General features: G+C 39.3%; 1 pseudogene; it reads left to right on the forward strand.

Annotated features, from left to right (window-relative positions):
- The first annotated feature begins 36,929 nt into the window (after nt 1-36,929).
- Nucleotides 36,930-43,281, forward strand: LOC114896291 (annotated as a pseudogene).
- Nucleotides 43,282-72,089: the final 28,808 nt, after the last annotated feature.

Below are 72,089 nucleotides of genomic sequence, written 5' to 3' on the forward strand. Positions count from 1 at the left end.
ATTTTCTTGTTACATTTGAAAGGGCCTAGGTGATGTAAGTTCAAATAGTTAAATATTGTGTTCCCCTCCAAAGAGTTTGGGAATCTGTGGATTACATTTACATAATATATGATATTGGTGACAATCGCTGAAATCAGAACAAGCCCAGAGAAAATAAGACTAAAGCAATACAGTTCTGCACAGATATGAATACAGTTGACCTTTGAACAATTCGGGGGTGGGGGGGGATAGGGGTGCCAATGCTCCACAAAGTCAAAAATCTGCCTATAACTTATAGTCAGCCCTTCTATCCCTGGTTCCTCTGTATCCTCAGTTTGGCATCTGCAGATCCGACCAGCCACAGATGGTGTAGTACCATAGTATTGACTACTGAAAAAAATCTGCCTATAAGTGGACCCACGCAGCCTAAACCCATGTTGTTCAAGGGTCAGCTGTACATGCCATGCAAGCAGTGACTAACTTTCCAGAAAAATCAGTTTAGGGTGAGGTGTTTGACTAATGTAGGAACTGTGACATTGACACATCCATGATAGGAGTGACAACCAGCCATCTGTGCTCAAAAGAGCTGTTTCCTTGCAAGAGGAGCATCTGGTCAACCTGAGAACTGGGGCAGCAGCAGGGCGAAGCGTGAATATCAGAATGGAATATATACACGCTTAGTTCTCTGAGTTGAATCACCCTCTGCGATCAAGGTCTCCTCCTCTCTCTATCAAATGTCATGGTGGTTTCAAACCCAGAATCCTCCCAAGCATTAGGCTTCTGTTTTTTAACTAGGTACAGCCCAGTGTGAAATTGGGGGATGGTGTGTTTTCCCCCAAACCAGCCAAAGTAAATCCAAGAATGGGTTTATTTTCAGCTGTTGCTCTCTCCTGCAAGATGAGATGGGCATTGCCCCTCTTTTACCTCCCTACCCCACCCCCTTCATTAAAACCAAATGGATCCACAAGACAAGGTATTTCTCAAGGTGCAGCCCATCGACCACCTGCCTCAAAATCGACCAAGGAAACACTAAAATGCAGATTCAGGGGCCCCACCCAGGAAATATTAAGGGCCCATGAATCTGCATTTTAACAATTTACCAGACAATTCATAAAGGAATTGAAGTGTAAGGATCCTTTCCAGTCTCGGGTAATGGATTCATGGGAAAGGACTTTTCCCGTCTAGTTCTTAAAGGCATCTAAAATATATCAGCAAAACTAGTCACATCTGTGCAGTGGCACCAGGGTGACGCAAAGTTCAGATCACTGGAAATTTTCCGAAGGTTGACATGAGGCCTCACCATCAGCTTGGCGGGCCCAGAATAATCCTGTTCCCTGAGTACACCAGGCGCACGGAGGCCGGATGGTTGGATGTCTGTCGTGTGGTGATCTGAGGCCTATTTACAGATGGGGCACAGGTCTTCGACCCTCAGAGGGCCTCTGGCAGCCAGGTCTCGGCCTTCATGGGACAGGCAGAAGCCGATGTAGCTCCTTCCCAGTGCCGGGCTGCCTGCCTTGCTATTTACTGACGGATATTCCTGGCTCCGGGAGAGTAGCTGCCAAAGTGAGTCACGGAGGGATTTTTGCCTGCATCTCTGGCCAGAGCTGCTCAAAGCCAAGCACCTCTCCTTCCTCCTGCCCCCGTCAATCAATAGCAGACACAACATAACATGAACCAGGAAAGCTTCAAGTTCAAACACGGCCACTGAGGGAAAGCCCACTGTCCACTGATTCCCTGCTTCCTTTTTAAGAAAGAAGACCTCAGAGATAAATAGAGAAAATCATTCCCTTGCTATTTTCAAATATCTAACCTTTAACTTTGTTTAACTTCAATAATTGCCTGAGTTGAGACTACTTTTAAAACCAGGTTCAAGTTAAATACTAAGTTCCCTGTTTGATTTTATTCACTCTAGATTTCCTTTTCCAACACCACAAAAAAGCAATCATTTTGATTCACGCACCCTTATTTCACACCACACATTTTAACACCCAAACAAAAAAGTCCCCATGCTAATGCTTCTATAGAATGAAAAGAGTTGAATTTTGTGCATTTCCAAAGTATTTGTAAGTCTCTTGGTACTCCTACCATGCTTCTAGCAAATACACTTTACCAGGCATATTCAGAACAGGATTTTGTACAGAATTCTTACCTTGTCCAGAACTGCACCTAGAGGAAAGATCTACAGTCAATGAAAGAATTAAAAAGTTAGAGAAGAAAATGTCTAGAATTTAGTGGACAACTCTCATTTTTGCAATGAAAGAAAATGGATCCTGTAGGGTGAACTCAAAGTTTCCTTCCAGCACTGAAGTTGTGATTTGCCTTGTATGGTGGAAGCTGTTGACACCCTTCACCACCAGGGTACCCACACAGGCCCACAGCATCCTACAGCGAGTACCTGTCTCTACCTGCCTGACTGTTTTCTCTGGCCACAGGAGCCAACTGAGTTTATGCATAGGTAAGAGGCAGGTGCTGGGGAGTTAACGCCTCCAGACAAACTCTCAGCCAATGACACAGGTAGTTAGGTTAACCAGCTCCTTGCCCTCAGAAGACACAACCCTGAGGTGTGCTTTACACCATCTCCCAGAAACAGGTAACCTGCTGACATCCCTTGTGTTGGCTTCCCTGACCCACTTCCCCACTCCCTGCCACACTTACCCTCCCTTATACTCAAATTCTTGTCTCAGGATGTAATTTCTGGCAGAGTCCACCCTAACACCCAAGGTCCCACAGTTATGGCAGAAAGGGAAAATCAAGCCAGTTTGGTTTTATATTTTTTAAGGAGAAATGTATTGCGGAACACAGATGAAGATGTCAATAGCTCTGTCTCAAACAGTGTGAGAGGTGTTCATTCGGTTCTTAACAAGTGCCAAGTTTTCAGAATCTTTATCTCAATTAATACTAGGGTGTTATTCAAATGCTGGAGAGGGTATGGAGAAAAGGGAACCCTCCTACACTGTTGGTGGGAATGTAAATTGGTGCAGCCACTATGGAGAACAGTATGGAGGTTCCTCAGAAAACTAAAAACAGAGCTACTATGTGACCCAGCAATCCCACTCCTGGCATATATCTGGACAAACCTATAATTCAAAAAGATACATGCACCTCTATGTTCATGGCAGCACTAATTCACGGTAGCCAAGACATGGAAACAACTGAACTGTCCATCAACAGATGAATGGATAAAGAAGATGTGGTTCATACATACAATGGAATACTACTCAGCCTTAAAAAAGAACAAAATAATGCCCTTTGCAACAACATGGATGGACCTAGACATTATCATACTAAGTGAATTAAGTCAGAAAGAGAAAGAAAGACCATATGATATCACTTATATGTGGAATCTAAAATATGACACAAAAGAACTTATCTACAAAACAGAAACAGACTCATAGACATAGAGAACAGACTTGTGGTTGCCAAGGGGGAGGATGGTGGGGGGGGTGAGGGATGGACTGGGAGTGGGGTTGGTAGATGCAAACTATTACGTATAGAATGGATAAACAACAAGGTCCTACTGTACAGCACAGAGAACTATGTTCAAAATCCTGAGATAAGCCATAATGGAAAAGAATATAAAAAAGAATGTGTATATATGTATAACTAAATCATTTTGCTGTATAGCAGAAATTAACACAACATTATAAATCAACTATACTTCAATAAAATAAATACTAGGGTGTTATCAAGAATTGAAGAACACATATCAATCAGGCTCACAACTAATTCAGTGACCAATTTTGAGGTAAAACTAAACAAGCAACCAAATTTCCTCAAAGCCAAAAGTAGCATTTGGGATACTTGCTGTAAGAGGGCAAAGTGCTAACAATTCTGTAGGTGTCCTCAGAACTAATGTTTAGTCTGAGTAAGCCCAGTGTCTCTATCTGGTTCACTATGTTTCAGTTTTGCTTTAACCAAGACACTTCTGCAATATTTCATTTAATTTGTGTTGGAGTAACCCTACAAATACCTGCCGGAAAACTCGAGTTTTTATCTTTTGTTTTTATTAACGGTAACACTTTTGTCTCTGTAACAGTATACAATTTTTATCAAATAAGTTTTGTGGGCAACTTGCAGGTTTTCAGAACAAAGGCTTATCCCTCTTCCATTGTTATATTGATGGATACGTAAAGACACGAAAAGAGGATTTCCAATTTGAGCCTCCACTTCACTGAGTCTGAGATCACCCAAGAGATTAATTTAGGATGAAAAATGTAGTAATCTGGTGTGTACTGGTACAACTTTCTTCCCAAGGAAAGATATTAAATGCCTTAAAAATAGTCATTGCTGCAGCAACACTGACAGAAGAAAAACATATATATTCATGTTTTCCAGAACAAACCAAGACACTGAGGTTGCAAGTGAGCAAGTGAATTGCTGAGACCACTCTGAGTCAAAAGTGTAAATGAAAACAGGTTGCAGTACCCTAATTCCAGATCATGTTGTCTAGATAAAAAATTTGATTATTTAACTTCACTGCCAGACAGAGGTGGATTTACCCCCAATTCAGTGAAGCTTAAACTTCAGGACCCTAGATGTGCATGCATCACTTCCAGAGCCCTGGGTGACACCCTCATATGATCTCACGTGGTGATATAATTTTGTAAAATCTGCAAAAGTACCATTATTCTAACTGTAATTCATTAAGATCAATCTCCTAAAGAGGACCTCCCCCAATTTTTTAAGCTTCAGATTCTACAAATTTGGAATCCTCTCTTCTGCTGGGTCTACATGAACATTAGATGTATTTTTCAGCTGAACACTCACCCTACAACTCACAAACCCACCAAGAAGTTTTCTTTTCCCAAAGAGACTTTTTATTACAGCATTAGCTCAGGCCTCACAGCACCTCCCCCAGATAATGACTTCACTAATCCACGGACCTAGAGAAAATATTTTACAATTACTCTGAAGCTTTGTGAGAAACTTAGGAAGCTTTAGTGCATCAGTGAGCAGTTAACATCTGTGGGTTCCTACTGAGATCTGAGGTTTAAATCAATTAGTGTTAACCTGAACTCTCTGCAATGGGCTTTCATAGAGAACAAGCATATGCTAATGTTTTAAATTAAAAATGTACTCTCCTGTAGAGAATGTCCACCAGCATTCTCCTTCTTTGGCCCATGTAATTCTTATTGCATTTTGCACTCCAAGAGTGGTTATGGGATTCCTGGAAACAATGAATCCCAAAAGAAAATATTTCTTTGTAAGAAACCATAACTCTTTGAATCCCATTATTTTGTGGACTTTTAATCATGTAGCTCTTTTTATCTTTGTTTTTTCATAAGCCCCTGCAGCTCTTTCTTCATTCTCCACTCCCAAATCCCAGCCAACATACTAGATAAAAAGAGATGAGTCCTAATTTAATAGCAGGACCCCCTGGTGTTACCATGCTTCCAGGCTAAGGGGTAGACCTGGAGAGGAGCTGGCAACTCAGCCTTCTTTCCAACTCTTAGTATTGTAACTAGTATTGTCAAGTTGCCTGCACAGGTTTCATTATCAATAATAATAGCTAACGTTTATTGAGCTCAGATTATAAACCAGGCACTACCCTAAGCACTTGGCATGTATTATCTCATTTGAGCAGCCCAGTAACTCTAGAGGGTAGGTACTCTTTAATGTCCCCATTGTACAGATAAGGAAACTGGAGGTCAGCACAGTTAAGTAACTTGTCCATAATTAGTTTTTACAGATATCTGCTAGCTTGAGTTGGCATCTGTTATTTGCAACCAAAGAGTTCTAACCAAAACAATTAAATCTTTCTCACACCAAACCCAAGTTCTTAACTATGAAAATTTTCATTTTTCTTCCTGTTAATGGAGGCACAATACAAAAACAAGTAAATTGTGACACGAATAACATAAAGGTTGTTTGTGTGCGTGTGTGTGTGTGTGTGTGTGTGTCTGTAGGGGGGAATAAAAGTGTAGAGTTTTTGTATGTGATTGAGGTTACGTTTTTATCCGCTTAAAACAGACTGTTAAAATTATAAGATGTTTTATGGACTCCTCATGGCAACCACACAAGAAAATCCCTACAGAATATACATAAAAGATAAATAAAAAGTAATAAAAGAATATCAGTACAAAACATCAATGAAACACAAAAGAAGATAGCAAGAGAAGAAAAGAGGAACAAAGGAACTACCAGACAGACAGAAAATGACAATAGAAGTCCTTCCCTATCAATATTTACAATACTTTAAACTAAATGGATTAAACTCATAATCAAAAGACATAGAGTGGCTGAATGATAAAATACAACACTCAACTATTGCCTTCTACAATAGACTCACTTTAGAATTAAGGACACACACTAAAAATAAAGGAATGGAAAAAGACATTCCATGCAAATACTAAACAAAAGAGAGCAGGAGTGGTTATACTTATATCAGACAAAATAGATTTTAAGTTAAAAAGTCACAAGAGACAAAGAAGGACATAATATAATGATAAAAATATTAATTTATCAGGAAGATATAGCAATCACATACACCCAACATCAGAGCACCTAAATATATAATAAAGCAAACAGTGACAGAACTGAAGGGGAAATAGTGATACAATGATTGTAGGAAACTCCAATACCCCACTATCAACAATGGATAGAACATTCAGACAGAAAATCAATAGGAAATGGCAGTCTTGAACAATACTATAGATCAAATGAAGTTAAAAGACACAGAACATTCCACCCAACAGCAGCAGAATACACAGTTTTCTCAAGCACACACAGAACATTATTCAGGATAGATCACATGTCAGGACACCAACAAATTTAAGAACACTGAAATCATACCAACTATCTTTTCTGACCACAGTGGTATTAAATTAGAAATCAATAACAGGAGGATCACTGGAAAATTCACAAATGTGTGGAAATTAAACAACACACTCCTGACAAAACAATGGATCAAAGGAGAAGTCAAAATAGAAGTCAGAAAGTGTCTTGAGACAAATGAAAACAAACACACAACATTCCAAGATATATGGGATGCAGCAAAAGCAGTCCTAAGAGGGAGGTTTATAGCAATAAACATCTACATTAAAAAAGAAGAAATATTTCAAATAAACAACTTAATTTTACACCTTAAGAAGCTAGAAAAAGAAGAATAAACTAAGCCCAAAGTTAGCAGAAGGAAGGAAATAAGAAAGATTAGAGGAGAAATAAACACAATACAGACTAGAAAAACAATAGAAAAAAAATCAATAAAACTAAGAGCTAGATTAAAAAAACAAAGTTGACAATCTCTTAACTAGACTAAGAAGAAAAGAAGACACAAATAAATAAAATCAGAAGTGAATAAGGAGACAATAACTGATGCCAGAGATATACAAAGGATCCTAAAAAAACTAGTATGAACAAACTGGATAACCTATAAAAAATGGATAAATTCCAAGAAACCTACAACCTACCAAGACTGAATTATGAAGAAATAGAAAATCTGAATAGATTAATTACCAGTAAGGAGATTTAATCAATAACCAAACCCTCCCAAAAAAGAAAAGCCCAAGACCAAATGATTTCATGGGTGAATTCTACCAAAAATTTAAAGAAGAATTCACACCAATCCTTCTCAAACTCTTCCAGAAAACTGAAGAGGAGAGAACACTTCCAAACTCATTTTATGAGGCCAGCATTATCCAGACACCAAAGCCAGACAAGGACACCAGAAGAAAAGAAAATTACAGGCCAATATCCCTAATGAACATACATGCAAAATTCTCAACAAAATACTAGTAAACCAAGTTCAGCAGCATATTAAAAGGATTTTATACCATGGCCAAGTGGGACTTTTGCCTGGGATGCAAGGATGGTTCAACAACTGCAAATCAATCAATCTGATACACCGCATTAACAGATTGAAGGATAAAAATCCTATGATCATCTCAATATATGCAGAAAGAGCATCTGACAAAATTCAGTATCCATTCATGATCAAAACTCTCAACAAATTAGGTATAGAAAGAATATACCTCAACATAATAAAGGCCATATATGACCTAGCCCACAGCTAACATCATAATCAACAGTAAAAACCTGAAGGCTGTTTATCTAAGATCAGGAACAAGACAAGGAGGCCCACACTTGCCACTTCCATTCAACATAGTCTTAGCCAGAGCATTTAGACAAGAAAAAGAAATAAAAGGTATTTAAAATGGAAAGGAAGAAGTAAAGTTATCTCTGTTCACAGGTGATATGATTTTATACATAGAAAACAGTAAAGTTCCACATCCAAAATGTTGTTAGAACTAATAAATGAATTCAGTAAAGTTGCAAGATACAAAATCAACATACAAAAATCAGCTGTTTTTCTACACACTAACAACAGACTATCTGAAAAGGAAATTAAGAAAAAAAAATCCCATTTACAATCACATAAAAAACAATAAAATACTTATAAATGAACTTAACAAAGGATGTGAAAGACTTGTACACTGAAAACTGCAAAACACTGATGAAAGAAGTTGAAGAAGACATAAATCAATGGAAAGACATCTGCCTTCATAGGTTGGAAGAAATGATAATGTTAAAATGCCCATTCTACCCAAAGCAATCTACAGATTCAATGCTATCCCCATTAAAATGTCAAAGTCACTTTTACAGAAAGTTTTAAAAATTCTAAAACTCATTTGGAACCACAAAAGTCTCAGAGTAGCTAAAGCGATCTTGAGAAAGAAGAACAAAGCTGGAAGCATCACATAGGCATCACACTTCCCGATTTTAAAATATATGACAAAGCTACAGTACTTAAGACAGTATAGCATAAAAGCAGACCATATAGACCAATGGAGCAGAATAGAGAGCCTAGAAATAAACTCATGCATAAAAAGTCAACTGAATTTGATAAGAGTGCCAGAAACACACAAGGGGGGAAAAGACTAGTCTCTTCAACAAATGGTGTTGGGAAAACTGGATATCTACATGCAAAAGAATGAAATTGGATCCTTATCTTACACCATACACAAAGTCAACTCAAAATGGATAAGATTTAAACATAAGACCTGAAACTGCAAGACCCCTAGAGATAAACATCTTGACATTGGTCTTGGCAATGATTTCTTGGGTTTGACACCAAAAACACAGACAACAAAAACAAAAACAGACAAGTGAAACTATATCAAACTAAAAAGCTTCTGCATGGAAAAAAGAAACAACAGAGTGAAAAGTCAACTTAAAGAATGGGAGAAAATATTTGCAAACCACATATCTGATAAGAGGTTAATACCCCAAATTTACAAGAAACTCCTGCAAGTCAACAGCAAACAAACAAAAAAATAACTCAATTAAAAAATGGGTAGAGGATCTGAATAGACATTTCTTCAAAGAAGATATACAAATGGCCAAAAGGTAAATGAAAAGGTGTTCAACATCTCTTAACATTAGAAAATGTAAGTGAAAATCACAATGAAGTATCACCTCACACCAGTTAGGATGGATATCACAAAAGAGATAAGTGATAACAACATCCTGTAGGTAAGAATGAGGAGAAATTGGAACCCTTGTGCACTACTGGCGGGAATGGAAAATAGTGCAGCTGCTATGGAAAATAGTATTGAGGTTCCTAAAAAAATTAAAAAGAGAACTACCATACGATCCAGCAATCCCACTTCTGGGTATATATCCAAGAGAACTGAAATCAGGATCTCAACTTTTAACCAATCCCCTGCTGTCTGGAAACCCCCATTATAATAACTCCTCATTGTAAAGGTTAAACAGCTTCCTCATTTTCACTTTATAAGCCATCCTGTAATGTCATGCCCCTGAACTTCATATCAGTGTTTGAACTTGAACTGTCCCAGTTCCTGAACTGTCCTTATATGCATAATGAACTCCTGCTAAATACTTTTTATTGATATGGTGGTTTTAATTTTGCTATTTCTGGAGTTTTTGACAACATTATGTTAAGTGAAATAAGCCAATTGCAGAAAGACAAATACTGCACGATTCCACTTATATGAGGTATCTAAAATAGTCAAAATAATAGAAGCAGAGGACAGGTTGGTTGCCAGGGGCTGGGGTAGGGGGAACTGGGGAGCTGTTGTTCAACAGCATGAAGTTTCAGTTATGCAACATAAACTCCTGTGATACAGTGCCCATAGTCAACGATACTGTGTTGTACACTTAAAATTTGTTAAGAGGGTTGATCTCATGTTCCTACACACAAACACACACACACACACAAGACACAAGAAAACTTTTGGAGGTGATGGATATGTCTATTTCCTTGATTGTGGTGATGGTTCCATGGGTGTATCCCTATGTCCAAACTCATCAAATTAGGTACATTCAGTGTTTTTAAATATCAATTACACCTCAATAAAGGTGTTTTTTAAAAAAGGTTGCCAATGAAAGAAGTATGTTTTCCCACTGACTTCCATAATAAATCCAAAGGTGCATCTATGAATATGTATCAAAGAAGGCCTATTCTTGAATGGAGTGTCCTACCCTCAGAGATTTTGATCTAGTTGCTCTGCAATGTAGCCCACACATCAGGGTTTTTTGAAACTCCCCAGATGCTTTCAAAGTGCATTCATAGTTGAGATCATCTGATGTACATCAGGGCTTCTCCAACATGAATAAATGTACACCTCACCTGGGGATCTTGTTAAAATGCAGATTTTGATTCAGGATGTCTAAGATGGGGCCCAAGAGCCTACATTTATAAAAAGCTTTAGGAGATATGAAGGTTGCTGGTCTGTGACTCACTCTTGGAGCAGCAAGGCTCTCAGAGGTACCAATATGTAACCAAAAGGGTAACTTGGATACGAGAAAAGTGGCTCCCATAGAAAACATAAACAGTGCTTCTTGGCTAGTGCAGGGTGACTTTGCAAGGAAATCCATGAGTGGGACTCCATCTTTTTCGTTCTGTTTCCCTAAATTTATCAAGCACCCACAACATCATTGATCTGTTGTAGTGCTCTAAGTCAACCACTCTTAGGATGGGGAGAGAACAGTTTCCTTTTATAAGTAGAGACACTCTGGAATGGGAAAGATGCATTGATCTTTTCTTGTATTGCACCCGCCTGTGACAAGCTTTAAACAACAGGAGAAGTCATGTGGCATTTTCCCTGCAGCCATTTGTCAGGTGTCATAATTCAATGGAAAAAAAAAAAAAAAAGCCTTTGGGAAAGTATAATGAATGTATTCCTCACTATCGAATTTCTATTTATGCTGCTATCTTTTTAGAGTCTCAAGTTTTATCTGTATTGTAACATTATTTTAATATTAATATCATTAAGCTTTTTGGAGAATACTTATTTGATACACAAACAGAAGGTATTTTTGGTAAAATAAAACAAGTATAACATTTCAGGATTTTCATTCTCCATAAAGTTTGTTCCTAGAAATAACCAGAAAAGACATACTTCTCACATTTATGACACTATTAAAGATTTTATGGCTACTTTTTTAAGATTTTTTTTATGTGGACCATTTTTTTAAGTCTTTATTGAATTTGTTACAATATTGCTTCTGTTTTTATGTTTTGGTTTTTTGGCCACAAGGCATGTGGGATATTAGCTCCCTGACCAGGTACGGAACCATCACCCACTGCGTTGGAAGGCAAAGGCTTAACCACTGGACTGCCAGGGAAGTCCCTTATGGCTATTTTTTAACGTCATAGAAATGTAAGTGCTGGTTTTAATTTTCATGGAAGATGTATAAATGAAAGGACTTAAATGTGACCTCAGAAGGTTTCTTCTAGTCCAGTGGTTCCCAAATGTTTTCTTTGCAGGACCCCTTTCCATCCTTAAAAATTATTGAGGATAAAAATTGCTTTTGTTTATGTTGGTTATTTCTATTGATATTTACTCTTTTAGAAACTAAAACTGATATGTTTATATCCTTATTAATTCATTTAAAAATAACAATAGTACACCCATTACATATCACATAAATAATATATTTTTTAAGTTTATTTCCAAAATAAAAAATATTTAGCAGAGTATCATTTTTTTTTTTTTTTCTACATAAAAAGAAATCCCTTTTGGGCTTCCCTGGCGGCACAGTGGTTGAGAGTTCGCCTGCCGATGCAGGAGACACGGGTTCGTGCCCCGGTCCGGGAAGATCCCACATGCCGCGGAGCGGCTGGGCCCGTGAGCCATGGCCGCTGAGCCTGCGAGTCCGGAGCCTGTGCTCCGCAACGGGAGAGGCCACAACACTGAGAGGCCCGCGTACCGCCAAAAAAAAAAAAAAACCCTTTTGAGTCTGTATTACTGGACATTCATATCTGCTTCAGCATTCAATTAATTTTGCTATGTTATATTTATTAAAGCATATAAAGAAAATCTAGCATCTCAAGATCTAGGATATGGAAAGGGGAGAATATTTTAGCATTCAGATAATTCTGGATCTCTTTCTTTGATACTACACTAAAACTCAACAAGTGGTCACTTCTGAAAGGTTAACTGCAACATGGAATCAGAAACCTTGTCAATAAACTTTCATTCTGTGTTATATTAAAATCTATTGGTCTAGCTTGCTCTTTGAATGGATCTCTTACCCGTGCATGATTTGGTAACTGATTCACCAAGTTATGGCAATCTTCCAAATGTTGATGCATTTCATTATACAATATCAGAAACATCAATTAATATCACCACCAATCTCATCAGAAAAGTTTTTACATATTGGATTAAGCTCATGGTGGCAGATAAAAGTTTTCCAAAATTCAAATTTTCACTTGATAAGTCAGAAGGAGAAAGACAAATACCATATGATAACACTTATATGGTGGAATTTAAAATATGGCACAAATGAACATATCTACAAAACAGAAACAGACTCACAGACATAGAGAACAGACTTGTGGTTGCCAAGGGGGAGGGGGGTGGAGGAGGGAAGGAGTGGGAGTTTGGGGTTAGCAGATGCAAACTATTATATATAGGATGGATGAACAACAAGGTCCTACTGTAGAGCACAGGGAACTATATTCAATACCCTGTGATAAACCATAATGGAAAAGAATATGAAATAGATTGTATATACATATGTATAACTGAATCACTTTGCTGTATAGCAGAAATTAACAAAACATTGTCAATCAACTATGCTTCATTGGCAACAAATGATGTCAGTTGTTTTCCTTGAAGTGCAGGACGAATTCATTCATTTCTTTTTAAATGTCAGCTAAATATTCATGTCTCAATACCAGTTATCTGTAGTCATTTTATCAAGTGAAAAGGAAACATTTTCTGGTGTTCCAGGAAAAACATGGCTAGTTCAGCTACAACTCAACTCCACAAGTGATTTTCTTCAAAATAGCCATCCTACTTCACATGCAGAAGTGTTAGTGCATAGTTTCCATTTACCCACATAGATTATTAAAAATATGTGTGCCCAATAGTCAAGATTTAATAATAATAATTTTTACTGCCCCACTGAGAACATTACTAAGTAAAATTGGCTTTTTGTTTGTTTATTGTTGTTTTACTGCAAGTGTGTGACAGTGAAGAATACAATGACAACTAGTACAGCTTGGACCCACTCCCTTGATTTGTGCTAAGGCACCAGCAGTTTTACCCACCATATGATTTTGCACCATCATTATTTGACCACGGAAAGTGTTCATTTATTTCTTGAAAATACTACTATTTTCTGCAATGGTGTTCCATGGAACACATTTGGAAAAAGCTGTATTAAATACCCCCTTTATTCTTTTCCTACTTCTAAATCTATGAAAGAATTTATGGTTGCACAAATCTGCCATTATCCCTTTGAACTGACATATACTTAGGGGGTGGGGACATTTTTACCAGTTTTCATTAGGCTTCAACGTTCTTTCCTATAATTTACAAATCAAGTTTTGACTCAGGTCTATAGTACCTAACACAGTGCCTGCAACAAGAGTATGTTCTGAAAATGTTTATTTCGTTATACTTTATAATTTTAAAAGAGGATTTGAGGCATTTTACCAAAGCAGACAATATAACAAATGCATTTTTAAAATCTGATCAAACAAATAATTGCAGCATGTCAGGGCCCGCAGCGTAGTGGATATACAGTATGTTTACAACGTGGTTAATGCTCCTGTTCTGACTGATGGCCCTGATCAGAAGAATTTTTGGAACTATTTGCTTTTCAAGGATATAGAAACAGTCATTATATACCTCTCAATAAAATTCTAATACACAAATAGCCATATCGAAATTATAAATTTAAATCCATTTGGGGGGGCTATGTTAATCACAGATAAAATCAGTCTAATTAAAGCTGTGACCCAGCCGCACCAAAAGCTGCCTCTAGGAGAAATCTAACTATTAATACTTTACCTTACTGTACCATACAAGTACCATAGAGAGGAAAGAGGAATAAACAGAATAAAATAATATTTTTTAAAAAGTGCAGCATGAACAATTATAAGAAGTGAGTTGAAAATTTGACTCAGAACTTCCTCATGGTCAAAAAAGCCATGAAATCTCACTCAGAAAGAAAAGCCACATTATGAACTTGGGTTTTAATAAGAATTAGGCAAAAAAAAAAAAGAATTAGGCAGAAGAGAAGTCAGGGTCATAGAAAGTGGTCCCCATCCATATCCAGAGGTGGGTTGAGACAGTTTAATAAATATTAGATATAGATTTCTGTTTCAATTTATGAGTAGTAAAATATTACTTCCCTATAATTTTATTATTTCACTCATAATTTTAATAAAATCTACCTTTTAAAATAAAATCTACTTATGATTGTAGCTGTGAGGAACCAAGTTGTCCAAGTGTCCAAGGGGATTATCTGCCTCATTCATTGAACAAGTTAAAATCCCTCAAAGTTTTACTACAGTAACTCAAGAATCATAATAGCAGCACATGCCAATCATTCTAGAAGGATTAGTTTGTAAAGAAGCCTAAATAGGGCTTCCCTGGTGGCACAGTGGTTGAGAGTCCGCTTGACGATGCAGGGGACACGGGTTCGTGCCCCGGTCCGGGAAGATCCCACATGCCACGGAGCGGCTGGGCCCGTGAGCCATGGCTGCTGAGCCTGCGCGTCTGGAGCCTGTGCTCCGCAACGGGAGAGGCCACAGCAGTGAGAGGCCCGCGTACCGAAAAAAAAAAAAAGTCTAAATATATTTGTTACTCTATTAATTTACTTATTCGGGAAATATTTATTGAGTATCTTTTGTGTACAAAACCACTGGCTGTGAGGTATGAGCACCAACATAAGATTTTCATGTTTCCTTGGAGCCAGGTATCCAGGTGTGATAACTCATGCAAATAATTTTTCCCCCAAATATAAAAATACTTGAGAAGTAGCTAAGAACAAGCAAATTTTGCATTCACTAGGGATCATCTTTGACCATTGTGTACAGGGCTTGGATAAGAGCTCATATTAAGTAGATGTGCTAATTTAGATTTGGGACTATATAGCACAATGTGAAATGGAGACACACACACACACACAGGAATATTACTCAGCCATAAAAAAGAATGAAATAATGACATTTGAAGCAACATGGGTAGACCTAGAGGATATCATGCTAAGTGAAGTAAGTCAGACAGAGAAGGACAAATACTGCATGATTTAACTTCTATGTGGAATCTACAAAACAAAACAAATGAACAAACACAACAAAACAGAAATAGATTTATAGATACAGAGAACAAACAGGTAGTTGCCAGAGAGGAGGGGTGTAGGGAGAGGAAAGAAATAGGTGAGGGAGATTAAGAGGTACAAACTTCCAGTTACAAAATAAATGAGTCAAGGGGATGAAATGTATGGTGTCAGGAATATAGTCAATAACATGTAATATTTTATCAGGTGGCATATTTTAACTAGATTTATCATAGCAATTATTTTGAAATGTATAGAAATATAGAATTACTATGTTGTGTACCAGGAACTAACACAGTGTTGTAGGTCAATTATACTCAAAAAACAAACAAACAAACCCACAGAAAAAAAGATCAGATTTGTGGTTACCAGAGACGGGGGTGGGGGAGGGGAATTGGATAGTCATTCAAAAGGTACAAACTTCCAGTTATAAGATAAATAAGTACTAGGGGTGCAATGTACGACATGATAAATATAATTACCACTGCTGTAGGTTATATACGAAAGGTGTTAAGAGAGGAAATCCTGAGTTCTCATCACAAGAGGAAAGATTTTTTCTATTTCTTTAATTTCGTATCTTTATATGATGATGGATGTCTGCTAAACTTATTGGATAATCATTTCATATGTAAGTCAGATCATCATGCTGTATACCTGAAACTTATGCAGTGCTATATGTCAATTACCTCTCAATAAAAATGGAAGAAAAAATCAATCAGTTAATTAAAAATCTCCAACTCTGTCAGCTAACTGACCAAGGAGGATTTATAATAAAGAACCTTAAGAATGTGTCTTACTTGTCCTGAGTAGCATTTTGAGGGCTGGAAGGAATTACATATCTGAAGGATATATCCAGAGCCTCAGGAATTACATCGCTTACCACAAATGGGCCTCACAAAAACAATGATGGTAGATGACTTGTAGCACAGTATTTTGTGATGTGTAATGAACAATCTGTTTGAACAAGAATAAAATTCAGGCAGAATTAGACTTGCTGAAATTCTCTAATAATCATTAGAAACCCTGCTACCATTTTTGGTATGAGGTGTTCCATACACTGAGCAAATCTCTACAAACCAAATGAAACTGATGTTAACATCACCATTTTACCGATAAAGAAACTGAAAATCAATGAATGAGGTAAATAATTTGTAGAGGTCACATAGCCAAAAAACAGAAGAGGTAAGAAACAAATACAAGTCTGTCTAATTTCAAGTTCCATGCTTGTAAATGCTATGCAGACCCACCCTTAAAACACTATTTACATTCTGCCAATTTCTGAAGAGGATTTGCAGCTAAGACCTAGGCTACTTGGGAAGCTGACATAATTTTAATTTACCTTCCTCAATGCTCCTTTGCGGAATCCAAATACGGTTCTCCCTCTATACATAATATTATTTATCCTAACATTTGTACAGTCTTACCTTGGTTTTGAGCTTTCTGCCCAGAAGTTAAAGCAAGCAATTTAGCTACGACTGTGTTAGAGAAACGACAGAGAAGAAAACATGACTAACAAAAATGTAATTTTTGTCTTGGCCTCCATTCATTTAACAAATATTTATTGAGCAGCTTCTTCGCACCAGGAGCTGTTCTTATGCACTGGGGATACGACTGTAGGCAAATAAAAGGATCTTTGCTTTCACAGAACGTCCAGTGGGCAAGAAAGACATTTAACAAAAATAATATAATATGAATAAACAAACAAAGAAACAAAAACTAAGAAAGAGGCTCTATGGAAAAAGAATAAGAATCTATGAGGGCCTATAATGAATGAAGGCTTTAAATTCAGGGAACCTTCCCTGAGGAAGGGACCCTTTAGCTGAGATCTAGGTATGATATAGTACTAACACTACATAAAGAGGATGAGGTTCGAGAGAGAGCATTCTATAAAGAGAGACTTGGTTCTTCCCTGGTAGTCCAGTGGTTGAGACTCCGTGCTCCTAATGCAGGGGGCCCGGGTTTGATCCCTGGTTGGGGAACTAGGATCCCGCATGTCGCATGGCGCAACCAATAAATAAATAAATAAACAAATAAATAAATAAATAAACCAGTGGCTATGTAAATCAATCACACTTCAAATAAAAGTAAAAATAAGAGAGACTTACTTGTGCAAAGGCCCTGTAGCTGGAGGCAAGATGGCAACATTGGGAACCTGAAAGAAGGCTCTGTAGATACAGGGAAGAGAGCAACAGCACGAGTGTGAAGCGAGTTGTAAGAATCTGTGACAGGTGGCATATAGGACCATAATGATCTTTTTCTTTATTCTAAAAACAATGTAAAGCTAATGGAAGATTTTAAGAAGAAAGAATGGGCTGACATAGAATAGATGTGGATAGGCCACATGAGAAGCAATTATGATAGGTCAGACATGAGTGCATGGTAGCTTGGACAAGAGTGAGGCTGGTGGAAAGGGCGAGAACAGGAACATTTTGAGAGATATTCTGTATGATCAAATACAGTGATATGTTGGTGATATGCTGGATGTAAACAGTGAAGGAAAAGTCAGTGTCAAGAAAAACGCATGGGTTTCTGGCTTGTGCAAATGGTCTGATGAGATCATCATTCATCGAGATAAGAAATACTGAAAGAACATCATGTTTGGGGAAATGGCAAGATTCTAAGTTCAGGGCTGGACATGTTGAGTTTAAGGTACTTTTGAGGGTATCCAAGAGAAGTCAGTGGGCAGTTGGACATACGGGACTGGAATTAGAAGCGAGATCTTGAATGAAAATAGAAATTTCCAGTCATCTAGACATCCACGGTACTTGAACCAGAGTTCTATCTGAGATTCCTTCGGGAAGGACTAGAGCATGAGAACAAAACGGAGGGTGGAGAACAAGCCCAGGACAGTGCTTCAAGGAAGATGAGTATGTATAAAGAACACAGAAGAACTGGCCAGAAAATATAAGAGGGAAACAGAAGGATATAAGAGGATATCAAGAGAACTAAGGGAAGAAGTCATTCTAAAAGGAGGCTGTGGTCATCAGTCATTGAGTGTCAAGATCACCAGGTGAATTCGGCTACATGGAAGACATCATGACCTTCACAAAAGGTATTCTGGTGGACTGGTGAGAGCACGGTTAGATGGTGATGGTTCTGAGAGTAGTAAAGAACGGAGCAATGATTATAGACAGCTCTTCAAGAAATTTGGTTGTGAATGGGGAGAGGGGAAATAAGATAGAATCTTCTAGGGACATGTGAAGTTTAAGAATTTATCCTACCTGGGAGAGACTTAAACAAGTACAACTGTGCATAGATACGATCCATACTCGTGGTGGAGGTGAAGAGTGTGATCCAGGTGCCAAAACTGTCAACAAATGAGAGACCCAGAAGCTTCCAGGTGACAGGAACCAGGAGGGGGTGGGGTGATAGAGCTGAATGGCATCTTTAAAGAAAACAACTTTTCTTCTAAGCAAGTATGGGAGTACTAAGTTAGAAGAAGCAAAGAGAACAGCAATTCCGTCTCTAAACACAAGGTATGGAATGTGAGTGGTAGAAGAATAAAAGGCACCACTTGGAGATGGCCACAAGGAATGCCCTATGCTTGGGGAAAAGCCTGGTTTCTATTAAGGCAAGAGGGTCTTGGGAAAACTATGAAGAGGCTATGACATAAGGGCATCTGTCTATTAGACTGTGAGAGCCTTGAGAGCAAGGATTATGTCTGTATTGACAAAATAGTTTAGACCTATGCTTCTCAAACTTTAGTATACATCAGAATAACCTGGAGGACTGCTTAAAAGTTTGGTTTTTTTTTTGTCCCATCCTTAGAGCTTCTTATTTAGTAGACCTCAAATGAACTCAATGAAGGATGTGCCTTTCTAATAAGTTCCCAGGTGATGCTGATGCTGCTAATATAAAAACCACACTTTAAAAACCACTGAGAGTTCCATTCTTAATTTTTTGAGGAATCTCCATTCATGATCAAGCTATTCTACTTCTGGGTATTTATCTGAAGAATATGACAGCACTAATTCTAAAAGGTACATGCACCCCAGTGTTCATACAGCATTATTTACAATACCCAAGATATGAAAGCAACCTAAGTGTCTGTCAACAGATGACTGGGTAAAGAAGATGTGATACATATCTTCTTTAGTCCAACTGGGATGGATAGCTCTTCTAAGCAGAAACCCAGGAGTCCAAGTTACTTCTTCCTTGTATGTGATGCCATCTGGAACATGTGGCCTCCAAGGTCACATGGCAAAGAAGAGAGACCTGGAGAGTCATGTGATATGTTCTCAGGGGTCAAGTCTGGAAGTAGTTTATATCATCTCTGCAGAGATTTCATTGGCCAGAACTTAGTCACATGGTCCAAACATAATAGCGAGGGAGTCTGGGAAATGTAAAGGAGAACATGGATGTCTTGTGAGCATAAACAATCTCTCTCAGAGCATCTTCTGTCTCTAACTTCAGCAGAGAGGACAATGCTAGTCAAGATCCAGAGCTCAGTATATGTTGACTACTGGTTTAATAAATAGAATTGAATTGAATAATTATTGACTGAAACCTGGGTTTTAGTTTTCCTTTACACACACAAAGCACCCCTTACAACTAACCATTGTTATCCACGCATACCCTTCAACACACACACACAAATCATGCCTTTGCTGAGTTAGCTTTTCTGTCCTTGCCAGGTTCAACTTTACATTGCTATACTTGGGACATTCACAGACTGAAGTGATATGAACACGTTGAGATGGAGAAGAAAATTACACTGATGAAAATTACCAACCCTGAAGCATGTTCACTCCCCTTTGCTGTGAATATGGACACTTGAAGGAGAGTATTTAGTTCAACAACAGCCTCCTTTTTGAGAAGCTTACGCCTTTGGGATGCTTCACTTCCTGTATTACCTTCAAGGCCTTTATTATATCTGAGGACTGGTGATGGCCGAGTGACAGGAGAGCTGACAGTTCTATCAGCTGTAGAAGCAGGACAGGTCAATCAAGACTTTTCACTTCTCTAGGTAATGAGCTGAGTTACCGAACGCAACCCAGATTTCAGCAGGATGAGCTGCAGAGTCTTGTTACAGGATGAAATGTGCTCTTGAAGGCTGCTTTTATACTCAAGGATCCTCGGTCACTACTTGAAACGGAGAGTGTTAGTGCTGTTTCAAACTTGCCCTGCCAGCCTTTTGGGAGCACCTTGTGCAGAGGACAGAAATACAAACCGGGAGGGAGAGAACAATTTTCTGGGTTCTGCAGTGTCAAGAGAGCACAGTTCATCCTCAACCACTTGCGGTCTTTCAGGAAGGAAAAGATCTTGTGATGGGTACTGAAGATAAAAGAGGTTATGTTTTAATAATGTACATCTCATTTTGAATCACCGATTGAAGCACAGGTCTCACAATGCTAAAGAATTACTTTGTTCAACAAGCACATCTCTTGGGGAGAAAATGAGAAAACTTTATGAAAAATAGTGAAAGACATTCCAGTGTGAAGTAGAAATGTATTATTCGATGTCTCAGTACAATTTGTGTGATGGGGCAATTCTAGTTAAAAAGTAGTTAGATTGGCATTTTATCAGAAATATAATTTTCACAGCATATCATAGACGAGGCATTAGAACATGTATCTAGCTGCAGCTTTGAATCTTTGCACAGTACAAATCTTATTTATCTTCAAGTTCTCATGATAGTGACCAAAGGAACAAAAAGTTCATTTCTTAATACTTGACCTTGGTGAGATGCCTTTCAAAGGGAAGCTGAGACAATTGTAGCGACTGTCACTGAGTTCCCTTTTCAGGCATAAAAATACAGTGAGGTTTTGCACAAACACGAACAGCCTTCAGATCCCTACACACCCCAGGAAATGACTGGCTGAATGAGACTGTATTTGTAAATGCCAATGTGGCTTAAGAGCTCCTTTGCTGGGAGAAGTTGTTATTTCAGGAATGAATGTCTTACTTTCTAATACTCTGCTGTGGAGATCTGGGAACCAGCGCTGTCCAAAGATCTCACCAACACACACCACGCCACAGGTCATGCTTATTAAGGTGTTATTGTCCTTTAAAAACATGAAAATGGTATTGTTCTGGAATCAATTCTGCACTCAATAAATATTTATTGGTGCCTGTTATGTCCAATGAAAATAATTCTACGTAATTTTTAGTGAGTACATAGAAAAGTGAAAGCATGAGGCTCAGAATCAGGGTCCACGTTTCAGTACACGGATAGAGAGAGCAGTTCTAAGAAGGAAAATATGTCAAATTGCATTGGAAGGTTTGTTCAGGGACTGTCGTTGTAATGGAAAGTGTTTTTATGAATTTTTTAATTAGCAAGACTTGGGTTTCTCCATCATCCTATCATTATCTATTTGTGGGATCATGGGAAAATTACTTAAGGCTCAGTGAGCCTCAGTTTCCTCATCTGTAAAAGAGACATAATATTATGTACCTTGTACAGTTGCCATGAGGATTAAATGAAAGATATATGAAAAAGCCAAGTATGTAGTAAATGCTCAATAAATAGGAGCCATAATTGAGCTATAGTTGTTATTATTCAGCCTTCTGTGAAGAGGTGACTGTATTAAATGTTCTTTGTCAAAAAGAATATAATTTCTAAATAAAAAGTGCTATAGAGTGAATGTCTGTGTCCCCCCATAATGCATATGTTAAAACCCATTCCTCAATGTGATGGTAGTATTTGCAGGATGGGCCTTAGAGAGGTGACTAGGTCATGAGAGTGAAGCCCTCGTGAATGGGGTTAGTGCCCTCATAAATAAATGAGACTCCAGAGAATTCCCTCACCCTTTCTACTATCTGAGGACACAGTGAGAAGATGGCCACCTATGAACCAGGAAGCGTGCCCTTACCAGACACCAAATCTGCCAATGCCTTGATCTTGGACTTCCCAGCCTCCAGAACTGTGAGAAATAAATTTCTGTTGTTTATGAGCCAGTCTGTGGGATTCTTTTATAGCAGCCCAAATACATGAAGACAAAAAAGTTTTCTTTGTAAAAATTTTAAAAGGATCTAAATGCATGATAATATATTTGTATGACTGCTAGCATCAAATATACATTAGCTTGTAAAGGCTTGTTAGCCTAAAGAGCTGGTTTATATTTCAAAAGAAATGAGGATGAAAAATAAGAGGAAATGAATTCTCACTTGCTATTTGATTATACTTTCTATTGTGCATTTGGATTTTTAAATTTCCATTGACCTTTAAATTAAACTGTTTGTATATCACAGAGTATATTTTGAACATTCTTTTAGACAAGTCCCTAGGCAACTTAAAAGAACCAGGTTAAGGCTGGATATGAACTACAGTATACACACTGAAATTTATCAAACACCATATGAGAGAAATATGATTCCTGAGTCACAGAAGCCAAAGAACTGCAAAAGTAGAAAGCTATTTTAAAATTTGCTCATTTTTTAATTAGCTCCTATACCATCATTCATCATAAAGTGTGAGAGACCTGTTCACAAATATCAGAATTTGAAGGTCACATTTATAGATAATATACCTGCTAGGCTTTCTCTATCTGGCCAATTGTCCAGAAGTAGGTTGTTTTTTCGCATGGACCAGACATACATTTTTAGAGTTTTCAAAAAATTTCATTTCTAGAAGGTTATGGTCACAGTTCCTGAAAAAAGAACTTTTTTATTTAGAAGCCTATCATCTTTTTAATGGAATAAAAAAGGTTTATATACCTCAGTATTTGCCCTCAATATTTGCTTTCCTGTTTAACAAAATTATTTATTGATTACAATAAACCTAAATCATCAGGAAAAGATACATCATATTCAATACGGATTTTAATACATCTTATATTTTATAAAATGTTCTTTTGCAAATTATTTATGACATTTCTTGGAGTAAGCATCATTTATTTGCAAGTTTAAGAAACAAGAATTTTTAGAAAAAATTTAGAAAATTTTTTAGAAAATCATGATCTATTAACATATAATTTTTATGGCCACATAATTTATTCTGAAAGAAGAACTTTAAAAGATACATATTGTAAAGAAATTAATATGTCTTTTACCAATATGAAGGTCTGGATTTCATCTTCCATACTGTTCGACAGAGTTAAATGTCAGAAATTAGGAACAAAGCTTAAATGTTCCATGTCATCTCTGACAAGGGTATAAATTTAAAGGCTGTCAACACATTTAGTTTTAAAAACGAAAGTAGGCTTCCTGGCAGTCACATTTTTCCACCACTGATGACTCTGACTGTATCGGAGAGGATGTGAACCGGCAAAGCAAAGCCAGGCAAGGAAGGAGAAGGACAAAAGGAAGTGAGAAGCATAATAAGGGAAAGAGAAAGAGAAAGAGAAAAAGAACAGTTTGAAAACCAAGAATAGAAATAATCACGTTATTTTTCCAACTGGCTCAAATACAAAGAGAATTAAAGAAAATCAGAACTATTTTCTCAGTAAGATGTGATAAATAAACAAAAGGAGGCACCCCTTCAGGTCAAGTTTTTTTTTGTTTTTTTTTTTACATCTTTATTGGAGTATAATTGCTTCACAATGGTGTGTTAGTTTCTGCTTTATAACAAAGTGAATCAGTTATACATATACATATGTTCCCATATCTCTCCCCTCTTGCGTCTCCCCTCCCTCCCACCCTCCCTATCCCACCCCTCTAGGTGGTCACAAAGCACCAAGCTGATCTCCCTGTGCTATGCGGCTGCTTCCCACTAGCTATCTACCTTACGTTTGGTAGTGTATATATCTCCATGCTACTCTCTCACTTTGTCCCAGCTTACCCTTCCCCCTCCCAATATCCTCAAGTCCATTCTCTAGTAGGTCTGTGTCTTTATTCCTGTCTTACCCCTAGGTTCTTCATGACATTTTTTTTTCTTAAATTCCATATATATGTGTTCACATACGGTATTTGTCTTTCCCTTTCTGACTTACTTCACTCTGTATGACAGACTCTAGATGCGATTGTCCTCGCGTGGGAAGAGGCACCCAAGGCCAGTGTTTTAAAATCACATTCTAAATAGATTACCTTTCATATTTTAGTTTTAGGAGTGGCCATACATTTGGTCTCTTATCAAATCCAAGCCATAGACTCTAAAAGTAACAATGTGACATCTCTAATGAACTGATTTAAGGAATGAAAGCAGGATTTGGGAAACTAACTGGATTTCTTATCTAATTTGCCCTGTTAGAAATAAATGAGATTCATTTCTTCCCCAGAAGTAAATTTTAGAACTAGGACTCACCTATGCTAATTTATATACAGATATCTGGTTGTGTTCTGTCCTTTATACCCATTACTACATCTGTATATTCCCTTATAAAAAAATACTAAAATGAACAACCACACCAAAAAGATTAGTGGTCATCTGTTCAGATCACACATCTCTATAGAAGCCAAGCATGAATAGGTAATCGTATTTACATTGTTACGATAGGATACTATTAAAACAGATGGATTTAGACATACTGTTGTCAAAATATATCTAAATACAACTCCTCACTGAAAGGAACCAGGGCTCCATGGTAAAATGGTTAATTCCACGGCTGGAACGTCTTGTGCCAGAAAATGCTCACAGAATGAATGAGATATTTTTAAAGGACAGAGAAATCATCTTGGCCTCCACTGGCCAAACTGGAGACAATGAGATCATCAAAATACGTAATAATAGTAATAGATTATAACCCACTGAACCTAGAAAACCCGAGACAAGACAGTTATAAATAAACAAATAAACTGAAAGTCTGGTCAGGAACTGGCATTTACATAGTCTCATGGCACATCTCCACAAAATATCTGGTAATTACAGAAGGAAAAAGAATAAGCCTCTGGGAAACCCTGGCAGACATCACCTTAATCAAGAGAAGGTGAACATCATCAGTGATGGGACAAATCAGGATTGGTACCACTTAACAGCATGCAATGAGAAGAAGCCAGCATCACTTCTGTGATGTTCCTGCTAAGATGCTAATCTGAATCAAATCATGAAGAGATATCAGACAACACCACATTAGGGACAGTCTACCAAAATACTTACCTGTAACTTCAAAAGTATCAAGGCCACGAGAATCAAGGAAAATCCGAGAAAGTGGTCCAGACGGAATGAGACTTAAGAGACCTGGTAACTAAATACAACCCATGATTCTGAGCTGGATTCTTTGGCTGTAAAGGACATTATTGGTATATTTGGAAAATGGGGTCTGAAGACTAGATAGCAGTACTTTATCCACGTTAATTTCCAGACTTTGATGATTGTTATGGGCTGAATTATGACCCTTCTCAAGTTCGTATGTTGAAGTCCTAACTCCCAGTACCTCCGAGAGTGACTGTATTTGGGAATGGGGCCTTTAAAGAGATGATTAAGTTAAAATGAGGTTGTTGGCGGGGGGTGTGGGGGGGATCTATTCCAATCTGACTGGTGTCCTTATAAGAAGAGGAGATTAGGACACACGGAGAAACACCAGGGATGTGCGTGCACAGAGAGGAGGCTGTCTGCCTGCCAAGGAGAGAGACCTCAGAAGAAACCAAGCCTGCCAACACCTTGATCTTGGACTTTCAGCCTCCAGAACGGGGAGCTAAATAAACTGCTGTTGTGTAAGCCAGCTAGTCTGGGGTATTTTGTCATGGCAGCCCCAGCAAACTAATACCACGGCTATATTGTGGTTATGTAGGAAAATGTCTTTGTTTGTAAAAAAATTAACTCAAGTAACAGGGTGCTTACTCTCAAATGGTTCAAGAAAAAACATTCTTTGAAATTGACCTGTAAATGTTCTGTAAGTTTGTGATTGTTTCAAAATAAATAAAAATAAATATATATTTTTAAATTTTATATATATATATAGGTATATATATATATACATATATACCCATATGTATATGGGCTTAAAAGTCCCCAAAAGAAGTGTTTGCAGAGTTGAGAGAACAGAAAGGTTTCTGACACACACAAAGTGCTGCTTTGCTGTTCCAGATCACTGCCAATGACAGGCTGAAAGGAAATGGGTTTAAACTGAAAAATTAAATATAAGGGTGGAAATGTATATAATCTTCTTTTAATGAAATAGTCTATAAAGGCCTCTATAAATAGAAAATTCCTTAAATTTTATTCCCCTCCTTAACTGATTCAGGCACCCGTCTTCATCCTCTGTAAGCTGTGGTTTCAAACTCTTTCAATCTTGTGAAGGTCCTCGATTATGTCAACCGGTAAAAACGGAGTCACTCTGGATAAAATAATGGTTCTGGATGAAATAAAGTCATGTTCACTCAGCCTACGTTTTCCTTCCCTCATGAGCTCAGGAATTCTGGGATGTCCACAAAGTTTGTGAGGCCTCTTCCTACAAGGGCTCCTTTGGCTTTTTAGAAAGAGCTGTGTAGATTTTAGGTCTTTATCACTACCCACACCCAGGATTTCGTGAGCATAAATATGGGTCGGGGAGTTTCCATGGCAAAAGGTTGGCACCATGCTGACAAGAAGGCGGCACTGACACCTGGATGTTGCTGACCCTTCAGGGCTAGCCTTCAATTCCCCCCCAGGCTACACCTTGTCCTGGTGGTCCAGAAAACCTCTAAAGCAAAGATCATGTTGTAGTGTCTGTCTGGGCCTAACCAGAATACTTCTGAGCCTACCTTGGGGAGTTAGGGCACTCTGGGGCATTGACAGGAGTGGTACGTGTTGGAGAACTGAAGACCTGAACTGCCCAACTCAAGACGATCTAGACTGGGAGTTGGCACTCAGAAGGCTTCCAAGATAACAGTGAGCTCCTGAGTCTCTCCTGCTCTAAAAACCACATCCCTCTAAAACAGCCTCAGAAGCGCCGGGGTGGACTGCATTCTTGTTCAAAAGTATTCACTACTCCTCTCCAGGGAAGGACTATACTTTCCTACTCCATTGATGGCAGGCTTGGTCCCGAGATTTGTTCTTGGCTGTTAAAAAACGTCAAAGTGACACGTCACTTCTGGACAAAAGCTTTAAGAGCCAGTATGTGATTTGCTGTCTCTTTTCCCTCTGTTACAAAACTGGCAATACTCCAGATAGACGCTACTGCATCAGTCTGATCCCAAAGATGATGGGGAACAGAGTTGTAGCTTACTCATGATGGACCTGTACATACTGTTAATGTAGTGTGGATTAAAAATAAATCTTTGGGTTGTAGGCCATTTAGATTTTGGAGTTGTTTGTTAACACAGCAAACCTAGCCCATACTAACTAATACACTATCCAGTTACCTAGAATCATTTCATAAAAAGCACAAAGTTTATTGTTCGAATAAGTACTTTGGAAAGTTGAGATTGAATACCATATATTTAGTCTGGTATTTTAAAAGAGATTCTGTAAAAACTTGTGCTATATTGCTTTGGTCTATGAAGTCATCATTTGCTGGAGAGCTAAAGGTAACAAGGTTTTAATACCCTTAGTTTGGGGTCAGAAACTTCACCTCAAAAGTATACATTCAAGCAGGGCTTTTCTCTTAACCTGCCAGTCAAAGAACACATGCTCATTTTTTGCCCTTCTTTATATCACAAGTTACATTATCCACATTTTTGGAAACAATGGTCCCCCAATCACAAATACCTGGAGGTCATAAGATTTTCTGTCACTTAGAGACCCATGACCCCAGCTATGTCTCAGTCCTAGTGAACTTTAAAGCACCAGAAAGTTCATGTTTCTAACTCCCATCTGAGAACATGGCATTCAAAGGCCCTGTGTGGGTAAATCACACCATCACAAGCGGGGGGGGAACATTGGTCTTAGCCGCTTGCTCCTATATTTGACTAGAAGAAAGATCCGATTCAGATGGCTATCGTCCTGGGAAATGACTATCTTACTATACCAAATTATAATAAAATTCATTTCTAAAACTCAACAGTAAGACCTAGACAATGTCCTTTTACAATTTGTTTAGTGATTTTTTTAAACAAAATTAATAAAAATAGGAAAAGTATGTAACCACGACTATATAACAAACCAGTTAGAGTTCTTCCATGGAGAAGAACTTGTTTTTCTTTCAGTGGACTAGATGTTAATTCCCAAGGGAATCATTTGGAAATTTAAAACAGGAGGTAACAGATTGTCCCCACTGGCTCAGAGAGGTTATTTGGCTAATATAATCGTGTTAATGACACTGGAATTTCACCCAGAAATAATAGCTCAGCTCTGCCAGGGACTGATGGGATTTTCTTTAATTCAAAAGGTCAGGCTAAGGTTTTTCTTAATTTCTGTAAAACAATATTTCTCAAACTGTACTCCTTGAAACAGCATTGTCCTGTAAGCTATTAATAAGAATTATGTGAGAGAGGGATGTTAATGAGTATTCTATGAGAAATTTTCAAATAAATTTGTGAAATGCTGAATACCATATCATCTCCTTGTTCCAAATGACATTAGCATATTAAGACCCTGAAAAGTCTTGCAGGAAAGGAACATGCTTAACATCGTTTAACCAAGTGATTTACAAAATTATAGGGAACACCATAAAACATCCCTGGGAACTAATAATTCTCTGGATGTACTAAAAGATTAAATCTGTATAAGTACCACAGAATGGTCAGCAGGGTAGAGCCAATCCTCAAAACTGTCTCAGGTCCCTAGGGAATTCAGACTCTGTGTGACCAAAGACATACTAGTTGGAAGAGACACAACTTGGAGCAAGTGTAGCCCACATGATATCAGGCATGAAATGGTAAAAGAGAAATGCTCCTAAACTATTCCTGCGGCACTGAAAGTAGGGAGTTGTTGGTGTCACACAGGAAGTGTCATCGGGCTACACAAGGGGTGGATCCATTTCCACTTCCACTGCAATTTGCAAGTGGTTCCAACCAAGAGAGATTCACACCCTCTGTTACCACCCCTAACCCGCAGCCTCAACACCATAGTATGTAGAATGCTAATCCAACAGGAAGAGCATAGTTGGAGAGCATGAGGATTAGAGATACAGACATCTACTGCATGCGTCACAAAGCCATTCCTGGGGTTACCAGGCAATCAATCATATGATATGTGATTAGCATTTGAGAGCCAGTGACCTCAACTGATTGCAATCTTCATCTCTGCTGGCTTCGGTTGTTCAGAATTGTCATGCTTCCTGTCCAGTATGCTACACGGGCTTCTGCTATGCTAAGTACAGATCTTTAAAGCTCTACCATCTCCTCGTGTCTTGAGAGTTCAGTAGACTCTTCTGAAGTGAGAACACAAATATTTCCTCCAAGGAGCACTCTTACTGGCTGGAGAGGGACAGATTCAAGTGTGTGTAACAGCCTCTGTGTTATATGTACAATCACAACTTCCTCAGACCCTGAGCATATCCAACATTGTTTCACAAAACCTGAATTCCATTGTCTTCCACACCCATTATCCACAAGACATGTCTGTAAATCTCTGAACTTCCCTGGAAGTCACAGTTCAAGACAGGTCGTTCATACTGTGGTTTTCCAGATTCTTTGGTCCCTATGTACGTCACTGGGTGCAAACAATTACTTGAGGGAATTACACATTTCACATATTACATTCAGTCCAGCTCAGTTCCAGACCATTTATAACTATGTATGTGATTTTCATTTCTGTGTATGGGTTTAGTTATTGTTAACAAAATTGTTATATGGAGATGCCAGGATAGGCTGACTACCTCCTTGGCCAATAGAGTCAAGAGTCTGAGTCACTTTGTAGAATGCTCTCCGGGCATGCTGAACATCACACCACACAACCACAGGTTTACTGTTTTTTTCCCCCCCTGGGGCATTCACACCCACACAGAAGTACTCTTTTTTTTTAAGATTTTTTTTTTTTGATGTGGACCATTTTTTAAGTCTTTATTGAATTTGTTAAAACATTGCTTCTGTTTGGTTTTTTGGCCGTGAGGCATGTAGGATCCCAGCACCCCGGCCAGGGATCGAACCTGCACCACCTGCATTGGAAGGCGAAGTCTTAACCACTGGACAGCCAGGAAAGTCCCCACACAGAAATACTTTTAACTTTCAGGTCAAAAGACAGTATCAGTGAAGCCAATTGGCCCCCATAAGCTTTAACACATTCCCATTTCAATTTTGCTACTCCCTTTCTCCTGTTTGCACAGGGAGTCCACCTTAACAAATCACCTTTTCCCACACAACACTAATTTTTTTCTACCCTCTTACAACCTGAAGATTTTCTCTCCTGACCACCTGAGCCTGAACTTTTCATCACAGATCCCAAGTTCTCATTCACATGTGAAGTTACTGTCTTTGTTTAGGGGCTTCCTCCCCTTATCTGAGGCAATGGTCAGAATCTTTCAAGGTTTCTGTTACTGAAAAGACCACCAGCCTTGCAGCTGAAAATTCTAACTGGAAGCAATAATGAATTTACAACACTTAGACCAAACTCTTGAAAAATAATTTAAATATAATTGATTGACTTTAAAAAAAAACGTTACAAATCATTACTAGATGATATCTTAACATTTTGGCTATAATATGTTGTTCCTAAAATATTTTTCAAAATATTATTGTGACTAAATATAAGAGGGATTCATTAATGATTTTAATTATATTTTATTTGCACATTTAATAATAATTATTTATTGTTTTAAACATATATTTTATTTATAATATTTTTAAATTATCCATAATTATTTTATCTATTTTTTATATATATTCAAACTATATTTAGTGCTATACTCTTTTTTAAGACAAAGAGCTTCACAAAACATAAATCTTTGATGTAAATTTCCTCACATAGCAACCTTATTAGCAACAACTATACATTTATTTATTTATTTTAACTCTACATTTGTGTTTTCTATTTTTTTAAATTTTATTTATCTTTTTGGCTGCATGGGGTCTTCATTGCTGCACGCAGGCTTTCTCTAGTTGTGGTGAGCAGGGGCTACTCTTCGTTGCACTGTGTGGGCTTCTCATTGCGGTGGCTTCTCTTGTTGCAGAGCATGGGCTCTACGCACGTGGGCTTCAGTAGTTGTGGCTCGTGGGCTCAGTAGTTGTGGCACACAGGCTTAGTTGCTTCGCAGTATGTGGGATCTTCCTGGACCAGGACCCGAACATGTGTCCCCTGCATTGGCAGGGGGACTCCCAATCACTGCGCCACCAGAGAAGTCCCTCAACAACTATACATTTAGATTCAATTTCTTTCACGTTTCAAAACGACTTCCTCATACTCGGGCAAATCCATTTGGAAGTTATTACTTCCCTAACACTGGAGTAGCATTTAGTGAGCCCAAAGAATAATGTTCTAGGCACTGGGAAATGGCTTAATAACTGTCATTCCTATGTGATGAAGAGGACCTCAAAAGGTAAAAACCTTCTATAGGTTAAAAAAAACCAACAACCCCCCCCCACCACCACCATTTCTAGTTATGGGGAAAGGATGACATACTCTTCCCTTAGGCACTGATACTGCCTCTCCCTGTGGAAGTGAGGTTAGCCATCTCTGCTTTTCTTCAGGCCCCAAAGTCCTCCTCCAGCCTAAATTGCCAGACACATTGGAGAAGGGGAGAGGAAGCACAGAGAAATACTGGGACGTGAGTGGAGAACACACAAGATAAGAGTTGCTTCTTTTTTGAGCCAAGGCCAAGAAAAATAGCCATTGGGGGAGGGGAACAGCAGGTACATGATATTAGGAGAAGGTAGTCAGGGCAATTTTGAAATTATCAAGCATTACCTTAGTCCATTTAGGCTGTTATAACAAAAATATCATAGACTGGATGGTTTCAACAACAACATTTATTTCTCACCAGAGAAATGGCTGGCAAGTCATCAGCAGATGTGGTGTTCAGTAAGAGCCCACTTTTTTGGTTCATGGACAGCCACCTTCTCATTGTGTCCTTACATGATGTAAGAGATGAGGGAACTGTGTGGAGTCTCTTTTACAAGGGCACTACTCTCATTCATGAGATTAACCTAATCACCTAATCACCTGCAAACTGGTGCAGCCAATTACAAAAACTAAAAATAGAGCTACCATATCATCCTGCAATCCCACTCCTGCGCGTATGCCCAGAGAAAAACATAGTATGAAAGGATACATGCACCCCAGTGTTCACTGCAGAGCTGTTTACAATAGCCAGGACATGGAAGCAACCTAAATGTCCTTCGACAGAAGAATGGATAAAGAAGATGCATATACAATGGAATACTACTCAGCCATTAAAAAGAATGAAATAATGCCATTTGCAGCAAAATGGATGTACCTAGAGATTGTCATACTGAGTGAAGTAAGTCACACAGAGAAAGACAAACATTGTGTGATATTTCTTATATGCAGAATCTAAAAAAAATGATACAAATGAACTTATTCACAAAACAGAAACAGACTCACAGACTTAGAGAATGAACTTACGGTTACCAGCGGGGAAGTGTGGGAGGGAGGGATAGTTAGGGAGTTTGGGATTGACATGTACACACTGCTATATTTAAAGTAGACAACCAACAAGGACCTACTGTATAGCACAGGGAGCTCTGCTCAATACTCTGTAATAACCTAATTGGGAAAAGAATTTGAAAAAGAATAGATATATGTATATGAATAACTGAATCACTTTGTTGTACTCCTGAAACTAACACAACGTTGTTAATCAACTGTACTCCAATATAAAATAAAAAGTTAAAAAAAAAAATAAGGGCACTAATCTCATTCATGAGATTAACCTAATCACCTAAACACCTCATAACCTAATCACCTCCCAAAGGCCCCCTCACTTCCTAATACTGACACATTGGGGGGTAGGATTTCAACATATGAATTTTGGGGGAATGCAAACATTCAGTCCATAACAAGTATATTTAAAGAAATATAGTGTCATTATTTCAGGTACACACTACCAGGAAGCAGAGCAAGGAACTATAATTACATAAAGTTTCTTAAGGGAATTGCTTTCAATAAAACCTGAGTGACTTATAGTTAATGAATCAATTATTTAAGGATAAATGGGTACTTCTGAAGTGTGTAAGGGTGCTTAAACTGTTTTGTTCTCCTCAAAATTTCAGCAACTGCCTACAGTTTTGTTTATACCATTTATTTTCGGAGTAAAACTTCCTTTACACTTTCTCCCAACAGTGGCCTCCACTCTCCCTGACATAGGCTCTACCACAACAAGGTGTCAACCATGAGCTTCACCTTGAGCCTCCAACTGCTCTGGCACCAAGGCACTTTATCACTGAGTTCTGTTAAAACCTGGAGGCCTGTTGTCTTCCTTGGCCATGGCCCCAAACAGAAGCAACTCTTACCTTCTTTGCCCCAAACAGAAGCAACTCTTACCTTCTTTGTTCTCCACTCGTGTCCCAGTGTTTCTCTGTGTTTCCTATCCCCTCCCCACTGCTTCCCTCCTTCCCAAAGTTTTCCACCGAAACAAGCTCTCCTCCATCCTGTAACTATTCACAGAAAGCATCTTCCATCTCTTTTTCCTGGCTTAAAAGCTTTCTCCCCTAAGATTGTTGCTCTCAAAGATTATCAGGCTTCAGGAGACCATTCTAACTCATTTCTTGCTCACTTTACACCTGGAGGTTGGGAAATGGGGTTAGCATTTTCTTAAATCACTTACGCCACTTCCAGACCATTATTTTTTCCTATTTAATAATAATCCCTGCTTAGTTTAGGATGCTGCCATTTGGCTACACCACTTTGGCCCTTCCTCAGCTCTGTCAGTTCTGATCTCCATTCACTCCACCCTCTTCTGCACAGTTTATGGCTCTAATTCTTCCTCAACTCTCCAAGTACAGCCACCAGCCTGTGTGACTTCACATGGGTGACCATCCAGGGCCCTAGATTCTTGGTTCCTCAGAGTTCCATTGATGGGAGGCTCTGTCATTCCATCTACTCCTTCTCACATCACACTGAGGACATCATCATGTCTCAGAATTGCTCCTCTTTTGAATTCTTACTCTATACTCTCTCTAACCTCCTGGCCCCCCTTCCTTTAATCCCACTATTAGCAGTGCAGAAACCTCAGCAAGATTTTTATCCCCCCAACATCATCTTCTTCCAAACTATCAGTTTTTAATGCTGTCTTGGGTCCCAGCACCCACGGTCTATCATTACGCCTTTACCCTCCTTTATATTATTCTTCATTATAATAGTTAAAATCGGAATCACACTAGTTATTTACTCATCTAGGACTCTTCCACTAGAATATAGCCTCCTTAAGGGCAGGGACTCCAGTTCACTGAGTCTAATAGGATGAACCACTAATGAAACTCACACATAGTATAGATTCACTGAATATTTGTAGAAGGAAGAAAAAAAAGGAGAGAAGGACACAGATATTTCTTCAATCTAGAGACTAAGATCCCCTTATTTAGTCCAACAAGTTTAAACCTGAAACAACTTTTCAGAAATGTGTATATTAAAATGACTCAGTAAATCTAAGAATATATTATTCAACATTAGAGGGTTGATTTAATCCTTACTGGTACATCTAATAAGATAATACTGGGCAGTCAATGATAAATGACTTAGAAGAATATTTAACAACATGAAAATTTACATATATATGGATAAGTATAAAAACCTATTACAGTACAGTATAGACTATAATCTCATGTTCATATAACAAAAAAAGACTAAAGAGAAAAATCTATGTGGCCTTGGATTTGGTGATGACTTTTTAGATACAATACCAAAATCATGATTCATGAAAGAAAGCAGTCTGACCTTATTAAAAATTTAAAAATCCGCTCTGCCAAAGGCACTGTTAAGAAAACCAAAAGACAAGCCACAGAGAGGAAGAAAATATTTGCGAAATATTTTCACATGTCTGATAAAGGACTTACATCCAAACTATGCAAAGATCTCCTAAAACTCAACAATAAGAAAACAAACAACCCAATCAAAAAATGAGCAAGAAATCTGAACAGACACCTCACCAAAGACGGTATACGAACGGCAAATAAGCACATGTAACGATGCTCAACGTCAGTTGTCCTGAGGCGATGCAAATGAGAACAAGGATGAGATACCCCTACACAGCTGTTACAACGGCTAAAACCCAGAGAAACTAACCATCCCAATTACTGGTGAGGATGTGGAACAGCAAGGACGCTCATTAATCCCCGGTGAGAATGCAAAATGGTGCAGCCATTCGGAAGAGTTAGGCAGTTTCTTACAAGCCTAACAATCGCATTCCTGGGTGCGTAGTCACAAGATTTGAAAACGTATATCCACACAAAAACCTGCATGTGAATATTTACAGCAGCTTTAAAGTGAAAATCAGAAGCACTCAACTTGTCCTTCAATAGATAAATGGATAAACAAATTTTGGTATGATTCTCCAGTGACAAAAATGTGAAATATTCTTCAGTGAGGAAACGAAATGAGCTATCAAGCCATAATAAAATATACACGAATGTATATTAAATGCATTCTGTTAAGTGAAAAAGTCAGTCCGAAAAGGCTACATACTATACGATCTCAATTATAACATTCTGAAAAAGACAAAACAATTCTAAAAAGAGCAGTTGTTGGCAGAGATTGGGGTGGGGTGGGGTTGGGTAAGAGGGTTGATAGGTGAAGTAGAGAGGATTTTTAGGGCAGTGAAGCTATTCTATATAAAATTATAATGGTGGATATATAATACCCTTGTCAAAACCCATTGAACTTTACAGCACAAAGAATGAACCTCAACTGATGCAAATTTCTTAAAAAATCACTTAGGAGATCCTACAGATCCTAGCATGGAATGCAGAATGTGACAAAAGAATCTAATTGTGTTACAAATGTGTGAAACAATTACAGTGAAAGGAGTAGGGGGAGAGGTGTTGAGTAAGTAACTTTAGAAATGAGTGAAAACCATAAGACTACAGGCAAAAGAAACTGCACATAAATACTGTGGTCTAGTTAATAAAGTTGGTTCCCATGTGAATACCAGTTAACAATTCTAATTCTGCTATACATGTATGCTAGAACTGAACCATTATGCCCTTGCTCTGTCAGCTGAAAGGGCCTAAAAGCAAGGACACCCCAGTAACAATGAGCATACCTAACACCCAGATCTTGCTTCCTAATACCATTCTCTAATAAAAGGACCAGGATTCCTTGGAGAAATGGCTGACTAGGACCAAGACCATGAAGATAACCCTACACCATCTTGCAGTACCAGAAAGTAAGGAAGTACTCAAACAAACAGAACCACTTACAATTAGGGGGTAATGTCAAAAGGCAAGGACACAGAGCCAACTGAAAGAGCTCCCAATAGTGAAAGCTGGAAAAATTTGTGCAAGAAAATAAATAAAGCAGTATTGGATTATAACCCAAAGTACAAAAAAGTATATTCATAGGTATATTCATATACTCAAAGTGTATTCATATGTTCACAATGATAAATAAATAAATAAAAATAAAGCCAGCTAGATAGATAGATGGATGGATGAAGAGGAAACAAATCTCTCATGCAGAAGAATCTCAAATAATCCATATAGACTCTCCATTCTCAAGGATGTGGACTTCCCTCTCCATAAGTCTGGGCTATGCATAGTGACTTCCTTCCAAAGAGGACAGGATGGCGAGAGGGAGAGAAAAGAGTCACTTTACAGGGGAGACACCTGACAACTACTACTTCATCCAGGAGGTCAAGGTCAACATCAACGGTGATAAGTCACGTGTATCGTTTGCATCCTTGATACGATGGGATCAGAATGCATTTTACCTCCATGGTCTTCCTTTCGACAACCCATAATCCCAGTCTAATCATGAGAAAACATCATACAAATTCCTAGTTAAGGGATATTCTATAAAATGCCTGATCAGTACTCCTCAAAACTGTCAAAGTCATCAAAAACAAGGAAAGTGTGGGGCTTCCCTGGTGTCGCAGTGGTTGAGAGTCTGCCTGCCGATGCTGGGGACGCAGGTTCGTGCCCCGGTCCGGGAGGATCCCACATGCTGCGGAGCGGCTGGGCCCGTGAGCCATGGCCGCTGAGCCTGCGCGTCCGGAGCCTGTGCTCCGCAACAGGAGAGGCCACAGCAGTGAGAGGCCGCGTACCGAAAAAAAAAAACAAAAAAAAAAACAAGAAAAGTGTGAGAAAATGTCATAGCCAAGAAAGACCTAAGGAGACAGGATGACTAAATGTAATGTGGTCTCATGGATGGGATCCTGAAACAGAGAAAGGATACTGGGTAAAAACTAAGGAAGTCCGAATAAAGTATATTACTTAATTAACAACATATAAATATTGGTTTATTAATTTTAACAAAGACACCATACTAATACAAGATGTTAATAATAGAGAAACTGGGTACAGGGTATATAGAAAACTCTGTATTGTACTCTCCTGGAAACTCATCTGTAAACCTAATACTTTTTTAAATGTATATTTAAGAAGGAAGAAAAAAACTGCAAAGATAAGCCCTGAAACTTTATCAGTGACTGTGCTTTAGTTATGGAATGACAAATGGCTTTCTTTTTGGTTATCTGTATTTTAAAAATAATACTATTGGATTTTGATTTTTAGCTCTTGAAGGCTTGACATTAGCCTAATAGGTTTAACATCTGGTCTCTTACTTCTTCAGATACAGTTTGGGCGCTTGTTAAGCAAGTGACACCTGTTACTACCTCCAGGGAAGGAGTCCCAGAATGTCAACCCACTGCATGGTTTGCAGGTTGCATGGTTTGCAGGTTGCATGGGCTGCAGGTTGCATGGTTGTATGGGTTGCATGGTTTGCAAGTTGCATGGTTATATGTGTTGCATGGTTTGCAGGTCGCATGGTTGCATGGGTTGCATGGGTTGCAGGTTGCATGGTTGCATGGGTTGCTGAGAAAAACATGACTCCCACAGACACTGGATGGAACAACACTCAGAGAACAGACAGAGCAAGATCAGCCTTGATAGCAAGTGTGGGTGCCCCATGGCCAGCGCACCTTGACCCACAGCTGACACAGGTCTGCACACACCCCTTCTGTGATAGAGGCAAAGGACCCCCTTCTCTCCCCACCAGGAACAAACACAGCAGTGGGGTTGTCCAGGTGCCATATGCACACACTTGAAGCAGAACAAAGAAATACACATCAAACCTAGAACAGGAAAAGAGATTCACAAATAAGGCAGTATGCTCAGCACAGGTGGTGAGGGCTCCAGGTAAGGAAACGTTCCAGGCCCGAGGCACGCTCTTATGCATCCCTGCGAGGTCAGCAGGCTGTGCGTGACTGCCCTTCCCCAAACCCCTCATTCATAGCAATATACCCCGGACAGTGTAACTTCCTTTAGAAAAATGAAATAAACGAAACATAATGATCTCATAATGAGTGATAGAGGTAAGCCATTTTAAACATCAGGGGAATGCCGTGAGCCATTATTTTTAGAGAAACAATTATTTCTGCAAATTAAATTTTAGGAATCATGCCAGAAAGATAGCTGCAAAACTAATAACGCCTAGTAGAAGTAAAATCTCAAGCTCTTCAGAAAGACAATCCTCTACCTATGTTACAGAAGCCAGAGGGAGACCAACAGAGCAGAATTTCTTTCACAGAGGATGGCAGTGTGTCAGAGGGGATATGAGTAGACATCCGTCTTACCCTTGGTTGATAAAGGAATCCCTCTAAACTTGCCCTTCACATCTGCCTGAAGTGCCAGACCCCGGTGACAGCAAGTTTATTTGCCATCAACGTGGCTGGGTTTATTTCCAGATAGATTCCAAAGTCAAGTTACATAAATTAAGACTAAATTACTCTATGATGATTTGTTTGCTGTTTGTAAACAATCAGTCAGTGAAGAATAATTGTGAATTGAGGAGATGAGTATTACTTATAAAATGTCTACTATCTGTTTGTTAAACTCTAGAAAGGCTCTATAGAGGCACAGAAGTTCAGAACATACATTCATATTCTACCCTGAGCAATTATTCAACTTTTCAGTGCCTCAGTTTCTTCATCTGTAAAATGGAGATATTTGTAGTCCCTATCTCTAGCTGCTGCAAGGGTTCCATTGAATTAATGCGTGCTAAGTGCTTAGAATGGTATCTGGCATGTAGCTAGTTCTATATAAATGTTAGCTGTTAATTTAAGTACAGGCACTCAGTGGCTTTTGACCGTCTCCCTTTTACTCTTTCACGTTCCACTCAGATCTCCAAACCCAACATCATTTTGCCCGCATCCCTTGTCACTCGCTTCTCCGTGGCCCAGCCATCTTCTGAGTTACATGTGAACAAAGCCTATTGATCCTTTCCTTTGTCACTCCTTTTGCTGTGGGAATTACTACATCCTTTAAGTCTCCCTTTGGTTATGGTTCTTGCATTTTTTTCCCCATTGCCATCACTAACACTGAAATCAATAGTCTATTAACCTGTTATTCTACTTCCCTCATCCACCCCAATCACTCATACCTCGATGCCAGGTTAAATTTTCTTTTTACCTTAATAACAACTTCGTTGAGATATAATTCACATTTCTTAAAGCTCACACTGTTGAAGTGTATTTCTCAATGGTTTTTAGTATATTCACAGACTTATGCAACTATCACCATTATCTAATTACAAAATGTTTTCATCAGCCCCCCCCAAACCCCATACCCATTAGCACTCACTCCTATTTTCCCCCAGTACAGCCACAGACAACTCCTAATCTGCTTTCTATCTCTATACACTTGCCTACTCACACATCCTCACCAACACTTATTACCCACCTTTTTAATTACAGCCATTCTATATGTATGGAGTGTTACAGTTTTGCTTAATATTTCCCTAATGCCTAATTTCATGTGCTTTATTGACCACTTGTATATATTCCTTGTATGTAGTCTTTAGAGAAATGTCTATTCAATTTTTTGAAACTGGGTTATTTGACTTTTTATTGTTGAGTTGTAGGAGTTCATTACATATTCAGGATACAAGTCTCTTATCAGATAAATGTTTCACAAATATTTTCTCCCATTCTCTGGATTGTGTTTTCAAGTTCTTGATGCTGTCCTTTGAAACACAAAGGGTTTTCATTTTGATGCACTCCAATGTATCTGATTTTTCTTTTGTTGCTTATGCTTTTGGTGTCATATCTAAGAAACCACTGACTACCTAAGGTCATGAAGACTTACTCCTATGTTTTCTTCTTAGAGTTTTATAGCTTTACCTCTTACATTTGGGTCTATGGTCTGTTTTGAGTTAATTTTTGTGTAAGAAGTTAACACTCTAGCTTCATTCTTTTGCATGTAGATAGCCAGCTGTCCCAGCATCATTTGTTGAAAATACTATTCTTTCCCCATTTTGAGTTGTCTTGGTACCTTTGTTGAAAATCTGTTGACAATAAAGTTAAAGGTTTATCTCTGGACTTTCAACTGTATTCCATTGACCTGTTTCTCTTCATGCCAGTACCACACAGTCTTGATTACTGCAGCTGTGTGGTAAGTTTTGGAATCAGGAAGTATGAGTGAGTTCTCCAATTTTGTTCTTCTTTTTCAAGATTACTTTGGCTATTCTGGGTCCTTTGCCTTTCCATATGAATTTTAGGATCAGCTTGTCAATTTCCTTTTTTTTTTTTTTTTTTTTTCTTTTTTGGCCATGCCGGGAGGCTTGCGGGATCTTAGTTCCCTGGCCAGGGATTGAACCTGGGCCCTCGGCAATGAGAGCACAGAGTCCTAACCATTGGATCGCCAGGGAATTCCCAACTTGTCAATTTATGCAAAAAAAAAAAAAAAAAGGCTAGGATTTTGACAGATTGTATTGAATCTGCATGTCAGTTTTGAGAGTATTGCCATCTTAACACTGCATTTTCCAATTCATGAACATGGAATGTCTTTCCATTTGTTAGGTTTCTTTAATTTCCTCCAATAATGTTTTATAATTTTCAGAGTACAACTTTTACACTTCTTATGTTAAATTTATTCCTAAGTATTTTATTCTTTTTGATGCTATTACAAATGGAATTTTCTTAATTTCATTTTTGAATTGTCTCATTGCTAGAGTACAGAAATACAATTAAATTTTCTGTATTGATCTTGTATCCTGAAACCTTCCTGAACTCATTTATTATTTCTAACAGTTTTAGGATTCTTTAGGAAAAAGGGCTACATACAAAAAAATCACGTTATCTTCAAATAAAGATAGCTTTACTTCTTCTTTTCCAAGGAATACCTTTTATTTTTTTTCTCACCTAAGTGTCCTCTTCAGACCCCCAGTACAATGTTGAATAGAAGTGGTAAGCACAGACATGCCTATTTTGTTCCTGATTTTAGGCAGGAAGTCTCCAGACTTTCACCATTTAGTATAATGTTTGCTGTGGGTTTTTTATAGACGGGCTTTCATAGATGGATGTATTTTATACTTGGGAAGAGTGTGAATTTGGTGAGGAGGTAAGAAGGTAGACTATGGTAGGCAGGACTTTTCTGCTCTCATCTCCAGAACCTATTAATATGATGACGTTTCATTCCTGTGATTATGTTATGTTCTTCGGCATAATCTAGGCAGGCCTGAACTCATCACAAGCCCTTAAAATCACGGAGCTTTCTCCAGCCAAAAGCGTAAGAGGAAGGCACAGAAATTTAAAACATGGGAAGAACTCAGTGTGCCATTGCTAGATTAAAGATGGAAATGGCCTCATGAGAAGGAATGCAAGCAGCATTTAGGAACAGAGAGCAACCCCTTGCTGACAGCCAGCAAGGAAACAGGGAACCTCTGATCTACAGCCTCAAGGAACCCGATTCTGCCAACAATATGAATGAGTTTGGAAGCAGATTATCTCCCAGAGCCTCCAGATAAGAGCCCAGCCCAGCCCAGCCGACACCCTGACTTCAGCCTTGTGAGATCTTATACATAGGATGTAGTTGAACCCACCTAGACTTCTGATCCATAGAACTGTGTGCTCACGAGTGTGTGCTGCTTTTTTTTTTTTTTTTTTTTTTGCGGTACGCGGGCCTCTCACTGTTGTGGCCTCTCCCGTTGTGGAGCAACAGGCTCTGGACGCGCAGGCTCAGCGGCCATGGCTCACGGGCCCAGCCGCTCCGCGGCATGTGGGATCTTCCCGGACCGGGGCACGAACCTGTGTCCCCTGCATCGGCAGGCGGACTCTCAACCACTGCGCCACCAGGGAAGCCCTGTGTGCTGCTTTAAGCTTTGAAATTTGCAGTCATTTGTTATGCAGCAATAGAAAACTAAGACAAGGACTGATAAGATTCATTCACTGCAGCAGAGGAGGTCAGGGTGTAGGCAGTGTGCTAGGCAGTGCCGCGGATCCGTCTCTTGCTTCAATAGTGTTTGGGTGGGACAGACCCAGAGGGACATCCCCTGCTCCAGCCTCCGATCACCCTCCAACCTTTTTTCCAGTCGCAACCTTCAGAATCAGCCACTCAGCTACCCTTGGTCACCGGGACCAGCCAACACCACTTTTTGAGCTTAACTGCTTTCTACCGATCAACCACGAGTTTCCAGATTCGTCAGAATTATCCCACTGAGGTGGAGGCCACTGTCAACCCCCTGGCCGACACGCATCTGCGGGCCTCCTACACCTCCCTCTCTCTGAGCTTCTATTTCGACTGTGACAACGTGGCCCTGGAGGGCATGGGCCACTTCTTCCGTGAATTGGCCAAGGAGAAGTGCGACGGAGCCAAGCATCTCCTGAAAACACAAAACCAGCGTGGCGGCCGTGCCCTCTTCCAGAACGTGCGGAAGCCATCTCCAGATGAGTGGAGTAAAACCCAGGATGCTATGGAAGCTGCCGTGCTCGTGGAGGAGAACGTGAACCAGGTGCGTGCCCTGGGTTCTGCCCGCGCAGACCCCGCCTCTGTGACTTCCTGGAGAGCCTTGTCCTAGATGAGCAGGTGAAACTCATCAAGAAGATGGGTGACCACCTGACCAACCTCCAAAGGCCGGCTGGTCCCCAGGTTGGGCTGGGTGGGTCTCTCTTGGAAAGGCTCACCCTCCAGCACGAGTAGGTGCCCCTGGAGCCCAGCGGCCTTTGAGGAGCCCCTCTGGCGTCGGGGTTTCTGTCTGAAGCCCCTCCCTGCATCCACTAGGCAGCTTTTTAACCGCCCTGGAGCTCTCTCCCAAGCCTTGGACCAAATGGAAACCATAAAGCTTTTTACAGAAAAAAAAAAAAAAAAAAGAGCGGGGTATAGTAAGTAATGCATTACGCTTGGAATACATTGGAGACACTTGGAAAAGCAAGCATTGCCGGCCAGGCGATTTCTCAGCCATGTGAAATCCTTCCTTTATTTGGAAAGTCTTGGACTTGGAACTGTCACTGGTGTTCCTATAGTCTGGCACCTCAAAAGCATGACCATTTAATTTTATTCTCCACAGATAATTTACAAACATTCAACAAGGGAAGGAAATGGAAGCAGGAAAATTTTTATAACTGGCTTCTTTGGTCAGAGGAATTGTGCTTGCTTACTACTTTGTAATTTGCCCACTAGAGACTAAAGGAAAACTCATTTGGATGTGTACCAAATAAGAAGCAGAAGGTTGCAACTGGATATTATAACTGTCCATTACTTATCTTACTAAAGAGGGATTCAATTTTTCTCAACCATCAAAAGTGGAAACAACACAAGTGTCCATCAACAGATGAATGGATAAACAAAACGTGCTGTATACATACAGTACAATATCATTCAGCTTTAAAAAGGAAATAAATTCTGATATGCTAAAACACGGATGACATTATGCTCAAAGACATCATGCTAAGTGAAACAGACCAGTCACAAGAGGACAAATATTGTATGATTCCACTTATACAAGATATCTAGAGTAGTCAAATTCACAGAGACAGAAAGTAGAATGGTGTTGTCCAGGGGCTGGGAAGGGAGGAATGGGGAGTTGGTGTTTAATGAGTTCAGAGTTGCAGTTTTGGGAGATGAAGTTCTGGAGATGGTTGGTGGTAATGGTTGTGCAACAATATGAATGTACTTAATGCCAATGAATACAGTTAAAAGTAATTAAAAGGTTAAATTTTATGCTATGTATATTTTACTGCCATTTTTTTTTTTTAAAAAAGGGATTACATCAGCTTCCCTTCTTCAGAAATCATCATTCAGTTGTGTTAAAGGAATTTCACTGTGGGTGACTTTCTATAATAAAACTCCTTCTATTCTCATCTACTTATTTGTGTGAAAAATTTTCTCAGGATTTACATCTTATATAACACAAAATAGGAATACAATTACTGCTAAATCTTGTGTCTTTCTACCAACTCTTGGATACATAAATTCATTGAAACCAAGCAGTACTGTCCCAATAAGTGATGCATTTGCAATAAAATTTTACTTTGTATGTTTAGTTATATTGGTCAAAATGTGGAATACGTATGTTGTTTTGACCAATTGTGCACTAATAGTAAGTGTAATAGTAACTAAATTTTAAATTTTAATAAAATAGACATATCAGGGGCTTCTCTGGTGGTGCAGTGGTTGAGAGTCCGCCTGCCGATGCAGGGGACACGGGTTCGTGCCCCGGTCTGGGAAGATGCCACATGCCGCGGAGCGGCTAGGCCCGTGAGCCATGGCCACTGAGCCTGCGCGTCTAGAGCCTGTGCTGCGCAACGGTAAAGGCCACAACAGTGAGAGGGCCGCGTACTGCAAAAAAAAAAAAAAAAAAAAAAATAGACGTATCATAGGAAATAAAAATTAATATTAATCTATACCCATGATTATGGAAAGAGTTGTGACAGATCAGTAAAAAACTTTCTACCAGGAAGTATAGTTGTCCCTCCGTATCTGAGGGTGATTGGTTCCAGGTGCCTCCATGGATACCAAAATCCTCAGGTGCTCAAGTCCCTTGGTAGTACAAAGAAAAGAGCTGGCCCTCCATATCTGTGGGTTTCCCATCCACGGACTAAAACCACTTTTGATTCATGGTTGGTTGAATCTGAGGATGCAGGAAACTGTGGATACAGAGGGCCAACTATATATTATTATAACTTTTGAAGGAAGAGGGAAATGCACAGATACGGATAACAGACTTGTCATTGCCAACGAGGAGGGGTGTGGGGGAGGGAAGGCCTGGGAGTTTGGGGTTAGCAGAGACAAACTATCACATTTGGGATGGATAAACAACAAGGTCCTACTGTGTAGCACAGGGAACTATATTCAATATCCTGTGACAAGCCATATGGAAAAGAATATGAAAAATAATATATATATATGTATAACTGAGTCACTTTACTGTACAGAAGAAATTAACACAACATTGCAAATTAACCGTACTTCAATAAAATTTTAAAAAATGTATCAGAAAGAGGGAAATGGAAATCTAGCCTAAATTGAAAACTAGAGCAATGCAAAATTTCTGCTTATTAATGACAATTTTGTTCTTTTAAATAGGTGATGGTATATCTCAAATGCTATCGTACTTTGATTCCATACTAGATACATTTAAAACTAATGTAAACAATTTTATTTTAAAATCAAACTGGAAGTTATGCACTCTTTCTGATAACTGTACTTTCTTCTGAAAATTTATACTGTTTATTTCTATTCTTCTAGGGGTTTTCCTGGAAATTTTATGGTGAGTACCTAGCACAGTGCAGACCATGGTTAACATATTGACCTTAACCCAGATGATACAAAGATTTAAAAACACTTTAATTTTAACCACCCCTCCCAATTTACATAATACTAATTGTCAAGTATTTTAATTCTGCCCTTTGTTTAATTCTCACAAATTAGATATGATTTTATACAGATCATGTTTGTTTAGACTTATTTACAGGTTTATCAGTTTCTTTGTTCGCCACTCCTTGCATGCCTTTTAGAATAATCTTTCTTCTTCCTTAAATGCTTCCTTCAGAAGTTCTCAAGTATAGATCTGTTCATAAATTCTCTCCATTTTTGGTTATGAAATGTCTTTATTTTGCCTTTCTTCTTAAAAGGTAGTTTTGGTGGATACAGAGAGGTTTTTTTTTTTTTTCCCAGCACTTTGAAGATATTATTCCACTTTCTTCTGCTTCTATTGTTGCTATTGAAATCACTGTAGATGTCAAATGTCTAATTGTCTTTTCTCTCTAGGATTTATTTTTGGGTTTTGGTGTTCTAGTTTGATTATAATCTTTCTAGGTGTAAAATTTCTTCTGATTTATTCTTCTTGGTATGAATAAGTGAATTCATGTCATCCATCAATTCGTTATCTCTTTGAATATTGCTTCTTCTCCATTCTCTTTATATTCTCTCTCTGGGATTCAAATTATAAATTTGTTCACCCAGTTTCTCAAACCTTTGGGTACATATGAACCACATGGGGAGTTTATTGACCAATGCAGATTTGGATTCAAGAGGTCATCAGAGAGGCTGAGTCTGAATTTGTTTTGTTTTGTTTTGTTTTTTTGTTTTTGTTTTTTTTTGCGGTACACGGGCCTCTCACTGTTGTGGCCTCTCCCGCTGTGGAGCACAGGCTCCGGACGCGCAGGCTCAGCGGCCATGGCTCACGGGCCCAGCCACTCCGCGGCATGTGGGATCTTCCTGGACCTGGGCACGAACCCGCGTCCCCTGCATCGGCAGGCGGACCCTCAACCACTGCGCCACCAGGGAAGCCCTGAGTCTGAATTTCTAACAATCTCCTAAGCAGGGCTCTTGCTACTGTTCCATGTATTATACTTCAAGTAACATGATGTTAGACCTCCTCTTTCTATCCTCCACATCTCTTAACATTTCTTTCCTATTTTATACCTCCTTATTTCTCTGTGTTGTATCCCAGTTAATTTCTTCAGGTCTGTCTCTCAGTTAACTCATTTCTCTTATCTTATATCTAATTTGCTCTTTAACCAATCTGTTCATTTTTCAACAACTACATTTTGCATTTCTAAAAATTGTATTGTTCATTCATACTGTTTTATATATGCCCAGACACTTTAAAGAGTGCCTTGTAGTTTGCACATTTTGGTTATTCCATCTTCTATTTTTTCTTAACTTTATAAAATATCATTTGATGTTCTACATCTTATGGAAGTCTATTTTATGATTCCCATGTTCAGAGTCTTGAGGGTCTCATATGTCATAGGTTACCTAGACTAACTCTCACTCATGTAGTTTAGTTCCTTTGCATGTTTAGTAATCTTTGATGGTAGGCTTATATTTGGTTGATTTTAATGAGTGGAAACCTAAAAGCCTAAAATGAAGATATTTAGCAAGGATTTGGTTTCCTTCAGCCTTGAGCTAGGACAGGCTACCAACCTGTGGCCACTCAGACCACCTTCAAGTTTCCTAGGCTTATTCTGGACACTCAGATTTAGCAACTTCTCACCCCTACCCTGTCACCAGGCCAAGGCACAGTTTCTTGGAAGCAGTGACAATTCGGTTCCTGACTTTGGAGAAATCCCTACTTTCCCTGTGTGTTTGCTGACTCCTCACAGATTTTTTTTTTTTTCTTTTTCTTAACCCTAGATCTTTTGAGATTACCCTGAATTCCTTCAAGCCCCAAAATACCAAAAATTATGTCTCATGAATTATCTAGGCTTTTTCCCCAATGAGAAGACCCCCTCCACAATACACACAGATATAAATATTCAATATGTTATACTCCCAGAACTATAAGTTATGAAGAGAATTTTAGGGGCTTCCCTGGTGGCGCAGTGGTTGAGAGTCCGCCTGCCGATGCAGGGGACGCGGGTTCGTGCCCCAGTCTGGGAGGATCCCACGTGCCACGAAGCGGCTGGGCCCGTGAGCCATGGCTGCTGAGCCTGCGTGTCCGGAGCCTGTGCTCCACAATGGGAGAGGCCACAACAGTGAGAGGCCCATGTATGGCAAAAAAAAAAAAAAAAAGAATTTTCACCCAAGACTCCCTCACAGTTGGGTATGTGTGACCCACAACTCATTATATGGTTATTTCCCCAGGTCCTGAACATAATGTTTGAATACATTTCAGTAGCTGGAAAAATAATCACAGTAGATTTCCAACTCATACAGTAAGTAAATCACAGTAGATTTCCAACTCATAGAGTAAGAAAATAGGTCCACCCGGAGCCTGTGTATCTCTCTTTTTGTACAGAATAGTAAATCAAGAGCAATACTACACCCCTAGGAGCATAGAGATTATTGCTACCATTGAAGGCTAGAAAATGCAGGGTGGTAATTCTAACATGCCCAGTTTAATTCTCTAGTTTAGTTAATGCAAAATATCATTGATTCTGAGAAAGTAATAGTGAATTTTCATAACTTGAGCTAGTTGATGATGCCAACAAATGTTGCTATTCCAGATGTACTCTTTTTCTTTTTTTTCTTTTCTTTTATTTTTGGCTGCGTTGGGTCTTTGTTGCTGCGCGCAGGCTTTTCTCTAGTTGTGGCGAGCCGGGGCTGCTCTTCCTTGTGGTGCACGGGCTTCTCATTGTGGTGGCTTCTCTTGTTGCAGAGCACAGGCTCTAGGCACATGGGCTCAGCAGTTGTGGCTAGTGGGCTCTAGAGCGCAGGCTCAGTAGTTGTGGCGCACGGGCTTAGTTGCTCCGCGGCATGTGAGATCTTCCCGGACCAGGGCTCGAACCCGTGTCCCCTGCATTCGCAGGTGGATTCTTAACCACTCTGCCACCAGGGAAGCCCCAGATGTACTCTTTTTAATGGACTAAATTAGTATAGCCAGTGACATCTGGTAAGCAGCTACTGATCCAGTGATTTTCTTTTCAAATCTCCATAAGCAGCAAAAAACACCAGAAACCATTAGATTCCCCTGAAATAGAGAGTAGTACATCTTTGTTATCCTGCCTCAGGAAACATCAACTCCCCAGTCCTGTGCCACAATTTAGTTCCCAAGGATCCTGACTGTTTCCCAGTCTACAACATGTCTCACTGGTCCACCATATTGATGACAACAATAATATAACCTGAAGAGCAGGAAGTAGCAAGTTGCCTGGAGGCTCAAGTTAGACACAGGCTTATCAGAAGACAGTAGGTAGGTGTCACAAAGTTAGAGGGAGCTGATAGATCAGTGAAATTTTTGGCAGATGAGCAACCTGGTACAAGGCAGGATATCCCCTTCAAAACTAAAAATAAGTTGTAGTTTCACGTACATACAAGTCTTGGTCGGATCCTTGCATCTTGGAAGCTATATATACTATATTTACAATTTCTTAGAAGAGACAGGATCAGAGGACTGACGACAAGCAGAATATCTGTATCTCATATTGATGCTGATTATAATGCCTTTACTGCAGAGAAGCTGCTTGGTAATTAGGTGGCGCTCAACTAGCCTGTGGTACCAGTTAGCCTCTTTCTCCAGCCTGCCAATCCTGCTCACTGGGCTTCTGCACAGTCATCCACATTGGCAGGGACAGAGGTAATACACAGACTCATCAAGAAGGACCTATTCTCATTATGACTGTCTGGCTATTGTCCCAGTCAGTCAGCAAATCTGCCAACTACAGCCCATACCCTCCAATATGGTAGAACACTTAATTGAACCACGAAGCCATCTTGTGGCAGATTAATTAAGCTGAATCCTGCTACATCCCCTGGAACAAACACTTATTCTGAGTTTGGATATGCCTTTCATGTTGGACAGTCTTTTCAATACCATGGACTTACTAGATGGGTTTTTCATCCTAACGGAATGTCACACAACATTGCTTCTGGCCAAAAAAAGTCCTTTTATTGTAAAAAGAAATAAGTCAATGCAATAAAAATTCACTGATCACATCTGTTTCCCCATCCCCGAGATGTAGCTGGAATTGCTTACTAAATACCCAGTTATCATGTCAACCGGTACCTAACATTTTTCAAGCTTGAAATGCTGTCCTACAGGATATGGTAAATGCTCTGAAGAGGACTGGCTAGAAGACGTGAGTCCCAGCACCAGAGGGGAATGAGATGGGCACATATTTTAGTTACACCCAATGACTCATTCACAAAATATTTGTTCCCAATCTCCATGACTTTTTACTCTGCTGACTTAGAGTTTTCAATATCCAAATGAGAAATGATTCTATCAAAGGATTTAACAATAGTCTCCCTAAATTAGAGGTGGCAACTATCACCTGTTCATTTACTCCTCCTGGGGACGCTAGATAAAGCAGCAAAAAAGTGATGCTAGGTCCTGGCTCCCTTGGGGAAATAGAGTGACTGCTGCAAAACAGGGGCATGAAGGAGTATGGCTGGAACCCAACTGATCCTAAGGTGCCTCTGTTAAGTCAAGAGGTAAAGATTAATGGAAGAGTCCTGCAGTTCAAGACAGATTGGACATCAAGAGCCCAGATGCTCAGGAATGAAGGTTTCAGTAAGAAACCCAACAATCGGAGGTGCCGGCTGAAGGCAACATCAACCATGGCTCATGCCAGCTGCGTAATTTCTTCTTGCTGTGTTATGTACACATTAATATACCTACATAAATGCCCTTCTCTTTTTTTTCCTTTTTCCTCAGGATAGTTCATTTTACTACTTTGTACTTGTACTATATTGCAGCATTTGAGATGGTAACCTAACTGAGATCCTAATTAAACTTTAGATTCTTCCCTTTGAGAGTTTCTGACCATTCTAAGGATGATTATATAACATTAAGCAATTTTTTGGAAGTGTAAGTATGGGACTAGATTTTTATTTCTGTGCACAAAGCACATAACACAATATAAAGGCAGACTATATACTTGAATAAATGTTTAGTGAGTGAATATATGGGAGGGAAGGATTAATGATTAGGTGGATGGATGAATGGATGGATGTATAGTAACAGGAGAGAATAAATGTATGTGATCTTTTCTCTTAAGGGGAATACTACCCTCTGTTTCTTCCACGTGGAAGTTGTACTAGACATATATGTTAGAGCAACTCAGTCTATTGTTTATGTCTATCTGTAGTTCATATCATCCATACATTTAATTGAGTTACATTATAGTTTTCTTCAGATATATTTTTCAGTTCATTAATTCACTTTTCAGCTGAATCTAATATTCTGTTTAATATACTCTGAGTTTTTATTTAAATGATTACATGTAAATTTCTAGAGGTTCTCTTTGATACCAGCCATTTCTTGTTCTTTTATATTTTTTCTTTTAATCATTTTAATTCACCTTTTAAAGTCTGAGACTGAACCCTCTGATACAGTTTGAGATTTTTAAATGTAACATCTGAATTTCTTCAGGTTATGATCCTGATGTTTGTTTACTGCCTTTGCTGATTTTAGTTCAGGGTGAATTATTTCCTTAAATATTTTGTAATTTTAGATTGTGAGCTCATCTTCAGAGTGTCTATTTCTGTGGGAAACCTCTGTGGCCTGGGCTGGGTGTTTGCTCTTTCCAGGTACTCATGGGTTTCACTGACCTGTGACTTCTCATGTTGATTTTCAACTTGTGGGTTCACAAATCATACAGAGCAGTATACATTTGAACCACAAATCCACGAGATTAACAAGCCAATGATTATGAAATTCTTCATGGAAGACTGACCTACAGCAAACATGCTTCGTTTTAAAAGAATCCTTGTGAGGGTGAGCAGATTTATTTTCTAGTCTCTCTTTTATGGAGGGTGTTGCCCTTCAAGAGTCCCACCATAAAGGTCTCAGTTCCAATCCCTACTTCATATAGGCCCCAAGCCTTGTCATTGGTCCCCCCATGGTGATATCATCTAAATCCCTCTCTTATCATGATTACTGGAAACCATCCCTCTCCTACACACACACACACACACACACACACACACACACACACACACAGCAATTAGAGTGTCAGATATGGCTTTTTATTCGTTTGTCCCCTAGAGATTATGTTTTATGAACTCATCTAGGCATTTATAGGGGAGGTTTAAAAAATTGTTCATTCAGAGTTTCTAGGTATTTTGTCAGGGGAGGATTTGCAGGTTATTTCATATGAAATATTGTCTGAAAAGGAAGTCTCAGGTAGTGAGAAACTGAAAGGTCTGTGAGATGATGCATCTTAGAGAAGGATTTAATTTGCTGAGAAAGAGAGAGAGTGAGACATGCGTGGAGGCAAGGAGGAAAAAGATTCCAGGCAGGAGAGTAGCACTTGTAAGAAAAATCCACAACAGGAAAAGATAAAGCAGCTGGATTCCATGACTGAAAGGAAAATCACTGACCCAGGCAGGAAAGACTGTTAGACAAAGGGGCACAGAAGGGATGGTGTGTGGGGGATTGTGTGTTTTTCTGGGAGGTGATTGGAATTTTATATCAAAGATCTATCAGGTCACTGTTAAAAGAAATAAACAGTACATGCCCACATTTCCAGTTCCATGGGGAAAGAGGCAGAAGAGAAAAGCCTTGCAGCTTTTAAATGGAAGTTCATTTGACCAAAGGAGATCTAATAGAGCTAGGAGGTGACTGCTGAAGTCCAAAAGGAGATTGTACCCTCTGATACAATTTGAGATTGAACAAGTGTTGATAGATTAGCATCCACAAGCATTTCTGACAAGATATGGTTCCCTCGGGCTGTGGACAAACCTGGAAGTGGGCAACTGCCAGCCTGCAGTACACTCACCACTTCCTACCACCTTGTCTGCATTTTATGATTACGAATCAGTTTTATTTGACATGCCCCATTTTTCACTGCAGCATCTTCATCCCAGTGCCTGTATCAGTTAGAGCTTCAGCAGAGCATCTGAGTGCACCACTTACAAAATTGCTTTGCTGCTGAAAGTGAGAGAGAACAAAGCAGTGCAATTCTGCAGAACAAAAGAGAAGAAAGAAGTACTACCCAGAGATGCCAGCACAGATGGCCTTCATTTTTCTAACAAAACACCCCTGTGAGGTGTTTTGCCAATAAATATCTTTATGTGTTGCAGTAAGATGAAACTACCATTGAGTTGCTAATGCATGTAGGTTTTCTCTATAGGTGGATAAGAGAAAAAAAGGAAAAAGGCCTTCCATGGGACACGTGCACAGCGAAGCACTGGAGTGTGAAGAGTATCTACATGTAAGCTTCTCTCTCAAGTCCTCCAGCTCATAATAGATTCACTTATTCCTGTTGCAAATGAGAACTCAGTTCTCTTGACGGGCAGCTCTATTTTATGCCCTTCCCTATCTGTGTCCTTAGGCTTCCCTAACATGCTTACTACAAGGCCTAGAGTAGAAGACTGGAAAATCTTCTGCTTTCTAGAAGCTGCATGCACCATCCGTTCAGTTTGGGCATCTTCAATTGACAAAATGTGTGTGTATTTATTCTATCATCCCATGCACTAATGTAATATTAATCACCACACTAGGATCAGCTGCAATGGCTTCATTCACAATTATGACCTGTGAATAATCAATAACCCATGAATAAATAACCTGGTAAATATTATTTATGGAAGCAGCATCATGTCTTTAAAGTCACAGATTTCTCCAGGTATCAGTCATGGCCAACCGGGGCTGGCATTTGCAATGTCGCCTCTGCTATGCCTCAAAGGTCAGCTCCCTGGGACCAGATCAGCTTCTCTGTGTTCTAATCCTCGCTGCCAGTAAGCCACTCGTCCAGAGCAGGTAATTTACCCTCTTTCTGCCTTTGTTTTTCTATCAGCAGAGCGATAGTAGGCTACTATTTGCGACTGGGCTAACGGAGTTCAATAAATGTCGTCGAGCCCATGACTATAAATTTCCTTGAAATATGCCTGCAAATGTACCAGATGTTATTGTCCTAACTGCTAATTACTTCAAATTGCAAATATTTGGTTTAAAAGTTGAATTGAGGCCATTTTTATATTCCAGAGCCACTTCATATAACAAATTATCCTAGCTTAACACAAAATAAACACCTGTCACACTTGGGTATCCAACCAAATCCCATCCCCCCGCCCCAAACATGAGCCACATAATTTATTCAGCCCCCAAAAAAAGAAAAAACAAAAAACAAAAAACCCTCCAGCTGCCCTCATGGAAAGTTACTGCCCAGCTGACTGTTAACTCCCAAGAGTCTTAGATTGGGTGGGCAGCTAACCCTTTCCTGAATCTATTTTGTATCCAGTCCAGTGAACAGGAAACAGCTAATGATTATTGAATGCAGACAGCCCCGCAGTGACCGGAAGCAGCAAGGTGCCCATCCCTGCCCAGGGGGTCAAGTGATTCACAGATGAGGCTGCTGTAGTCCTGCAGTTGTTGTGCTTTTTCTCCTTTTTTCCCTTTTTCAGCAGTTCTAGCAGATGGATTCATCAAAGCCCCAGACGCCTTGTGCCCCTGAAAGGAGAGTCCTATTAGACCCAATGTGTTCATTGGCAAATAAAACTCTGTTGATTGAGTAGGATGGTTGTGAAGTCAACACTTCTCTGGCTTTTACCAGGGAGGACGTCTGCATAAGCTATGACTTACTCCATCTTCAAATCGCTTTCCCCTTTTCTCCCTCTAGCCACCTTCAGATTCAGTGTTAACGTTTTTACAGGAGAGTCCACAGTAAATGTTTCATGAGTGGCCTTGCTCAGCAGCTCTCTCCGCATCACTTACCTTTTCCCAAGTAACTACCTCATCCCAGGGATACTGTTTGGTGGAGGTGAGGGCAGGACAGGGATTCATGGCACTCATACACCTGATCTGGCAGATCACAAATCTGCCTGGTTATTAAGAGAAAAATCTATATCCTTTTGAATAGTCAATGCCTTTTCTTGATCTGCATGTTATAAATAAACTGTGTGCCTCCCTCTTAGGATGTATCCTGAACCTTCTCTTAAGTTAACTCCTTTTTCCCACTGCACTGGCTGAATCTCACGTATCCTGTCCTCTGTATTTTCAGATATTTATCTTTGAAGCACAATTTCCATAAAAATCTGAAAACTGACTTAGTAAAACCAATACCTATCAGTTCCAACATCACCTCTGGTCTTTAAAAAAATATCACAGCAAAGAATTTTGCTCTGCTGTCTTGGCCATTTCACTGTTATTCTACATGCCACTTAGAAAGCCACCAAGGGCAGGGGCTCTGCTGCCAAGCCAGCTCTACCCTGGCCCTCGCCAGCCCGTAAAACCTCAGGGTTCTATTTAGAGTGCCCATCCAATCCCTGGCCCAGACCATTCCCCCAAAACCATCAGGCACAGGGTTTGTTCTTCCCACCTCAGTGGCTATATCCCGTACCCCTCTCCCTCTTCTCGGGAGCAGGCAGGAATTTTTCTGTCCCTGCCAGGTCACACAAGGACCCAGGATTTCTCAGAGGAGCTCAACCCAGACCCTTCTTCCTGTCTGCAGGGATTTCTATCAGAAGCACCTCTGTGGTCAAGTCCACTAAACGTTGATATATTAAGAATCAGAAAATTCCTTTGTCTTAAAGCGTCTGGCTTTTAAAGGTGTGTCTTCTTGCAAAACACTATGTCAGATTTCAGGAGCTAATTTAAAACTTAATTGCTTTTCTTTTTATCTTGTTCTCCCCCATCTAGCCCCACCCTTCCACTGCCCTACCCCTTCACCCCTACCTCAATACACCCCCATCCTCCTTTGTATGCCTGCTACAACAATCTTCAACCTCCCCAAGACAAAGAATGCTCTGCAGAATAGTACAAGGTCGGGGGGAGGGTGGAGTTACAAAAGAGAACTTACACATATATATAGAGTTGTTAAAATTATCCCCCTCACAAGCACCCATCCTATCTGCAACTCAGTTAAGCTGCCTGACAGCTACAGCTCATTGCTTTATTTCTCTCAGACCCTCCTAATGGCTTGAGCAATATCCTCTGTACTGCTTTCTCCTGAAATCATTCCTGGAGCCATCTTCATTTTCCCCTTTTCTCTTGTTAAATCTCTGCCCTCTTTTCTCTGCCCCTTATACACTCTGGGGATGGAGTCTTTACTGTTGCCTGAACTTCTCTTTCTTCTCCTCTCCTGGACTCTAACCAAACTTCTCACTTCTATTTTAATTTTTACTATTTTGACTTAAATTTCATCACCTCCATCCACCCCACCCACCATCTTCCTAAGTGCTTCTATAGCTGGGAATATACATTTTAATTTTTCAAAGGCTTCAGCTTTATTTCTTCCCTCAAGTGCTTCTGGAACACAGCAGGGATATTTAATGCTGTGATCCAGGAAGTCTTAGAACCTATGTAGTGGACATACATTTTTATCTAAAGCCCCACAAAAGAAAAATCCCTTAGCAAGAAAAGGCCCCTACTATCAAAATGGAGGACACAGCACTGGCCACAGTACCCAGCTAAAGAATACTCAGGTGAGAAAGAGCTACAACAGGGTCTAATGACAGCAAGAGGCAATTTTTCAAGTTAGTTTTCCAGTAAGGCAGGCATTTTGCAGAGCACAGTGAAGGAAAAACCTTTATAAAGACAGCACTTAAAGTGAACAGTTATCACTTGCATATTCATTGACTGAAGGCAATTTGCAACTAATAACAAGAACCCTGAAAGGAGAGAGAAACACCAAACCCCACCGCTAGTTTTTGAGTGTTTACCAAATGTGTTGGGCAGAATGCAAAATATTTTACATGCGTTACCTTAATTAATTTTCACACCAACTATATGAAATTGAATTATTACTTTGACAATCTCACAGAAGAGGAAACTAAGGATCAGAGAGGTTAAGTGAGTTGCCCAAAATCACACAGTATATATGTGACAGAATCCAGGTGGTTTTAACACAAAGTAGTCAGAAGACATAAGGTGATTTGGATAACACAAGGAGAGGAGCAATCCAAAACAGAAATCCTTCTTGGACATCTGGATAAGGATGATTATCTAATATTTAATTTAAAAAAAAACATGATATTGACATGAGAACCGCACTCAATAGTATGTAAAGCTAATGTATATATTTAAGTTTTAAAAATGTATAGTAGGGTCCAGACAGCAGAGTAGGAAAACCATGAGCTCACCTCCTCCCATGGGCATACCAAAATTACCACTATTTACAGAGCAACTATTAATGAGAACAACCAGAAGACTAGCAGAAAAGTGTCTGGCAAAATGAATTAAACAGAAAGTAAGGTTAAAAAAAAAAAAGAAGAAGACTACAAAAAAATATTTTTTCACAACTAAAGATATAAAGAAGGAAAGACAGCAAAATGGGGAGAAGGGACAGAGATATGGGCTAGTCAAGACCACTGGGAAGATGACCCACAAATGGGAGGATAATCACCAGTGCAGAGGTTCTCCCCAAGGAGTGAGGGTTCTGAGCCCCACATCAGGGTCCCAAGCCCCACATCAGGGTCCCCACCCTTGGTGTCCTGCACTGGAAAGATGAGCCCTCAGAACATCTGACATTGAAGGCCAAATGAGCTTGCATATGGAAGAGCTGGAGGGCTGTAGGAGACAGAGACTCCACTCTTAAAGGGCACACACAAAATTTCACAAACTCCGAGTCCCAGAAAAAGGTAGTCATTTGAAAGAAGTCTGATCAGTCCCAGTTACTGATCTTGGAAAGCCTCCCAGAGAGGTAGGAGACAACTGGGACTCCCCCTGGGGATTTAGATACTAGTGGCAGCCATTGGAGGGAGCTCATTCTACCACAAGGACACTGGTACTGTCAATGCCATTTTGGATTCCTACCTCTAGCCTATTAGCACCAGGGGCTAACCCATCAACCAGCAGGTAGTCACTAGTCCAGGAAACCCCCCAGCCAAGCAGCCAGCTGCAATGGGGACCCAGATGTACCCACCATTGGGCAGAATGAACCCTGGGTCCCCTGGGCTGTGAGCCAGTAATGCCAGAACTTGGCCCTGTCCACCATGGACTGGCACCAGTCCCATGAAGCTCTGGGCCACACAGCCAGCCACCCCAGGACCTGGCCCTGGCCAAATAAGGCAGGGCTAGTAGCCAACTGAGCAGGGGACCAGCCTCACCTACCAGCGTGCCTCAATAGAAGGGCCCACACAGCCCACATAGTGGGCACCCCTAGAGTTTATAGATCTTGTGATCAGAGGAGAGTGTGCTGCTGAGCCCCATAGGATGTCTCTGACACAAGGCCACTTCTCTAAGACAAGAAAATGTAACCAACCTACCTAATACATAGAAATAAACACAGAGAACTAGGCAAAATGAGGAGAGAGAGGAATATGTTCCAAACAAAGGAACATGACAAAACCTCAGAAGAAGAACTAAACAAAGTAGAGATAAGTAATCTACCCAATAAAGAGTTCAAGGTGTGATCCTAAAGATGCTCAATGAACTCAAGAGAAGAATGGACTAACACAGTGAGGAATTTAACAAGGAGAAAATACAATGAATAACCAAACAGCTGAAGAATACAATAACTGAAATAAAAAATACACTAGAAGGAGTCAACAGCAGGTTAGATAACACAGAAATACAGATCAGCAAACTGGAAGACAAAGTAGTGGAAATAACCCAAGCTGAACAGAAAAAAGAAAGAGAATTTTAAAAAATGAGGATAGCTTAAGAGAACTCTGAGACAATATCAAATGTACTACAATTTTCATTATAGGGGTCCCAGAGGAGAAGAGAGAGAGAGAAAGGGGCAGAGAATATAGTTGAAAACATAATAGCTAAAAACTTTCCTAACCTGGGAAAGAAAACAGACATCCAGGTCCAGGAAGTGGAGTCCCAAATAAGATGAACCCCAAAAGTTCAAGAAACATTATAACTAAAATGGCAAAAATTAAAGATATAGAGAGAATCCTAAAATGAGAGAAAAACAACTAGGGACATACAAGAGAACTCTCATAACACTGTTAGCTACTTTTCAGCAATAACTTTGTAGGCCAGAAGGGAAAGGCATGATATGTTTAAAGGGAGGAAAGGAAAAAATCTAAAACCAAGAATACTCTCTCCAGCAAGGCTATTATTCAGATTTGGATGAGAGATCAATAGTTTTACAGATAAGCAAAAGCCAAAAGAGTTCAGCAACACTGAACCAGCTTTAAAGAAATGTTAAAGGTATTTCTCTAAGTGGAAAAGAAAAGATCACAACTAGAAATATAAAAATTATGAAAGGAAAAATCTCATTGGTAAAGGAAGCAGATCAACCACTTATAAAAGTAATAGAAAGGTTTAAAGACAACAGTAGTAAAATTATCTATATCCACAATAAATAGTTAAGGGATACACAAAACAAAAAGATATAAAATATAATGGAAAAATATTGTATGTGGGGGGGAAATGCAGGGTTGTTAGAATGCATTCAAACTTAAGAGATCATCAACTTATAGTAATCACATGCATGTGATTACATATATGTAACTTGTTATATTAAGAACCTCACGGTAATCACAAACCAAAAATCTATGCTAGATACAAACAAAAAAATAGAAAGGGATCCAAACATAACACTAGAAATAGTGGTCACAAAGGAAGAGAGCAAAAGAAGAAGAAAGGAATGAAAGAGAACCTCAAAAACAACCCCAAAATGATGAACAAAATGGCACTATGTACATACCTATCAATAATTACTTTAAATGTAAATGGACTAAAAGCTCCAATCAAAAGGCATAGAGTGGTTGAATGGGTACAAAGCAAGACCCACATATATGCCACCTACAAGAGACACAATTCAAATCTAAAGACACACATAGAAAGTAAGCAGATGGAAAAGGTATTCCACATAAATGGAAATGAAAAGAAAGCTGGGGTAGCAACACAAATCAGACAAATAGACTTTAAAACAAAGACTGTAACGAGACAAAGAAAGACATTACATAATGATTAAGGGATAAATCCAACAAGAATATATAACAATTGTGAATATGTATACACCCAACATAGGAGCACTTAAATACATAAGGCAAATATTAACAAACATAAAGGGAGAAATTGATAATAACACTTAATAGTAGGGGACTCCAATGCACAGATCATCCAGACTGAAAATCAGTAAGGAAACACTGGCCTTAAGTGATACATTAGACCAGATTGAGTTAATAGATATATAAAGGACATCCATCCAAAAGCAGCAGAATAAACTTTTTTTTTCAAATGACCTGGAACATTCTCCAGGATAGATCACATGTCAGGCCACAAAACAAGTCTCAATAAATTTAAGAAGACTGAAATAATATCAAGCAACTTTTCGAACCACAAAGGCATGAGACTAGAAATCAACACTAAGAAAAAAACTGTAAAAAACCCACAAACATATGGAGGTTAAATAATATGATACTAACCAACCAATGGATCACTGAAGGAATAAAGAGAAAATCAAAAAATCCCTGGAGACAAATGAAATGAAAACTCAGTGATCCAAAATCTATGGGACACAGCAAAAGTAGTTCTAAGAGGTAAGTTTATAGTGATACAAGCCTACCTAAGGAAATAAGAAAAATCTCAAACAACCTAGTCTTACACCTAAATGAAGCAGAAATGGAAGAACAAACAAAACTCAAAGTTAGTAGAAGGAAGGAAATAATAAAGATCACAGCAGAAATAAATAAAATGGAAACTAATAAAAACAATAGAAAAGATCAATGAAACTAAGAGTTGGTTCATTGAAAAGATAAATAAAATTGATAAACCTTTAGCTAGACTCATCCAAAAAAAAACAACAAACAAACAAAAAAAAAGAGCAAGAGAGAGAGGGCCCAAATAAATAAAACAGAAATGAAAAAGAAGTTTCAACCAACACCACAGAAATATAAAGGATCATAAGAGATTACTATGAATTATTATATGCCAATAAAATGGACAACCTAGAATAAATGAATAAATTCCCAGAAACATACAATCTCCCAAGAATAAATCAGGAAGAAATAGAAAATATGAACAGACCTACTACCAGTAATGAAATTGCATCAATAATTTTAAAATCTCCCAACAAACAAAAGTCCAGGACCAGATGGCTTCACAGGTGAATCTGACCAACCATTTAAAGAATAGTTAACACCTGTCCTTCTCAAACTATTTCAAAACATTGAAGAGGAAGGAATGCTTCCAAACTCAATCTACAAGGCCAGCAACACCCTGACACTAAAACCAGACAAAGACATCATACACACACAGAATTACAGGCCAATATCGCTGATGAACATAAATGCAAAAATTCTCAACAAAATATTAGCAAACTCAAATTCAACAATACATTAAAGGGATCAAACACTATGTTCCAGTGGGATTTATCCCAGGGATGTAAAGATGGTTTAATAGCTGCAAATCAATAATATACACTGCATTAACAAACTGAAGAATAAAAATCATATGTTCTTCTTCATAGATGCAAAAAATGCTTTCAACAAAATCCAATGTCCATTTATGATAAAAATAAGACCTGAAACAATAAAACTCTAAGAAGAGAACATAGATAGAACACTCTTTGACATAAATCATAGCAATATATTTTTTGGCTCTGTCTCCTAAGGCAAAAGAAATAAAAGCAAAAAGAAATGGGACCTAATTAAAAGCTTTTGCACAGCAAAGGAAACCATCAACGAAATGAAAACGCAACCTACAGAATGGGAGAAAATATTTGCAAGTGATACATCTGGTAAGGAGTTAACAACCAAAATATACAAGGAACTCATACAACTCAACATCAAAAAACAAACCGATCAAAAAGTAGGCAGGGGATCTGAATAGACATTTTCCAAAGATGACATACAGATGGCCAACACACACGTGAAAAGATGTTCAACATCACAATCGTTAGGGAAATGAAAACCCGAACCAATGAGATATCAACTCACACCTGTTGGAATGGCTATCATCAAAATGACCACAAGAAACAAATGTTGGCGATGATGTGGAGAAAAGGGAACTCTCATGAACTGTTGGTGGGAATGTAAATTGGTGCAGCCACTATGGAGGATAGTATGGAGGGTCCTCATAAAATTTAAAACAGAACTACTATAGGAACCAGCAATTCTACTTCTGGGTATTTATACAAAGAAAACAAAAACACTAATTTGGAAAGACAGATGCACCTCTATGTTCACTGCAGCATTATTTACAAGAGCCAAGATATGGAAGCAACGTAAGTGCTTATTGATAGATGAACAGATAAAGAAGATGTGGTATATATAATTAGTGGAATATTACTCAGCTATAAAAAAGAATGAAATCTTGCCATTTGTGACAACATGGATGGACCTAGAGGGTGTTATGCAAAGTGAAATAAGTCAGATGGATAAAGATAAATACTGTATGATTTCACTCAAGTGGAGTCTAAAAAATAAAACAATGAATGAACAAACATAATAAAACAGAAACAGACTAAGATACAGAGAATAGCCAGGTGGTTGGCAAAGGCGAAGGAGATGGGGAAGAGGCAAAATTGGTGAAGAGGATTAAGGGGTACAAACTTCCAGTTTAAAAATAAATAAGTCACAGGGATGTAATGTACAGCATAGGGAATACAGTCAGTAATATTATAAGGGGACAGATGATAACTAGATACCATAGTGATCACTTTGTAATGTATAAAAATATTGAATCACTATGTTGTACACCTAAAACTAATATCGTAAGTTAATTATACTTCAATTAAAAATTATATAAATATATGTCACTCTCTTTACAGAGCGTGGACTCAAGACATTTTAAATGAATTATTTTTACACCTTCATAACATTATATGTTCAAGAACCCCTCTAACTGTCATCAACAATAGATACGTAAATATTTCAGTCAATACTCAGGTAGCAAAAATGGAAAACCGGGTGAATAGTTCACTTCTTACAGAATTATATCTTAAAGCGTGTTTTAATTTGCTGTGCCAATTAATACTCTATTTCATACCGTGTTACATAACACCTTTCTTCTACTATCCCGAAAAGGGACAAGAGGTTCTTGCCTTTAATCATTTAAAATCATATGCTAACATTATCTCTTGTTTAAACAAGAGATTTTTTATTCTCTATGTATTCTTTGCAAAGTATTCTAAGTCCGAGAAATTATTTCAGCTATTCCAAAGCACGATCAGAAAGAGCAATTATTTCACATTTTATAACTTAAGTTTTTTATAGTTTGTAATTCTATTCTTTTTGGTCTACTTTCTGTTTTGTAAATATTTATACTCCAAGTATTAGCATACGTACCTAAATAAATACCTTTCAGTTCTCCCTTCTTGCAGTCTAATTAGAAAATGTGATGGCACCATAACAATGTTGAGTTTACAACAACTTATTTTTAAACTCCTTGAGTTTACAACAACTTATTAATGGTGTCTGGCAAAGTGCTGCGTGCACTAAAAGGTGCTACTTTTAGTAAATATTTATTTACAGAATTTTGGCTACCTCTGGGCTTAATAGAAATAATAATGAACATTTCCAGAGGGAAAGTAACAATTTACTCTGTGTTTGGCATTGTGCTAGGCTTTAAATTACTTCTCTCATGTGAACTTCATAGCAACACATTATTTCTACTTAACCAATGGGGGAATTAAAATTTGGGGAGGTTAAATGTGCCCTTCCCAAGATCACACATCCCATAAGTGAGAGCGCCAGATTCCGTCCCAGGTGTATCTGTTTCCAAAGCCCACCATGCAAATAGTTTACAATACTATCATCTCCCTACCTTTTCGACTTTCCTAAAAAGCTCCTGAATAATTTATTTATTTATTTTTTGGGGGGGCTACACTGCGCAGCATGCAGGATATTAGCTCCCCGACCAGGGATCAAACCTGTACCCCCGGAAGTGCAAGCGTGGAGTCTTAACCATTGGACCGCCAGGGAAGTCCCCAAAGCTGCTGAATAACATTTTTTTTTTTTTTTTTTTTGCGGTACGCGGGCCTCTCACCGCTGTGGCCTCTCCCGTTGCGGAGCACAGGCTCCGGACGCGCAGGCTCAGCGGCCATGGCTCACGGGCCCAGCCGCTCCGCGGCAGGTGGGATCTTCCCGGACTGCAGCACGAACCCGTGTCCCCTGCATCGGCAGGCGGACTCTCAACCACTGCAGCTGAATAACTTCTTAACCTCACCATTTCCTTTCATATTTCCTTGCAAGATACAAATATTTACTAATTTCAGTCCCCAACTCCTCTCCAATTCAAATCTATGCCCCTGCAAAAAAAATGTCAGATCTTATTACGTACGCTCGTTATTTATGATTCTTCTCAGGGGTGTGCTGGTAAATATCTGACAGTCAACTCTGAGAATGGAAGTTGGGAGAGGAGCCCTGATTTGTAGTGTTTGTCTGATTTCCATGGCATAAATCCTGCTATCATGGATAATTTCAAGCCACCGAGATGATGTCACTGAACACAGAGTCGGAAAGAGATGCGTACAGCTCACTTCCTGTATGTGGTGCAGGGGTGCTTCAGCACACCACCCATATTGACTAGTGTAAGTTGAAAAAAAAAAAATTAAAAAAAATCCTCCCTGTTTGGATTAACTTTGGATGACTAACTAAGAAACACATCTATTTTAAATACTCATGTACTGTTTGATGAATTAAACTGATTTTTTGTTCTTCCAGACCAGTGGTTCTAAAAGAGTGGTCCCCAGGCCAGCAGTATCGGCATCACCTGGGAACTTGTTACAAATGCAAATGATGCGCCCCACCCCAGACTTACCGAATCAGAAAGAGGATGGTGACGGGGGTGGGTGGGCAGGGGAGGTCAGCAATCATTATTTTTATGAGCCTCCAGGTGATTCTGTTCCTAATTTCAAAATCTCTCTTCCATTTCAGCCCTGTGAAACTAAAGAAATCAAGGTAGAGGAAGCTAATGAGAGGAACCTGAGGTCAATTTTAATGGAAAAAAGAGCCAGGGGTGGTCACAGATCTGGTAAGTAAGTGTGTAATGCAGACTGCAGAGCAGAAAGGTCTCACTCATTTACCATTTACCCGATTATCACTCACATCTGGGTCAGGAGAAGTGACCGTCAAACCTGTCTGCAGATGGTCTCTCCAAAACAAAGAAGCAGCTCATTGACTTTTAGAGACTCATCCCAGAAGCACTGGAATGGATCCATCTGAAAAGCCTCACTCCTTAGTGTACAGCTTGGGAAGCTCTGCACTTTACCCAAGTGAGTTAAAACACAAGCTTCCGGGACTTCCCTGGTGGTCCAGTGGTTAAAACTCTGCGCTCCCAATGCAGGGGGCCTGGCTTCGATCCCTGGACAGGGAACTAGATCCCACATGCATGCCACAACTAAAGATCCCACACGCGGCAGTGAAGATCCCGCATGCTGCAACTAAGACCCAGCACAGCCAAATAAATAAATATTAAAAACTAACAAACAAAAACCCCCACAAGCTTCCTACCTAAACACCACCTGGGTGTACCCTGGGTTTACCTGGGGGTAATTATTTTCTGCCTTCCTCAGCAGTTGACCTGCTTCAGAGTCTCCTGGAGGGCTTGTTAAAACACTTATTGCTGACCTCTGCACCCAGTTCCTGATTCATTAGGTGGGGCCCATACATTTGCATCTGTAACAAGTTCTCAGTGATGCTGAGGCTGCTGGTCTGAGAACCACAGGCCACACTCTGAGAACTACTGGCTGTACCCCGTGCTCTAAGTTCTCTCCCCAGTCTGGATCGTGTTCTCGGATTGTTAAGGAGCTGTTGGATTTTACCCTGAGGCTGGCCTATGCAGTGGTTGGTAAGGAGAGGTATGCAGTGGAACCGGCAATAGCAAAGCTTTCATTTTAGTAAAGCCATCACTGCAAAACAGAAACACAGTTTAACCAGAGCCATAATCGGTACACTGCACAAGGATTTTCATTCTGCTACACCTCATTTTACTCTGAAGAGGCATTTACTGCGGACAGTTTTTAAAGGAAAATTTTTATAATTAGAGAATGCTTTATAAGTATAATCAATTTTGGCTTAATGGGAAGGCTTTTCTAGAAATCAAAATGCACACTGGCATCAAAATACAAATATTCCAGAAACAAACATTATGCAATTGACAAGGTATTCATTAATATTCGAATATACTATTTCCAGCATCTCACTCAGGAATGAGTTGATGCTTTCTCTGTGAAGACTCAGTGTTCCTATTCCTGAAATGACCCAGAGTCATTAGTACAACTTGTCTTCTTCATTCAGCTCCAAAGCACATGAATAACCAGATAGCAATCATTAAGTTTGCAGGTGGCATCAAGCTAAGAGGGAAATTATCCCAAAGGAGAAAAAAAAAAAATTAAATACAGCATGACCTTGGTAATTTGGAGCAAAGGAGAGAAAATATAGCAAACATTATCTGAGCAAGATATACATTGAAAGAGAAAATCCAAATTGCAAAATAAAGGTCAGTATATAAGCAAGTTTGCCATTTATTTATACATTTATTCAGCAATTAATTATTGAGCACCTACTATCTGCCAGGGTCTGGGGATAGAGCAGTGGGCAAAACAGACATTGTTCCTCACTCATGCAGCTCAGAGACAAGAGGGAAAGAGCCCTTAAACAAGTAAGCAAACAAATAAAACTTTAATTTCCTAATTATGATATGTGCTTTGAAGGAAAAGAGCAGAGGAATATGAAAAAGAATAGGTTGGTGTGACAGAAGGGGGATTCTTTAGGTGGAGTGGTTACGGAAGCTTCTCTGAGGAGGTGACACGAGCTGGAATATAAATGATGAGAAGCAGTCAGCTGTAGGGAGGAGACTGTTCCAGACAGAGGACTGTTCCAGGCCAAGCAAATATCCTGTGGTTATTCCCAGGGCAGGAATGGTCTAGGAACCCCCAAAGGGCCAGAGAGTGAATAGTTTAGGCTTTTGTGGACCGTAAGGTCTGTGTCCCAAGTTCTCAGCTCTTCAGGTGTAGTAAGAAAGCAGCCATAGACAATACTTAAATGATGCATATTCCAATAAAACTTGATTTACAAAACAGGCAATGGACAGACTTAGCCTGCAATCAGAATTCTTTCAGTTGCCAACCCCTGAAAGAATAAAAGCAGGAATAAGACTGGATTAGAAAACATAAGCAGAAGCAGGACATTCATCTCCTAAATGAGTTAGGAAATTCATCTTCTAAATGAGTCAGCACTAGTCAGACCATCACTTGATAAAATGTCTTCCTTAGGCTCAACATTTAAGTGGGGTTTGATAAAACATAGAGGTTCTAAAATAGTGATGATCATAGCTTTGGAAAACTCTGACCAAGTGAAGAGTTTAAATGAGTCGACTTATGCAACGTGAAGAACAGAGAAAAGGTAATAAAATAGTTTTCACATGTTTGAAGTGTTATTCTTGCTGAGGCTGTGTCCAGATGTTTTCCATGTTCACTGAGTAGAGAGACACAGGAAACAGAGGGAAGGGGAAAGTGAGGCGTGGGAAGGAAGTGGAACTAGAGGAACAGAATGGCCCGACAAGGTAAAAACCTGTAAACATGGTCCCAGCACTCTCCTCCCTGTTTCTGTGGCAGACATGTCTATTCAGGACTAAAGGAACATTTTCATCAATGTGTCTCAGGCATACCACTGTTTAAAGGAACGCCACCACAGGGAACTATACTCAATATTTTGTAACAACCTAGAAGGGAAAAGAGTCAAAGATAATAGATATACATGCATATGTATAACTGAATCACTGTGCTGTACACTTGAAACTAACACGACATTGTATGTTAACTATACTTCAATACAAAAAAAGGATGCTATATGTACACTTGTCAAGTGAATAGTTGCCCCATAATTTATCTTCTTTTAAACACTGCATCTTCCTTTTTAAAAAGAAGCTCACATGTATTGATCAATTATTCTATGCCAGATGTGCTAAGCACCTTACATGCATTTTCTCATTCACCCCTCACGATACTCCTAGGAATCAATTTTATTCTCATCCTCATTTTACTAAAAACGGAGTCCTTGCTATTATTGTCCCATTTCATAGAAAATTAAAGACAGTAAATAACTTGCCCAAGGCCCAAGAACTAGTAAATGGTAGACCCAATTTGTTTTACTTTTAAGGTGAGGCAGATTAAGGAATAGCTGTATTTACATTTCTTTCGTAAATAGCACTGAGCGATATAAATCATAAAATTTCCACGTTTTTGTTTGGAGGATCAAAAGTTAAAGAGAATGTACATTTGACTAGAGCCAACTTAGCTCATCCACAACTCTGAAAACATTTCCAGAAGATCAATGATTTTTATTTATTGTCTATGGGTATGTATTATGTGAAGAGGCTCAAATCTTGGACTAGTCTAAGATGTTGATTCACTTTTCTAAGCTCTCCTAATATCTTTGGTAGTAATTAGGGTTTTAATTTCTTTAAACATAGGAAACATAGTTGTTTTGCCGCCTCTCTCACACTTCCAATATCCGAAGTATTTGTGGGTCTGTTTCTTATTGTTGGTTCTTCCTCTCATGTCTTATGTCCTTATGTGCTTAGGTATCTTTTACTATATGATGCTCATTTCCTTCAGAAAATTCTTTGTGAGAACTCTTTGAGGCCCAGGATGAAGGTGCATTCCCCCGAAGAGGATTGAAATTTACTTCTGCCAAGTGCTTGGAGGGACCACCGGTTTAAAGCCAATTTAAACAAAATTCACAGGCTGCGTTTTATTGGACCGCAAATCTGGGAAGTTTGGGCTGCAAATCTGTGTCAGGATCAGCTTGTCGTTACATCTCACGTTTCCCTCTTTCCATCACTGCTTGGTGCCAAGGTAAATATCCTGGCGTTCTCTTGCAGGAGGATGTTAAATGAATATTTGTGGTTTCCCCTTTCCCTGTGAGGTCCCAGAATGATGACAGAAGGGTCTGCTATTATATTTCCCATCTCGAGCTTGGTCTGATTCCCCACACCTCTGAGGCCAGCTGGACAAGTCCATCAGGACTAGCAATTGTCTTTAAAGAAGGGATGGCTTCAGGGATTTGCCTACCTCTCTGGGTCCCACCCTCACTTAATCTTGGCCTAATAATTCTGTTATCTTATCAGGTCTTTGATGCTCTTAAAAGAGGAGTGTTAAATATTTTGTAGTATTTTAGGTTGTTTTATAGGAAAGAATTAACCTCACTCAACGAGGGGTCTGGCCTTTGCTCTTGGCCCCTGGGAGGTGATCTCTAAGCTCTTGGAACATCCTGCCTGATACTAGTGTGTCTTGGTTACCTAAGGGCCTTGGGTCACACCAAGAGCCCACTGTGGAGGATATGAGTCACTGGGTATCAGCTACACAGGCTTCAGCCATGTCTAAGTGACTAAGTCCTTGGAAAAACTCTGGACACCAAGGCTCAGGTGAGCTTCCCTGATTGGCAATACCTTGTGCATATTATCACACATTGTCCTGGGAGAAGTTAGCCCTACACATGACTCAACTGGGAGTGCAAGGGAAGCTTCACACGTGGAACTTCCCTGAACTCTGCCCCTATATCTCTGTTCTTGGTGGATTTTAATCTGTATATTTTTGCTGTAATAAGCCATAACCATGAATAAAACAGCTTTCAGTGAGTTCTGTGAGTTCTTCTGGCAAATTATCAAACCTGTGGGTATCTTAGGAGCCCCAAATTTTCAATTGGTGTCTGAAGTAAGGGTGGTCTTGGGGACCTCCCAAATTCTGCAGTTGTATTCAGTGGAAAGTTGTTGCTTTCAGTGGAAGGGTAGTCTCATTACCTACCCATAATGATTGGAAATGAAAGAGTCTGTAATAATGAGGAAATGCATTTTCCTGGCTTTAGTCCATGTTTTCATACAAAACTGTTTACTTGAGTTAAGCAATATGACTGAATTAATTTTAATCAAAATGTCAGAACAGGCTTTTATGAATCAGACTTAGTCAAATACTGACCACTTGGGTTTTCAACAAAACAAATGTCATCATATGTGTGTGAATATATAAATATATATAAATGTAACGTATGTATATATAGTTATGTCTGTATGAATATACCTGATTAACAATAAAGCACTAGATTAGGACTCAAGACATGTGGGTGATACTTGCATAACTGATTTTACTACTTTCTGGAAAAGCCAACTTTAGTGATTCATTTATTTTCTTGAGCCTACTTCCTTGTAAACCTAGTGACACAGGTCAGGGGTTCTCATTGGGGGTGACTTTGCCTATGAAAGGCCATTTTGAAAATGGAGGGGGTGACTTTTGGTTGTCATGACATTTGGGAGAACTACTGGCATTTAGGGGGAGTCAGGGATTTTAAATGTTCCACAAGGCACGGCACAGAGCGGCCCAGCGAAGAACTGTTCCACATCCTACATAATTTTTGGATGTTTTATCAGACATTCATTTAGGTGAAACATTTGTTTATAACTATCGGAGCCTAGAATCTATTTATACATAAAAACAACATATGTTTTGCATGATTTTAATACCTGTGGAATTTTCCAGAATTGAGAGGACACTGTACATTGTCTTGTCGGCACTTTCCCAGCAATTCCACTCATGGGTTTGAGTCCTTCAGACCACCCACCCACCTGCGTGAGTCTGCATGTGTGCCCATCACACCCATGGTACAAGCACAGATGGCTTCATCAGGTCCTCAGTGTGGTCCTAGGCTGAGCATTTGCCTACTGAAATGTAGGTTATTATAATTATAAATCACTTCTTTCATGTCTTCTCTGTACTGAAGTTAGTGCACTATAATTACTTAAAATTAGGTATGTATGTAGGTTATCATATCTATGGATTTCATTTCTGTGTGGTGCCCTGGTCTGCCTGTCAAATTTTCCCTAGGCCACTTGTAAACACACACACACACACACACACACACACACACACACACACACACACAAATGGGGAATGATTGGGATCTCCTTTTTTATTAAAAGATATTCCACATTAAGAATATGTCAAGGTGGGGATTGGTTCATGATGGCGGAGTAGAAGGACGTGCTCTCACTCCCTCTTGCGAGAGCACCGGAATCACAACTGCTGAACAATCATCAACAGAAAGACACTGGAACTCACCAAAAAAGATACCCCACATCCAAAGACAAAGGAGAAGCCACAATGAGATGGTAGGAGGGACAAAAGCACAATAAAATCAAATCCCATAACTGCTGGGTGGGTGACTCACAAACTGGAGAACACTTATACCACAGAAGTCCACCCACTGGAGAGAAGGTTCTGAGCTCCACGTCAGGCTTCCAAACCTGGGAGTCCAGCAATGGGAGGAGGATTTCCTAGATAATCAGACTTTGAAGGCTAGCGGGATTGGATTACAGGACTTCAACAGGACTGGGGGAAACAGAGACTCCACTCACGTAGGGCACACACAAAGTAGTATGTGCATCGGGACCCAGGGGAAGGAGTGACCCCATAGGAGACTGAACCAGAACTACCTGCTAGTGTTGAAGGGTCTCCTGCAGAGGCAGGGGGTGGCTGTGGCTCACCATGAGGACAAGGACACTGGCAGCAGAGGTTCTGGGAAGTACTGCTTGGCCTGAGCCTTCCCAGAGTCAGCCATTAGCCCCACCAAAGAGCCCAAGTAGGCTCCAGTGTTGGGTCTCCCCATGCCAAACAACCAGTAGGGAGGGAACCCAGCCACACCCATCAGCAGATTAAAGAAGATTAAAGTTTTACTGAGCTCTGCCCACCAGAGCAACACCCAGCTCTACCCACCACCAGTCCCTCTCATCAGGAAAACTGCACAAGCCTCTTACATACCTTCACCCACCAGAGGGCAGACAGCAGAAGCAAGAAGAACTACAATCCTGCAGCCTGTGGAACAAAAACCACATTCACAGAAAGATAGACAAGATGAAAAGGCAGAGGGCTATGTACCAGATGAAGGAACAAGATAAAACCCCAGAAAAACAACTAAATGAAGTGGAGATAGGCAACCTTGCAGAAAAATAATTCAGAATAGTGATAGTGAAGATGATCTACAACCTTGGAAAAAGAATGGAGGCGAGAAGATGCAAGAAATATTTAACAAAGACCTAGAAGAATTAAAGAACAAACAAAGAGAGATGAACAATACAATAACTGAAATGAAAACAACACTAGAAGGAACCAATAGCAGAATAACTGAGGCAGAAGAACGGATAAGTGACCTGGAAGACAGAATGGTGGAATTCACTGCTGTGGAACAGAATAAAGAAAAAAGAATGAAAAGAAATGAAGACAGCC

Source organism: Monodon monoceros, unplaced genomic scaffold, assembly GCF_005190385.1.
Source record: "Monodon monoceros isolate NGI ecotype Baffin Bay Population unplaced genomic scaffold, NGI_Narwhal_1 Super_Scaffold_15, whole genome shotgun sequence".
Taxonomy (NCBI): Eukaryota; Metazoa; Chordata; class Mammalia; order Artiodactyla; family Monodontidae; genus Monodon; species Monodon monoceros.